At 45.1% G+C, this 69,588-nt stretch overlaps 7 protein-coding genes and 2 long non-coding RNA genes across 11 annotated transcripts in view; 2 read left to right on the plus strand and 7 right to left on the minus strand.

Moving 5' to 3' along the window:
- Window positions 1-8,139: 8,139 nt before the first annotated feature.
- LOC115195432 (uncharacterized) lies at window positions 8,140-11,076 on the minus strand. Its single transcript, XR_003878692.1, has 2 exons — window positions 10,549-11,076; window positions 8,140-10,373 (listed from the first exon to the last, which is right to left on the minus strand). It is a non-coding gene; the product is annotated as an uncharacterized LOC115195432 (long non-coding RNA).
- A 553-nt stretch (window positions 11,077-11,629) lies between these two features.
- LOC115195429 (lipocalin) lies at window positions 11,630-14,490 on the plus strand. The gene is made up of 6 exons (XM_029755270.1): window positions 11,630-11,792; window positions 12,202-12,341; window positions 12,680-12,759; window positions 12,908-13,021; window positions 14,026-14,127; window positions 14,245-14,490. Exons 1-6 carry the CDS (start codon window positions 11,703-11,705, stop codon window positions 14,262-14,264), a joined length of 546 nt encoding a protein of 181 aa, XP_029611130.1. The 5' UTR covers window positions 11,630-11,702; the 3' UTR covers window positions 14,265-14,490.
- Window positions 14,491-16,173: 1,683 nt separating this feature from the next.
- On the minus strand, window positions 16,174-19,359 carry LOC115195426 (nuclear factor 7, brain). The gene is made up of 6 exons (XM_029755266.1): window positions 18,582-19,359; window positions 18,241-18,336; window positions 17,919-18,149; window positions 17,789-17,811; window positions 17,585-17,703; window positions 16,174-17,328 (listed from the first exon to the last, which is right to left on the minus strand). The coding sequence occupies exons 1-6, from the start codon at window positions 18,984-18,986 to the stop codon at window positions 16,784-16,786; spliced, it is 1,419 nt and encodes a 472-aa protein (XP_029611126.1). The 5' UTR covers window positions 18,987-19,359; the 3' UTR covers window positions 16,174-16,783.
- Window positions 19,360-19,616: 257 nt separating this feature from the next.
- On the minus strand, window positions 19,617-23,363 carry zgc:194621 (uncharacterized). Its single transcript, XM_029755268.1, has 5 exons — window positions 22,712-23,363; window positions 22,041-22,099; window positions 21,725-21,808; window positions 20,157-20,230; window positions 19,617-20,054 (listed from the first exon to the last, which is right to left on the minus strand). The coding sequence occupies exons 1-5, from the start codon at window positions 23,128-23,130 to the stop codon at window positions 20,010-20,012; spliced, it is 681 nt and encodes a 226-aa protein (XP_029611128.1). The 5' UTR covers window positions 23,131-23,363; the 3' UTR covers window positions 19,617-20,009.
- Window positions 23,364-27,676: 4,313 nt separating this feature from the next.
- LOC115195433 (polyhomeotic homolog 3) lies at window positions 27,677-43,002 on the plus strand. Of its 2 annotated transcripts, XM_029755271.1 has the most exons (11): window positions 27,677-28,078; window positions 28,379-28,528; window positions 30,843-30,914; window positions 31,093-31,303; window positions 31,428-32,528; window positions 34,550-34,803; window positions 34,932-35,091; window positions 35,177-35,288; window positions 39,605-39,725; window positions 39,890-40,106; window positions 42,224-43,002. In XM_029755271.1, the coding sequence occupies exons 1-11, from the start codon at window positions 27,704-27,706 to the stop codon at window positions 42,376-42,378; spliced, it is 2,928 nt and encodes a 975-aa protein (XP_029611131.1). In that variant the 5' UTR covers window positions 27,677-27,703; the 3' UTR covers window positions 42,379-43,002. The 2 variants fall into 2 exon arrangements, with proteins under 2 accessions (XP_029611131.1, XP_029611132.1); XM_029755272.1 differs by lacking the exon at window positions 30,843-30,914.
- A 3,621-nt stretch (window positions 43,003-46,623) lies between these two features.
- On the minus strand, window positions 46,624-50,027 carry LOC115195259 (probable cationic amino acid transporter). Its single transcript, XM_029755034.1, has 7 exons — window positions 49,680-50,027; window positions 49,342-49,578; window positions 49,015-49,232; window positions 48,751-48,897; window positions 48,433-48,641; window positions 47,510-48,324; window positions 46,624-47,066 (listed from the first exon to the last, which is right to left on the minus strand). The coding sequence occupies exons 1-7, from the start codon at window positions 49,972-49,974 to the stop codon at window positions 46,624-46,626; spliced, it is 2,364 nt and encodes a 787-aa protein (XP_029610894.1). The 5' UTR covers window positions 49,975-50,027.
- Window positions 50,028-50,038: 11 nt separating this feature from the next.
- On the minus strand, window positions 50,039-54,894 carry LOC115195435 (uncharacterized). Its single transcript, XR_003878693.1, has 2 exons — window positions 54,803-54,894; window positions 50,039-50,147 (listed from the first exon to the last, which is right to left on the minus strand). It is a non-coding gene; the product is annotated as an uncharacterized LOC115195435 (long non-coding RNA).
- A 2,783-nt stretch (window positions 54,895-57,677) lies between these two features.
- Window positions 57,678-60,648, minus strand: rpl22l1 (ribosomal protein L22-like 1). Its single transcript, XM_029755274.1, has 4 exons — window positions 60,575-60,648; window positions 58,419-58,532; window positions 58,111-58,232; window positions 57,678-57,971 (listed from the first exon to the last, which is right to left on the minus strand). Exons 1-4 carry the CDS (start codon window positions 60,581-60,583, stop codon window positions 57,827-57,829), a joined length of 390 nt encoding a protein of 129 aa, XP_029611134.1. The 5' UTR covers window positions 60,584-60,648; the 3' UTR covers window positions 57,678-57,826.
- A 6,025-nt stretch (window positions 60,649-66,673) lies between these two features.
- eif5a (eukaryotic translation initiation factor 5A) overlaps window positions 66,674-69,588 on the minus strand; it is an 8,605-nt gene continuing 5,690 nt past the window's right edge. For both annotated transcript variants that reach the window (XM_029755276.1, XM_029755275.1), the window contains exons 4-5: window positions 67,859-67,990; window positions 66,674-67,771 (exon numbers count right to left, since the gene is read on the minus strand). In XM_029755276.1, coding sequence (XP_029611136.1) covers window positions 67,703-67,771; window positions 67,859-67,990 — 201 coding nt within the window. In that variant the 3' untranslated portion in view covers window positions 66,674-67,702. The remainder of the gene's footprint in view (window positions 67,772-67,858; window positions 67,991-69,588) is intronic.

Here is a 69,588-nt window from a genome sequence, read left to right on the forward strand (position 1 = left end):
AATTACCTTGACTAACCTTTACCCCCGCACATTGACTCAGTGCCGGTACCCCCTGTATATAGCCTCGTTATTGTTATATAATTTTCTTGTGTTACTTTTGATTACATTTTTTTACTTTGTTTATTTAGTAAATATTTTCTTAACTCTACTTCTTGAACTGCATTGTTGGTTAAGGGCTTGTAAGTAAGCATTTCACGGTAAGGTCTACACCTGTTGTATTCAGCGCATGTGAGAAATACAATTTGATTCAATTTGATTGAACCTGTACGACATGAGCCGTCCTTGTGCTCTTTACTAGCTTGAATAGAAGGTTGTTGTGCATAAAACCAGTCTATTAATGCCAAATAATACAGTCAGTTCACCTTCAAAACAAAAGCTTACTAGGGGTTGTTTCATTATGCAGTGCAGTCTCTTTATCTATAGGCCTATAACTTATTTAGCCTTGGACAAAATTCCTCCTCCACCAAACTTTACAGTTGGTACTCTGCATTCGGGCAAGTAGCATTCTCCTGGCATCCGCCAAACCCAGTTCCCACTACTCCAGAGTCCAATGGCATCGATCTTTACATCACTCCAGCCGATGCTTGGCATTGCGCATAGTGATCATAGGCTTGTGTGCGGCTGCTCAGCCATAGAAACCCATTTCATGAAGCTCCCGACGAACAGTTCTTGTGCTGACGTTGCTTCCAGAGGCAATTTGGAACTCGGTAGTGAGCGTTGAAATCAAATCAAATGTTATATGTCACATGCGCCGAATACAACAGGTGTACACCTTACAGTGAAATGCTTACTTACAAGCCCTTAACCGACAATGCAGTTTTAATAAAAAATAAGTAAATAATAAAATAGAAATAGAAATATAACAAATAATTAAGGAGCAACAATAAAATAACAGTAGCGAGGCAATATACAGGGGGTTCCGGTACAGAGTCAATGTGCAGGGGCACCGGTTAGTCGAGGTAATTGAGGTAATATGTACAGTTGAAGTCAGAAGTTTACATACATTTAGGTTGGAATCATTAAAACTCGTTTTTCAACCACTACACAAATTTCTTGTTAAAACTAGTATGGGCTATTTGGGACACTAGCGTCCCACCCGCGGTACAACCTGTAACGATTGTCGTCGGGAGACGAGGAAGCGGACCAAAACGCAGCTGGGAGCGAATACATGTTTATTTAACACACTAGAATTAAACATGTACACAAACTCAAGGAAAAACTGCCAATACGTTACGTGCTCAAATAACGAGACAACAACCCACAAACATCGTGGGGGAAAAGGAACTTAAATGTGATTCCCAATCAGACTTCACAAGCGACAGCTGTCTGATTGGGAAATCACCCCCGAGCCCAACATAGAAATAAAACACAAAGAAAGGCTATAACCAAAACATAGAAAATAAAGCATAGAAATGCCACACCCTGACCAAAATAGCAGAGTTCACCTGGTCAGGGCGTGACACAACCAATGAAATAGCAGGGCGGCAAATTCAAAACAACAAAAATCTCAGAATTCAAATTTCTCAAACATACAAGTATTATACACCATTTTAAAGATAAGATTCTCCTAAATCTAACCACAGTGTCCGATTTCAAAAAGGCTTTACGGCCATCACCTTGACAAGAAAAACCACACAGCCATTTTCCAAGCAAGGACAGGCGTCACAAAAACCAGAAATACAGCTAAAATGAATCACTAACCTTTGATGATCTTTCATCAGATGACACTCCCAGGACTCAATGTTACAAAATACATGTATGTTTTTTTCAAATAAAGTTCATATTTATATCCATAAACCCCATTTTACATTGGCACGTGATATTCAGAAAATGTATTCCCACCAAAACTGCCGGTGAATGAGCACATCAATTTACAAAAATACTCATCATAAACATTGATAAACTTTACAACAGTTATTGAAAGAATTATAGATATACTACTCCTTATTGCAACTGCTGAGTCAGATTTTAAAATAGCTTTTCGGCGAAAGCACATTTTTCAATATTCTGAGTACAGAGCTCAGCCATCAAAGCAAGCTATACAGTTACCCGCCAAGTTCCGGAGTCAACTAAACTCAGAATTAGTGTTATAAATCTTCCCTTACCTTTGCTGATCTTCATCGGAATGCACTCCCAGGACTCCCACTTCCACAAGAAATGTTATTTTTGTTCGAAATACTCCATATTTATGTCCAAATACCTACATTTTGTTCGCACGTTCAGGTCACTAATCCAAAGGCATAACGCGAGAGCGCAGAACCAGAGACGAAAAGTCAAATAGTTCCATTACCATTCATAGAAACATGTCAAACGATGTTTACAATCAATCCTTGGGGTCTTTTTAACATAAAACGTTGATAATATTCCAACCGGACAATAGCGTATTCATTACAGAGGAAAAAGAAGGAGAGGCGCGCCAATGTGCCCGCGCAGTAAACAACTCACTGGTCCCAGGCAGTCCACTGATTGACTGAGCTCCTATTCTCTGCCCAGTATCAGTAGACGGATGAAACACGTTTCTAAAGGCTGTTGACAGCCAATGGAAGCCTAAGGAAGTGCAAAATGACCCCTCAGACACTGTAGTTTGAATAGGGATTAGATAGAAGAACTACAAGTCACCTCCTGGTTGGATTTTTTCTCATATGAGTTCTATTATACTCACAGACATCATTCAAACAGTTTTAGAAACTTCAGAGTGTTTTCTATCCAAATCTACTAATAATATGCATATCCTACCTTCCGAGCCCGAGTAGTAGGCAGTTTAATTTGGGCACGTCATTCATCCGAATTTCTGAATACTGCCCCCTGTCACTAAAAAGTTAACAAACTATATTTTGGGCAAGTCGGTTAGGACATCTACTTTGTGCATGACACAAGTCAATGTTCCAACAATTGTTAACAGACAAATTATTTCACTTATAATTCACTGTATCACAATTCCAGTGGGTCAGAAGTTTACATACACTAAGTTGACTGTGCTTTTAAACAGCTTGGAAAATTCCAGCAAATGGCTTTAGAAGCTTCTGATAGGCTAATTGACATAATTTGAGTCAATTGGAGGTGTACCTGTGGATGTATTTCAATGCCTACCTTCAAACTCAGTGCTCAGAAGAAAATGTAGACCTCCACAAGTCTGGTTCATCCTTGGAAGCAATTTTCAAACACTTGAAGGTACCACGTTCATCTGAACAAACAATAGTACGCAAGTATAAACACCATGGGACCACGCAGCCGTCATACCGCTCAGGAAGGAGACGTGTTCTGTCTCCTAGAGATGAACGTACTTTGGTGTGAAAAGTGCAAATCAGTCCCAGAACAACAGCAAAGGACCTTGTGAAGATGCTGGAGGAAACAGGTACAAAGTATCTATATCCACAGTAAAATGAGTCCTATATCAACATAACCTGAAAGGCCGCTCAGCAAGGAAGAAGCCACTGCTCCAAAACCACCATAAAAAAGCCAGACTACGGTTTGCAACTGCACATTGTGACAAAGATTGTACTTTTTGGGGAAATGTCCTCTGGTCTGATGAAACAAAAATAGAACTATTTGGCCATAATGACCATCGTTATATTTGGAGGAAAACGGGGGACGCTTGCAAGCCAAAGAACACCATCCCAACCGTGAAGCACGGAGGTGGCAGCATCATGTTGTGGGGGTGCTTTGCTGCAGGAGGGACTGGTGCACTTCACAAAATAGATGGCATCATGAGGTAGGAAAATGATGTGGATATATTGAAGCAACATCTCAAGACATCAGACAGGAAGTTAAAGCTTGGTCGCAAATGGGTCTTCCAAATGGACAATAACCCCAAGCATACTTCCAAAGTTGTGGCGAAATGGCTTAAGGACAACAAAGTCAAGGTATTGGAGTGGCCATCACAAAGCCCTGACCTCAAGCCTATAGAAAATTTGTGGGCAGAACTGAAAAAGCGTGTACGAGCAAGGAGGCCTACAAACCTGACTCAGTTACACCAGCTCTGTCAGGAGGAATGGGCCAGAATTCACCCAACTTATTGTGTGAAGCTTGTGGAAGGCTACCCGAAACGTTTGACCCAAGTTAAACAATTTAAAGGCAATTTAAAGGCAATGCTACCAAATACTAATTGAATGTATGTAAACTTCTGACCCACTGGGAATGGGATGAAAGAAATAAAAGCTGAAATAAATCATTCTCTCCACTATTATTCTGACATTTCACATTCTTAAAATAAAGTGGTGATCCAAACTGACCTAATACAGTGAATCTTTACTAGGATTAATTGTCAGGAATTGTGAAAAACTGAGTTTAAATGTATTTGGCTAATGTGTATGTAAACTTCCGACTTCAACTGTACATGTAGGTAGAGGTAAAGTGACTATGCATGGATAATAAACAGAGAGTAGCAGCAGCATAAAAATGGGGGTGGGGACAATGCAAATAGTCCAGGTAGCCATTTGATTAGCTGTTCAGGAGTCTTATGGCTTGGGGGTAGAAGCTGTTAAGAAGCCTTATTGACATAGATTTGGCGCTCCGGTACCACTTGCAATGCGGTATCAGAGAGAACAGTCTATGACTTGGGTGGCTGAAGTCCTTGGCAATTTTTTGGGCCTTCCTCTGACCGCCTGGTATAGAGGCCCTGGATGGCAGGAAGGTTGGCCCCAGTGATGTACTGGGCTGTACACACTACCCATTGTAGTGCCTTGCGGTCGGAGGATGTGCAGTTGCCATACCAGTCCACAATCATCTCCTTTGTCTTGATCACGTTGAGGGAGAGGTTGTTATCCTGGCACCACACTGCCAGGTCTCTGACCTCCTCCCTATAGGCTGTCTTATCGTTGTCAGTGATCAGGCCTACCACTGTTGTGTCGTCTGCAAACATAATGATGGTGTTGGAATCCTGCTTGGCCATGCAGTCAGGGGTGAACAGGGAGTACAGGAGGGGACTGAGCACACACCCCTGAGTGGCCCCTGTGTTGAGGATCAGAGTGGCAGATGTGTTGTTACCTACCCTTACCACCTGGGGGCGGCCCGTCAGGAAGTCCAGGATCCAGTTGCAGAGGAAGGTGTTTAGTCTCAGGTCCTTAGTTGAACACTGAGTTGTAGTCAATGAATAGCATTCTCACGTAGGTGTTCCTTTTGTCCAGGTGGGAAAGGGCAGTGTGGAGTGCAAGAGATTGCATCATCTGTGGATCTGTGAGGGCGGTATGCAAATTGGAGTGGGTCTAGGGTTTCTGGGATAATGGTGTGGATGTGAGCCATGACCAGCCTTTCAAAGCACTTCATGGCTACAGACGTGAGTGCTATGGGTCTGTAGTCATTTAGGCAGGTTGCCTTGGTGTTCTTGTGAACATGGACTATGGTGGCCTGCTTTAATATGTTGGTATTACAGACTCGGTCAGGGACAGGTTAAAAATGTCAGTAAAGACACTCGCCGGATGGTCAGCGCATCCTTGGAGTACACATTCTGGTAATCCGTCTGGCCCCGCGGCCTTGTGAATGTTGACCTGTTTAAAGGTCTTACTCATATCGGCTACGGAGAGTGCGATCACACTGTTGTCCGGAACAGCTGATGCTCTCATGCATGCTTCAGTGTTGCTTGCCTCGAAGCGAGCATATAAGTTATTTATCTCGTCTGGTAGGCTCGTGTTAATGGACAGCTCGCAGCGGTGCTTCCCTTTGTAGTCCGCAATAGTTTACAAGCCCTGCCACATCAGACGAGCGTTGGAGCCGGTGTAGTACGATTCAATCTTAGTCCTGTCTTTACGCTTTGCCTGTTTGATGGTTCATTGGAGGGCATAGCGGGATTTCTTATAAGCGTCCGGGTTAGAGTCCCGCTCCTTGAAAGCGGCAAATCTACTCTTTAGCTTGCAACAGAGGACAGACAATTTTGACATGCTATGCGCTTCAGCTCTCTGCATTCCCATTCTGTTAGGTTGTGTGGCCTACCACTTCATGACTGAGCAGTTGTTGCTCCTAAACTTTTCCACTTCACAATAACAGCACTTACAGTTGACCGGGGCAGATGTAGCAACCCAGAAATTTGATGAACTGACTTGTTCGAAAGGTGCCATCCTATGACGGTGCCACGTTGAAAGTCACTGAGCTCTTCAGGAAAGCCATTCTACTGCCAATGTTTCTCTATGGTGCTCAATTTTATACACCCGTCAGCAACGGGTGTGGCTGAAATAGCGAATCCACTCATTTGAAGGGGTGTCCACATACTTTTGTATATATAGTGTATTTAGATGCTATTTATAAACGTTTTATAAAAATGACACGTCAAATAGCCTAACAACGAGCCTAACAACGAGCCGAGCCTAACAACGAGCCTAACAACGAGCCTAACAACGAGGAAAAAAGGAGTCGGTTTGAGGATGAATCCAGCCACTATTGTTGAACTCAGCTGGTTTTATCTGGCTAATAGCTTAAATAAATGGGATGCATTTTTCACGGTAAATTCATTTAAATCAAATTCAACTTAAGAGACTTCCCTGGTCTCCTGAAGTCCTCCTGTTATGTGTGCAAATGTTTTTACCATGGCCTGTAGGTCCAGGTTGCAGGCCCAACTGTTTTCTATATTGAGTATTGCCAACCCAGACAGTCTTTCCTACATTTTACATTTTAGTAATTTAGCAGATGCTCTTATCCAGAGCTACTTACAGTAGTGAATTCAGTTCATACATTTCATTTCATGCATTTTTTTGTACTGGCCCCCGTGGGAATCAAACCCACAACCCTGGCGTTGCACACACCATGCTCTACCAACTGAGCTACAGGGACATTGTGCATTTTAGTCCGATGTCCATTGCGCTGAACACAAATTAAACTTAGTCTTGAATGATGCATAACGAGATATGCCACAAATAAGGGATTTTTGATATTTGCAACCACGCAACTCAAACACCGGTTTACCAGAATGAAGTAAATCGCAAACGGCTTTTTTGTTAAGACGTCAATAACTGTTTTCTGCAGAAAACGATCATCTGTTTGCATCTGCCAATATATTGGCTGTAGAGTACCCAGACGACCTGTCCCCAGAGCTTCCTATACAGTTCATCTCTTTCCGTAACTTGTTGAGGAGGCAATTAAGGCGAATGAGAGGCTCAATTAAATATGTTGCAGAACTGTAGTATTTGAAACCCTCCTTCCTTCTGCCCAGTTTCCCTGATGTTGCTACAGCAAGCAAGCTGTTTTTACCATCCCTGTAACTGTCGCTTCTGCAGAGATCGTTTTCTTAACTAAAACTCATAAAGAACCACCTAAGAGGCATTAGGCTCTCGGTCTGATATTCGCTTTTGAACACGTGAATAAGCTCCACTCATTGTACTGGTGTCATCGTAGTCTTGACCACAGCATTTGTTCACCGATATGCCCTTATACGTTCACTCAAAAGGATGTCAAATCCTGAGGCACTTTTTCAGTCATGTTCCTGAAACAAACACTTTGCTTCCTACTACATCTGGAAATGTAAACGATTTATGACTGACTTTAGGGAGGGTTATTGTCAAAATGATTTACTGAATTTAAAAAAATCACATCCATGACAGGAGCATGGGCCCCCAGAGCTCGTGGGCCTCGCGCCTTGCGGGTGCTGCGGGTGTGTCCAGTACGTCAATGCAAGTCATCAGTATACAGTTTCAGAACTTCGTCCAGCCGTTGGTAGCTATGAGACCTTATCAACGGCTGTGCACCGTGGAGCTAAAATGTGTCTACTTTAGAATGGATTCACAATATATAGGCTACAACCATATGAATATAGACGATAGACTTCTTATACAGTAGGCTGAGTAGCGGTGACATGTAGACGGATTATCTGGGTTGTATTGGGATGCGCTGCAGAGCTGCATCTGTAGAGGGAGGAATGAGAGAGATGCAGATCGGTGGAAAGGCACCGGTCAGGCACCGAGGTAAAATGTATTTTATACTGAGGTAAAAGTAGTTTTAGACGGAATATTCCGTGGATATTCATTTTTCTCTCATAACTAGCTATTGAACCAATCATGCCATGACTATGAAAATGGTATATTCTGAATCGGGGGGGGGATGCAGAACGATCCACACCTTTCCTTGGTTGTTGATTTTGATCTTCTTCATCCACCCCCGATTAAGAATATACCATTTTTATAGTCATGGCACTTTGTTAAAGATCTAATGATCTTAATGTAGGCCTATATATAAAAAAGGTGTGGATTGTAAAACATTTTTTAAAATATCCACCGAATATTCAATATAAAATGTATTTTACATCTGTTTATGGCGCCTTCAAGCCTTCATGTAGTCAAATAACTCCCCCCAGAAAAAAAAACCATAATGTGTACTCCTTGCTGGGTGTGTGGAAAGGTACTTGCGTAACAATCAGTTATAGAAATTGCATAAACAAGTTTATCTAACTGTTACCTAATTTTGAACACGCAGCCCAAATTCGATATGCTATAGAAACATTTGCATGTAATTATATGGACATGTTCATTGCTTTTTCTCCAAGTTTATTTAGTTCGTATAGTCAGAGTCTTAGTTTCTGTGGTCGTTCTGAGTTTGTCTCATCTCTTCTACACAGCCAATATGTTGAGGAAGACAAAGGGAGACCGAGCCTGAGTTCTGACTGCTCAGAAACATATGACACATTAAAATGACTGAATTTATTGTGTGTGTGTGTGTGTGCGTTTTCCTATAAATTGTCTACAATGTCGTCACTATGGTCACAACGTTTCTATAACGCTCATCTCCCAGATGTAGTCTGGAGGGGTCCGTTTTTTAATTATATTTTTTATACAACTGTGGTATGATTCTGCAAACCAGTAGCCCCACACTAAACATCCCAGAGAGTGTGTGTGTGTGTGTTTATGTGTGTGTATTATGTAACAGACTCCCTGCCTACAAGACTCTGCCTGCCTCCATCAGAAAAAAAGAGAGTTCAGGGAAGTTATGTATCCTCAAAGTTATGTACCATTCAGAGTTATATAACATCCAGGAGTTATGTACCATTCAGAGTTATATAACATCCAGGAGTTATGTACCATTCAGAGTTATATAACATCCAGGAGTTATGTACCATTCAGAGTTATATAACATCCAGGAGTTATGTACCATTCAGAGTTATATAACATCCAGGAGTTATGTACCATTCAGAGTTATATAACATCCAGGAGTTATGTACCATTCAGAGTTATATAACATCCAGGAGTTATGTACCATTCAGAGTTATATAACCAACAGGCGTTATGTACCATTCAGAGTTATATAACATCCAGGAGTTATGTACCATTCAGAGTTATATAACCAACAGGCTTATGTACCATTCAGAGTTATATAACATCCAGGAGTTATGTACCATTCAGAGTTATATAACCAACAGGCTTATGTACCATTCAGAGTTATATAACATCCAGGAGTTATGTACCATTCAGAGTTATATAACATCCAGGAGTTATGTACCATTCAGAGTTATATAACATCCAGGAGTTATGTACCATTCAGAGTTATATAACATCCAGGAGTTATGTACCATTCAGAGTTATATAACATCCAGGAGTTATGTACCATTCAGAGTTATATAACCAACAGGCTTATGTACCATTCAGAGTTATATAACATCCAGGAGTTATGTACCATTCAGAGTTATATAACATCCAGGAGTTATGTACCATTCAGAGTTATATAACATCCAGGAGTTATGTACCATTCAGAGTTATATAACATCCAGGAGTTATGTACCATTCAGAGTTATATAACATCCAGGAGTTATGTACCATTCAGAGTTATATAACCAACAGGCGTTATGTACCATTCAGAGTTATATAACATCCAGGAGTTATGTACCATTCAGAGTTATATAACCAACAGGCTTATGTACCATTCAGAGTTATATAACATCCAGGAGTTATGTACCATTCAGAGTTATATAACCAACAGGCTTATGTACCATTCAGAGTTATATAACCAACAGGCTTATGTACCATTCAGAGTTATATAACCAACAGGCTTATGTACCATTCAGAGTTATATAACATCCAGGAGTTATGTACCATTCAGAGTTATATAACCAACAGGCTTATGTACCATTCAGAGTTATATAACATCCAGGAGTTATGTACCATTCAGAGTTATATAACATCCAGGAGTTATGTACCATTCAGAGTTATATAACATCCAGGAGTTATGTACCATTCAGAGTTATATAACATCCAGGAGTTATGTACCATTCAGAGTTATATAACCAACAGGCTTATGTACCATTCAGAGTTATATAACATCCAGGAGTTATGTACCATTCAGAGTTATATAACATCCAGGAGTTATGTACCATTCAGAGTTATATAACATCCAGGAGTTATGTACCATTCAGAGTTATATAACATCCAGGAGTTATGTACCATTCAGAGTTATATAACCTCCAGGAGTTATGTACCATTCAGAGTTATATAACCAACAGGCGTTATGTACCATTCAGAGTTATATAACATCCAGGAGTTATGTACCATTCAGAGTTATATAACCAACAGGCGTTATGTACCATTCAGAGTTATATAACCAACAGGCGTTATGTACCATTCAGAGTTATATAACATCCAGGAGTTATGTACCATTCAGAGTTATATAACATCCAGGAGTTATGTACCATTCAGAGTTATATAACATCCAGGAGTTATGTACCATTCAGAGTTATATAACATCCAGGAGTTATGTACCATTCAGAGTTATATAACCAACAGGCGTTATGTACCATTCAGAGTTATATAACATCCAGGAGTTATGTACCATTCAGAGTTATATAACCAACAGGCGTTATGTACCATTCAGAGTTATATAACCAACAGGCGTTATGTACCATTCAGAGTTATATAACATCCAGGAGTTATGTAACCTTCAGACCTCAAAGTAATGTATCCTTCAGGAGGAATTCACCCCAAACCCCAGCGTTACATGACCTATGTAAACCCATGTTCTGTCCTGCAGTGTTAAATGTCGTGACTGACAGAGGAATGTTACAACTGACATGTTGCAGCCCTGAAGGGTATGGGGTTAACATGAGGACTATGCTTTACCTCACTCTGAGGATACTGTGTGTATATGTGTTGGTGCATTCATGTGTGTATGTGTGTGTGTGTGTGTCTTCATGCTTACATATGGATATCAGGGTGGAGGTTGTTCAGACCAGGAATCAGACTTGTCTAAATAGATAAGTCCTATCATTGTTGGGGGAGAAGGAGGAGGAGAGGAGAGAGAAGGAGAAAAGGAGCATAGAGGAGAGAGAATGAGAGGAGAGGAGAGAGAAGGGGAGGAGAGGAGAGAGGAGAGGAGAGAGAAGGAAGAGAAAAGGGGAGAGAGAAGGAGGAGGAGAGGAGAGAGAAAGAGAGGAGAGAGCAGGAGAGATGAGTAGAGAGGAGAGGTGGGGAGGGAAAGGAGAGGAGAGAGGAGAGGAGGAGAGAGAAGGGGAGGAGAGGAGAGAGAAGGGGAGGAGAGGAGAGAGAAGGAGAGGACAGCAGCAAATCATTCTGCTTACATTGTTGACTTCTCCCCCACCTCCTCGTGCAGTTGTGTAAGGGTGAGATTTACATCTTTGAGGGATGGAGAGGGCGGGGACTAACTGGAAGCAAAAGGGGAGGAGAAGAGAAGAATGTTGGAGGATATAAGGACACCCAGTCAGCTCCCACCTTACTCATTTTCCTCCTCACACACACCCCGGAGAGTCGAGCTGTCACACACACCGATCTGTAACCATGAGGCTGAGCATAATGGGAGTTCTGCTGTGCGCTACGCTGGTCGCCTGTGTCGACGTCATGCCTCAGAAAGACTTCAACCTGGAGAAGGTGAGAGAGAAAGAGAGACTGAGAGAACTGATAAAACAACAAAAAGAGAGCAGGCAAAGAGTTGAGAGAAGAGTGTTGTACAGTACAAGTGCAGAGAGAGAAGAGATTCTGGGGTTGAGGGTCAGAGTAGAGAGAGGACAGTGGATCATCTGCCATGACTATTGAATCAATTACATTTACATTTACATTTTAGTCATTTAGCAGACGCTCTTATCCAGAGCGACTTACAGTAGTGAATACATACATTTCACACATTTCATTTTCATTTCATGCTTTTTTTATTTTTTTGTACTGGCCCCCCATGGGAATCGAACCCACAACCCTGGCGTTGCACACATCAATTTGCATTGTGAGAATGAATGAATAGTGGCTCTTCTTTTTCTTCTAACTAAATTCTCTCTCTCCCCAGATGGCTGGTAAGTGGTGGGTCGTGGGCTTTGCCACCAACGCCCAGTGGTTTGTGAAACGTAAGAGTAGCATGAAGATGGGAACTTCCATGTTGCTGCCCACTGCCGGAGGAGACCTGGACATCAGCTGCGCCACCCAGAAGTGAGTTTGTGTGTGTGTGTGTGTGCGTGCGTGCGTGTGTGTGTGTGTGTGTGTGTGTGTGTGTGTGTGCGTGTGTGCGCGTGTGTGCGTGTGTGCGTGTGTGCGTGTGTGCGTGTGTGCGTGTGTGTGCGTGTGTGCGTGTGTGCGTGTGTGCGTGTGTGCGTGTGTGCGTGTGTGCGTGTGTGTGTGTGCGTGTGTGTGTGCGTGTGTGCGTGTGTGCGTGTGTGTGTGTGTGTGTGTGTGTGTGTGTGTGTGTGTGTGTGTGCGTGCGCGTGTGTGTGTGTGTGTGTGTGTCCATTTCACTCATACTGACGCTACTCTTTCTCTCTTTCTCTCAGCGCTGATGGCTCTTGCTGGAGGATGACCGAACTGGCCAAGAAGACTGACATCCCAGGCCGCTTCACCTTCACCAGCCAGCGTGAGTTCACACACACACACACACACACACACACACACACACACACACACACACACACACACACACACACACACACACACACACACACACACACACACACACACACACACAGTTAACATAACTACATATCTCTTTCTCCCTCTCTCAGGTTGGAACAATGAAAATGACATGCGTGTGGTAGCTGTCCAGTATGATGACTTTGCTCTGATCCACACCATCAAGACCAAACACGGAGTAACTGACGTGCTCAACAAACTCTACAGTAAGTCTGTCTGGCTGTCTGCATGTCTGAAATTAATTCAGACCTTTAGATTCTCATGTTTTCTGTCATTCATCACAGTTTCACTTTGGTTTCTGGTTTTAGCATGGTCATGTTACAGGTTGGTTGTGTTAACCTGGTAGTGTTGTGTTAACCTGGTAGTGTTGTGTTAACCTGGTAGTGTTGTGTTTACCTGGTTGTGTTGTGTTTACCTGGTTGTGTGTGTTAACCTGGTTGTTTTAACCTGGCTGTGTTAACCTGGTCGTGTTGTGTTAACCTGGCTGTGTTAACCTGGTCGTGTTGTGTTAACCTGGCTGTGTTAACCTGGTCGTGTTGTGTTAACTTGGCTGTGTTAACCTGGTCGTGTTGTGTTAACCTGGTAGTGTTGTGTTAACCTGGTAGTGTTGTGTTAACCTGGTAGTGTTGTGGTAATCTGGTTGTGGTAATCTGGTTGTGGTAACCTCGTAGTCTTGTGTTAACCTGGTTGTGTTGTGTTATCCTGGTAGTGTTGATGTTAACTTGGTTGTGTTAACTTGGTTCTGTTGTGTTAACCGGGTTGTGTTGTGTTTACCTGATTGTGTTGTGTTTACCTGGTTGTGTGTGTTAACCTGGTTGTGTCTTAACCTGGTCGTGTTGTGTTAACCTGGCTGTGTTAACCTGGTTGTGTTGTGTTAACCTGGCTGTGTTAAACTGGTTGTGTTGTGTTAACCTGGCTGTGTTAACCTGGTCGTGTTGTGTTAACCTGGCTGTGTTAAACTGGTTGTGTTGTGTTAACCTGGCTGTGTTAACCTGGTCGTGTTGTGTTAACTTGGCTGTGTTAACCTGGTTGTGTTGTGTTAACCTGGCTGTGTTAACCTGGTCGTGTTGTGTTAACTTGGCTGTGTTAACCTGGTCGTGTTGTGTTAACCTGGCTGTGTTAACCTGGTCGTGTTGTGTTAACTTGGTTGGGTTAACCTGGTTGTGTTTGTTAACCTGGTCGTCTTAACCTGGCTGTGTTGTGGTTGTAGGTCGCACTCCAGAAGTGAGCGCAGATCTCCAGAAGAAGTTCATGCAGTTCTCTCTGGATACAGGAATCCTCTCTGGGAACATTGTTATCCTGCCCAAGAACGGTACGAGAACAAACACACATACACAGATGTGCAATATTATTATGGCGATCAAATACATATGAATGTGCTTCACTGGTAGAAATCATCTCACTCTTTTCTCCCTCCTCTCTATTGCAGGTGAATGTGCCGAGGCATAAATGTTCACTCATCCCATTCTCCCTCTGCTACTCTTCCACTGTCATCTGTCTCCATTTCACATCAAAACCCTTTTCCTGGAAGACTGAAGACTGCAAACCCCAGCCACCCCCTCCCCCGGCAGAACCCCCCTTCACCTTTAATCCCCACTATTCCTATAAACCACTATACACAAGTTTTTTTTACTGCAGATTTTTCTTGTTGAAATAAATCATCTTTAAAAACATACACATGATTCCTACTGTCACGTTGGTCAGTGTCTGGTTGTGTTAACCTGGTTGTGTTGACCTGGATGTGTTAACCTGGTTATGTTAAACTTCTTATGGCTTGAATCCCGTTGATATGACGACAGCCAGTGAAAGTGCAGGGAGGCAAATTCAAAACAACAAAAATCTCATAATTACAATTCCTCAAACATACAAGTATTATACACCATTTTAAAGCTTTACTTCTTGTTAATCCAGCCACCGTTTCTGATTTCAAAAAGGCTTTACGGCGAAAGCAAACCATATGATTATGTTAGGTCAGCGCCTACACACAAAAAAACACAGCCATTTTCCAGCCAAAGAGAGGAGTCACAAAAAGCAGAAATAGAGAGAAAATAAATCACTAACCTTTGATGATCTTCATCAGATGACACTCATATGACTTCATGTTACACAATACATGTATGTTTTGTTTGATAAAGTTCATATTTATATCCACAAATCTCAGTTTACATTGGGGCGTGATGTTCAGTAATCTTTTGCCTTCAAAACATCCGGTGATTTTGCAGAGAGCCACATCAATTTACAGAAATACTCATCGTAAATGTTCATGAAAATACAAGTGTTATACATGGAACTTTAGATAAACTTCTCTTTAATGCAACCGCTGTGTCAGATTTCAAAAAAGCTTTACCGAAAAAGCAATAAGCTGAGTACGGCGTTCAGACACAAAAACATGCCAAACAATATATCCGTCATGTTGGAGTCAACAATAGTCAGAAATAGCATTATAAATATTCACTTACCTTTGATGATCTTCATCAGAATGCACTCCCAGGAATCCCAGGTCCACAATAAATGTTTGTTTTGTTCGATAAAGTTCATCCTTTATGTCCAAATACCTCCTTTTTGTTTGCGCCTTCAGTTCACAAATCCAAATTCAGGACGCGCAGGTCAGACTCAAAAATGTCTGTTGGATAGGGAATTAATTGAAATACTAGACCACTTCCTGTTTGGATTTTTTCTCAGGTTTTTGCCTGCCATATGAGTTCTATTATACTCACAGACATCATTCAAACAGTTTTAGAAACTTCAGTGTTTTCTATCCAAATCTACTAATAATATGCATATCCTACCTTCCGAGCCCGAGTAGTAGTATAATATGCATATCTTAGTTTCTGGGAGTGAGTTGCAGGCAGTTTACTCTGGGCACATCAGTCATCCAAGCTACTCAATACTGCCACCATCCATAAGAAGTTAACCTGGTTGTGTTGACCTGGTTGTGTTGACCTGGTTGGTGTCATCATATTTAGAGTGAAGTGTGAGAGGAAACAATGTAAGTAGAGGCAGCCATATCAAACAGACTATTGGTGCTTTCAGGACAACTGTGAACTTAGAATAAAACAAGATCAAATCAGGATGTCAGTAATATTAAGGTCGGAGCTATAGAAAGAGGAATTCCGAGTTGGATGACTATTCTAAATGATTTTTCAGTGGGAGCTCGTTTTTTCCCCCAAGTTCCCAGTTGTCCTGAATGCCACATGAGAGGGAAGGAGGGATTCTCTTGGGTTGAGTCATGATTAGAATGACAGGGTGAAGGTGTGTGGTGGCTGGAGAGTGAGAGAGTAAATGTGTGGTGTACTCTGCCCTCTACTGGTAGAAGCAGAGAATAACATGAATAAAACAGCAATTACCAGCCTATTCCTTCAGTTACAAGAATATATACAGTATGTTTTTATTAAAATTCATTTTACAAAATATTAAAACTATATATTGAGTGATTTATATCACAAATTTGAATTATTTTCAGCCAATGCAAATCTATACAATTCAATATTAAAAACAAATTACACAACGCATAGTAAAAAGTAAAAACATTTTTTCATGGCTCATGGATTTAAAAATAACCATAGCTTCAGCTACATTCGAAAATAACTAAGTTAATGTGTTTACCTAACTAACTGCTTCCCAGGCTTTGTCTGTCTTCTGCTTAGAGCAATTCATAACTGAGACAAGAAACACAAATAATATTCTACAGTATAAGCTAAGTGTTCTGTTCCACCCTTATAGACAGAGGCTCTAAGTGTTCTGTTCCACCCTTATAGACAGAGGCTCTAAGTGTTCTGTTCCATCCTTATAGACAGAGGCTCTAAGTGTTCTGTTCCACCCTTATAGACAGAGGCTCTAAGTGTTCTGTTCCACCCTTATAGACAGAGGCTCTAAGTGTTCTGTTCCACCATTATAGACAGAGGCTCTAAGTGTTCTGTTCCACCATCACAGACTCTCTAAGTGTTCTGTTCCACCATCACAGAGGCTTACCCTGGTAAAATGCTCATTGGCTGGAGGGCACATTCATTGAGAAGGTAGGGAAAGACTCTCTCAGTGAAAGTGTGTGTAATAGTGTATAAACATGTGTTATTATCAGGGTCAGAGAATGACAGCGTTCCTCTGTCCCAGTCCAGCTGCACTCTGATCCTATGGGGTTTCTTTGTCAATCTGAGCTGGATGTCTGGCCTCGGTGGGGACTCCACTTTATATCTAATATCACCACCAACATCATAACCATACGCATCACAGGTGCTTACACACCAAAGGCTTAAACACCAAAATCCACTTTCTACTTTTGCCTTCCTCTGGACAGACTCTGCTATCACACCCAGGGCTTTATTGAACCCTACCTCAACATCCCAGCTGTGTGTCCCTGAGGTAAAGCCCTCAGAGCCCAAGACCATTTTATAGTAATTAAACCTCTCTGGGTTGTCAGGAAGCTGCTGTCTCTCGTCATTGTATATGGCACTGGTCAGGTCCTCAGACAGCAGAAGATTTGGGTTGGCAGTGTTGGGGTCCAGAATCACAGGATCTGAGGAGGGAGATCAGAGATAGGGTTTTATTTTTGTTATTGTTTGTTGATTGTTGTTTGTTGAAGTGCGCTCTCTAATCTCCTAGCTGTGTGTGTGGACGTTTTATCAAAAAGGTGTTTAGCATTTGTAATGTAATGTGATGATAATGAGAGATGACAAACTGTTGTGCAGAAAAGGTTATTGTTTTGGCTAAGTAGGTAATAGTATTAGTTTAATTCGCAGTGTTCAGCGATCTAGAAGAACTGTCATGCTCACTGTATTTCACAATCCCCTGCATCTCCTCCCAGACTCTGAACTGCAGGTTTCCCAGGTGTTTGGCGACGTCTATGAGCCCTCCTGAGACCAGCTGTGGATCCGGCAGTGTGCACTGGGTTCTGGAAGAACATTCAGGAGTCAGTGTTGCTGTAGGGTTGGATTCAGAACCACAGAGAAGAGAGAGACAGGAGGCAGATCACCTACCTTACCACTGTGGCCTTATAGTTCTGAAAAAAACAGAAGACAAGAATAAATTAAACAATCAATCAATATTTATCAGTCAACCAATACACATACCAACACATCCTGTCAACTTAGAGAGCACAGTGCTGACCTTGAGGAATGAGATGTCTTCAGCTCTCAGCTCCTCCTCTAGGGCTCTGATTGTGTCTGAAAGTGATGATATCTCTCTGTTCATCTCCTCAATCTTCTCCTTCATCACCTGACTCTTCTGCTCCTCTTCCTCCCTCAGAACAGCTATCCTCACCTCCTCTTCCTCTCGTAGAAACTGGTGGAGCTTCTCAAACGCCTTTCTAATCAGTATCTCTGTGCTCTGGGCCTTGCTCTGGAGACAGTGAGAGGAAAGGTAGTAAACTATCCGCATAAACACTGGAACATACATATTCTGCACGATGTTATTGACTCATTCTCCTTACTTTAATATGCTTTGCTGTTTCATCACAGATTTCTTTAACTTCATTAAAGACCTTCAGCTTCTTCTGTAAGGGCTTCAGGACAGTCTGGAGTTCTTCCTAGCATAAGCAGATGTTGAGTGAATATGAGAGAGAGAGAGAGAGAGAGAGTCAAAGTGTATAAACAAAGGAGAATTTTTAGGAACATCCTTTTCCATGTTAAAATGTGACGTGAATACAGGTTAGAATGCTGTGCTACTATAGTTCTTCATTATCACTTAATATGCAGACAATGGCCGCTGTTTAATATTGCTGTCTTTTTAGTTTTTCTGTGTGTTCCTATTACTATTTGAATTCTACTGTACCCTGTGGTCCTGTGCAGCTTCGTCTATGGGGCAGCAGTTGTGGTTTTTATGTTTTCTGGAGGCCTGACACACAACACAGATGGGCTGTTTATCGTCCAGACAGAAGAGCTTGAGTTTCTCGTTGTGCAGATTGCAGCGCTGCTCAGACTCCCCTGAATCTCTCCTCCTCCTCTCCTGTAAGAATGCCTCACACAGGTTCTTTAAGACCAGGTTACAGGGAGGATCTGCCCTTGAAGATGATCTCCTGCAAACTGGACATTCCTGTTCTGCCTTCCCCCTGCAGTATTCCAGCAGACAGGCTTTACAGAAGCTGTGACTACATGACAGAATGACGGGATCCTTGAAGATGTCACAGCACACAGCACAGGATAGATCGTCCTCTTGGAGAGATAATCTGGAAGCCATTTTGTTCTTGTGACCATCCCTCCTCTGGAATGACCGAGCCTTGTACAAAAGTTAACTTTCACTTTTGATTCTGATTGTTAAAAACCTAGTGTGATTAAGCAGCAGCGTGAGATCCCTGTTTTTAGTATGTATTTCTTACGGTAGTTGTAAAGGTAACGTCTCTCCTCCCAGTGTTTTGTGTGTTCAGTCTGGTTTCTCCGAGCAGGTAGTTCAGAGAACGCATGAGAGATTAACGTCAACCATCGATGTTAACACACTAAACTTCTGACGGGGAAGTCAGGTAGGATGTGGAGCTTTGAGAGACCAGGAAACCATGATCACGTGATGAGTAGGGCCAGGCCATTTGACGCCCTGTACGCACAGCTCACAAAAGAAAGAATAATATCACCACTAAATTGCAATCTCAAAACAGACACAGCCCATGATTAAGCCCCTCGCCTTTATTGTGTCCGTGTCACAACAGCTAACACCAATCTTCTGTAGGTTACATGGTATACCAAACACACCTGACTATGGGAGGAGAGGAGGGACTGTATTGGGTTGTGTCATCATTAGAATGACAGTGATTGGATGCTGTAGTCTGTCCTCTACTCGTGGGTGTAGAGTCTTTTCAAAGTAAACCTCAGAATCATTCCATAGGAGGGTTTTATTCACGTGTTACTTTATAAACATAGAAAGCCTGAACGATGAGGATAAAGAGAAGGAGTACAATGTCCTGCAGCCATGCAGTATATAAGATCAACAGCCATTTGTACAGTTCATTGTGATTCTCACTAAACAGAAGGTTGGAAGTAGAACTTTTGTAGCCTACTTAACAATAGTTTTTTTTTTACTAAATGAAACTAACATGAAATGTATTTGGTACAAAATATAAAATAATGCAGTGTGACACTGAAACATTGTAGACATTGATTGCTGTGCTGGACTTAGACATACAGGCAACAAGCATCATTCACATGATGATGATGCATCTGTACTTTATTAATGATAACTTCAGCTTTCTGTCTCTCTGTGGCTCAGTCTTCATCCCAACACCACTGGTGACGTCTCAAACATATATTTCTTCATCTGAAACAATATATAAAGAATAAATATGAACAGATCCACTATATTATCATCACATCCAATAGCATGACAATATCTCCCACTCAGTGTGTGCGTGTGTCTCACCTGTCTCTGCTTCCTCCTGGCCTGCATTTCCTGCTGCTGCTTTAGCCGCACCTCCTCCAGACTCAGACACCCACCTACACACACACACACACACACACACACACAATTTTACGGAATCCACCTGTCTCATATAAGCTAAAACAAATAGTTGTACCATGGTGCGCCCTTGTGGCTATAAACAGCACTACAGCAGATACATCTACTGACAGAGACACAGTAACGTCTCCAGACAGTGCTCCACAAGGGAGAGTATGCTGGTATTCTCCAGACAGTGCTCCACAAGGGAGAGTATGCTGGTATTCTCCAGACAGTGCTCCACAAGGGAGAGTATGCTGGTATCTACTGACAGAGACACAGTAATGTCTCCAGACAGTGCTCCACAAGGGAGAGTATGCTGGTATTCTCCAGACAGTGCTACACAAGGGAGAGTATGCTGGTATTCTCCAGACAGTGGTCCACAAGGGAGAGTATGCTGGTATTCTCCAGACAGTGCTCCACAAGGGAGAGTATGCTGGTATTCTCCAGACAGTGCTCCACAAGGGAGAGTATGCTGGTATTCTCCAGACAGTGCTACACAAGGGAGAGTATGATGGTTGCTGTGAAACATGTTAGAGCATGTCATACTAATTAGATTCATTATTAACCAGACATTTAACTCTCCAAGGACTCACCTTGTTTATCACTGCATCAATGTGCTTGGAGATGTTTTGTTGTGTGTGTGTGTGTGTGTGTGTGTGTGTGTGTGTGTGTGTGTGTGTGTGTCGCCTAGCTACAGATTGTAACTCCCCAAAACTGAACCATTATACTAGTAGTTACAGGTGTGGCTATACAAAACGTAGGCAGAGATTTTTCAACTAACCCGGTATTGGCGATAATATCTTCAACCTCAATTAGTGGAAACAGGAGTATCATAAAATGTCCGTGTCCAGTTGCAAGGGGTCCGTTTGAATTTAGAAAATGCTCCGTTATTAAAATAAATAAAGGTTTTGCTCCATGAAGCAATCCAACAATGTGTACCCCGCCATCTTGTCTATTTCAAGTCTTCTCTCATTGATCGAGACAGGTGTCTGTCATCGTGGACCCATCTGTCTCAATCAATGAGAGAAGATTTGAAAAATACATTTACATGTCAGTCATTTAGCAGATGCTGTTGTCCAGATTGATTTACAGGAGCAATTAGGGTTAAGCGTCTTGCTCAAGGGCACGTCGACAGATTTTCAAAACAGCAACCTTTGTGTTACTGGCTGAACACGCTTTACCGCTAGGCTACCTGCTGCCCCAGTGGTGCCATACACATTGTTAAATTACTTCAAGGCGCAAAACATTTATATTTATTTTTATAACAGAGCATTTTCTAAATTCAAACAAACCCCCTGCAACTAGACACATATATTTTACGAGACTGCTGTTTCCACGAATCGAGGACGAAGATAGTATCGCCAATACCAGGTTACTTTAAAAATCTCTGCCGACATTTTGTATAGCCACAACTGTAACTACCAGTATAAATGTGAAATTGTGGGGTTAAATCACATTATCTGGTGTTAAAATCTGTAGCTATGTCTCACCAACACTGCTGGGGTCAATGGACACATAGGGTGTGGCTCTGCTCAGCCTCAGATCCTCCAAAGCAGCAAGCTCCGCCTCCGCCTCTGCACACCAATCAGAGACACACACACGCCCTCAATCAACCAATTAAAAGACCCCCCCCCTCCCCCCAATCAACAAATTAACACAGCAATTCATTTTAGGGCTTCCCCCTCTAGGCTGATCCTAGATGAGGATGATGATGGTGTGGAGGAACAGGAGGAAGAGGATGATAATGATGATGACAAGCACATTCCTGACTGTGTTTTGTGACACTGTAAAAGACAAAGGACTCACTTCGCTGGATCTCTATTCTTTTCTTGGGGTTAGGGGGGATGACCGTGAAAGCTTTGTGACTGAAACCGAGAAACAGAAATGAATTAAATATAATGTAATGCCAAGGTGACAAGCCAGTCTGCCAGTTTACATCAAATTGGACAGGCTTTCAGCTACGCTACTCTGAAATTTAAATGCCAAACGTCTAAGTGACAGTTTGTAACATGTAATAAAGGGCGAACAGGATCTGGTGAGGGAACAGAGCGTGACACAGCACCTGGGTGCCAGCTGGTGAGAGGTAGGATTACACGACCAGCAGCAGATGGCTTGGAGCTGAAGACTGAGCTATTTCCAGCTACCAGCTAGCTGTACACAACATGACACACCTGCAAATAACCATACACATAGGGCTAGAGTATATTGAGGTAGGCTATAGGAGTCCTCTAATAGGGCATGAGTGACCAACCCTCCTGGAGAGCGACTGGGTGTGCAGGCTTTCATTCCAACCTTGCTATAGAGTAACACAACTGTTTCAGCTAATCAAAGGTCCCAGCTGAGAATCCAGTGTGTCTGAGCAGGGCTGAAGCCTGGAGTAGCCTATAAGCATTCAAACCCAGCAACTCTCCAGGATCAGGGTTGACTACCCATTGGACCTTCTTGAGGAGGAAAGGTACTTCAGCTGTCCCTCTCACCTCTGAATTGCATAGTGCGCCCTGGGTCTCGAAGTCCGTTCCTCTTCCTGCCCCGCCTGAGATGCTTCTTTAGACTTTGAAGAAGTTACAGTTGATTTTGGAGATGTGGCTGTTGGTTTTTGGCAGAGCACTGCTGATTTCGAAGAGGAGAGTGTTGATTTGGGAGCGGTGGAGGTTGATCTCGCTCTCCTATCGCACCTGGGGGCGCACAACTTGACCTGCTGCTGGGTCTTCGTGGTCTCGCATCGGTCACTATGGATACATCTGGGACAGCTCGACGCCCGCGGTTTGCGAGGAGCTGTGACTTTGTGTTGAGTTATCGATGCTGGTTTCGTTTCAACCGGTTTTGTTTTCTCTTCGACGACTCTTGTTTTTGTTTCAATAACAGGCTTTTGCTTGATGACCCTTGTGGTCGGCATTTTATCAATAAAAAATATATAGGCTAGGCTAGGTCAAGGCTCCAAATAAAGTCCTTATCATCTCACCTTGTCAATAATAGTTGAATCGGTTCTACAATGGTTTTATGAACTCTTTGAATTAGTAGGCTATTAGCCTATGAGGTGCTGGATGCTGGTGAACGCACGTCTGGTTGTCTGCCTCACCTGGCGACCGCTTGTTGACAGAGGAATCCCGTGCCACGCGCAGGCTGCCAGGGCAAATTAAATTCAATAGGTTTTACAGTAATCCGATTACTGACTGGATAGAATCCCCAAAGGATGCTTGACCTTGTAGTGAGCATAGCCGCAGGAAGTAGGGTTGCGGAGGGTGCTTCAGCACCCCCTGAAAAATCGGAATAAAAAAATAAATATACTTTTTTCAACAAAATCTATATCCTTTTTGGAAATTTATTTATTTATTTATTTTTAGTAATATTTTTGAAGAAAAAAATAACAATTTCACACTAGTATTAGATATACAGTAGACATCTGTAGTTAGGGTAAAATGTTTTTTTCAGTATCTCTGCAAAAAAGCTAGTTTATTTAAGAAAAGTGTCTTGTAGGATTCAATAGTGGGATATTGTAAGAGTTGTTGCCCTGTCCTTTTCTCTGCGATTGTCATTCTAATGGAATTTTAGAAAGAACAAAACCCTGTCCTCAAACATTTACATCAAAAGGTGCAAAGTTATGGTCAAAGACACAAAACATCCACATCAAATTAAATATTTTTCTTGACCAAATAACATGGAAAACAACCACTTTTTGTGCAGTATTAATTTACTATCCTTACAAACGACTTAATGTAAATGTTTATTACTGTATTGTACATAGACTGGTCATCTAGGTTAGTACCTGTAGACTTTCTATCACCATGGAGATAAACAATGACCAATACAGTAATTGATTATGTGATGTGATGACATGGCCCAGTTGGTAGAGGTTGTTGGTACGATTCCCACGGGGGACCAGTATGAAAATGTATGCACTCACTATTGTAAGTTTCTCTGGATAAGAGTGTCAGTTTTCACAAAGAAATAACTTGCGTTTGCAAAGTATTTCAAGAAGGTGGAAAACATATATCAGGCAAGTATTTTTATATTCCACAAGTAACTTGAGTCTGATAATTATCTTTACGAAACAGTTAATCTGATAATACAAATGCTATTAAACACTCAAACACATTTAGTTTATGTTTTCACAAAAAGTAGTGCACTGGGCCTTTACTAGTCCTATATTAGCAGGCCAATATAGATGTCTTCAGAGATGGCACATTTTTTCACTTCAGATACAAACATATACTTAAGAACAACAACTTACAGAAGCACACAAGCAATGACTACATCTCATCTGCCCAGACCCACATGCTCACACCTCCATCCCTAGAGCCCTAACCCTAAACAATGACTACATCTCATCTGCCCAGACCCACATGCTCACACCTCCATCCCTAGTGCCCTAACCCTAAACAATGACTACATCTCATCTGCCCAGACCCACATGCTCACACCTCCATCCCTAGAGCCCTAACCCTAAACAATGACTACATCTCATCTGCCCAGACCCACATGCTCACACCCCCATCCCTAGTGCCTGCATTATTGTTTGCCACTTGGCCTTAAATTGTACCAATTTGTTTTTCACAGTCGCCCATGTTATTTCAATATTTCAATAATAAATCATTAACTTTTCTACTGTGTTAAGGATGGCGGATTGGTTCATTTCCAAAATTTTTAGTATGCATTTTTTCAAGATGAGAGAGATCCTTGATGAAAACCTGCTCCAGAGCGCTCAGGACCTCAGACTGGGGCAAAAGTTCACCTTCCAACAACCCTAAGCACACAGCCAAGACAACGCAGGAGTGGCTTCGGGACAAGTCTCTGAATGTCCTTGAGTGGACCCGCCAGAGCCTGAACTTGAACCCGATCGAACATCTCTGGAGAGATCTGAAAATAGCTGAGCAGCAACACTCCCCATCCAACCTGACAGAGATTTAGAGGATCTGCAGAGAGGAATGGGAGAAACTCCTCAAATACAGGTGTGCCAAGCTTGTAGCTTCATACCCAAGAAGACTTGAGACTGTAATCACTGACAAAGGTGCTTCATTAAGTACTGAGTAAAGGGTCTGAATACTTATGCAAATGTATATTTCCGTTTTTTTATATATAAATTGCCCCCCATCTGCTTTGTCACTATGGGGTATTGTGTGTAGAGTGATGAGAATTTTTTTTAAACTATTTAATCAATTTTAGAATAAGGCTGTAACATAACAAAATGTGGAAAAATTCAAGGGGTCTGATTACTTTCCAAATGCACTGTATATTTTTCTGTATATTTAGTAATTGTTTGCTTTTCTAAAGTCTAGCAACCTTGCCAGTTTTACAGAGAACGTTTTCGTATTATTTATTCATCATGAAGGAATCAACAGGATACATAGCTTGATTAAATAACATTTTCAAACACACCTCCTGCCCATCAAATGCTGTGCATGTCACTCTACACTATCAATCCTCCTCCACTGACAATACTGCATGCGCTAGACTAGAGTATCTACTGTCCTAGGCATCTTTTTGGCTGCGGCTTTTGTGGCGCAATAGGTAACGATGCTTTGTGGAAAGGGAGTTGTTGATGTGTGCATAGGGTCCATGGTTCGAGCTTAAGTTGGGTCAAGGAGAGGGACGGAAGTAATACTGTTACATTGATGCTGTTGACCCAGATCACTTAGTTGGGTTCTGCCCAGCTGCTGGGTTTACTGCGGAGAAGGAGGAGGTCAGAGGAGGGTGAGTGTAACTGGTGTGAAATGGCTATCAATTGGTGACATCACTCGCGCAGAGACCTTGAAGTAGTTGTTTGCCTTGTTCTGCGATGCTTCATGAGTGTCTATTGTCGATGTGTTCAGAGGGTCAGGCTTGGTTCGAGTCCTCGTTGTGCACGGAGAGAGACCTGACCCAGTTATTGTGCCCCCTCCGTAAAGGGCTTAAAAATTAAGTTTTTTATTTATTTAACATTGACATAAAAAAAACACTACACACACACACAATTTGAGTGCGGTCCTCCTGCACTGTGCGTGGTGCTGTCTTGCCTCTCTCTCTGCTCTCTGCTCTGTGAGCGTCACAGCTCTACGCTACTGTACTCTCTCTCCATTCCTCCCATCTGGCGGACTGACTGGCACATCGCACCCGACTCTCTGGCCTCCCTGAGCGGTCTGCCTCCACACAGACCCCCGGCAGGTATGGAGGTGTGGGTGGGGGTGGTGAGGGGAGAACAGATGGGATAACTTACGAATCATTGGGGTGATTCTATTAATCATAAACTCACATTTACCTACTCTGAAATATTCGTAGCATATATTTCACACTTGTTGTTGAAACATCCGCGTCTGATTAGGATAGTGTTTACCTGCCACTTTATATTTGTGGCAGGTTTATCACAAGCGATGCAAAGTCATAAAGCTAATTTTATCGGGGCTGATGTTATGACGTGCTGCTATTGAATACACATTCTGTGTTCTCTAATACCAGGAAGTAGAGCGCGCAATGTGTCACATGCACGCCCCTTTTAGCCTACTGACTGTCATTTGTAATGCACAGAAACGCAGTTCAGCCTTCTTTCACTGACATTGACAGAAGGAGTAGCCTATAGATAAACAAACATGCATTTCCTCTTTGTTGATGGATAGAGAGAATAGGCTCGGCTGCATGCGTCACAACTGGTTTGGACAGGCCTAGGTATGTAGGCTACTATTTCTTGGTGGTTTTGATAGAACATTCAATGACACCCACACTTTTTAATAGGTTGGGATTTTCTTGGCAGGATATTTGTAGACAAAGTAGCCTAAGCATCGTCATCGTAAACATGATTATTAAAGGCAAGACACTAGTCTCCGGCAGCGCGAGAGGCACTCGAGTCTCTACCCAGATGTTTGCATCTGTCACACGTGGGTGGCACCTGCTAAGGCAATGATTATGCCCGTATATTTCCATTATAAATTAAGTCATTACTTTGTTACAAATTCGAAGTGCATAGGTCTCAACGCTTTTGTGGGAAGATTTGGGAAACGTTCCTGATTTGACCAAAGGTGGCGCTGTTTCTGTAGCCACAACTGAAATCATTAACTACAACATGAAACAGAGACAGAGGTCTGATACTGTGTGTCCTCCTGCAGCATGCTGAATCCTAGAGGGATGGAGACAGACCCATCCTTGGAGACATGCACTCAGAGCAGAGCAGAGACAGAGGGAGAGAGAATGGAGACCAGAGAGGGACCCACCAGGAGCCCCAGCCCCCTGTCCCCCAATAGGTCTTCAGCTGCTCACAACCTTACTACTCCCCCTAAACTCCCCCCTACTCCCCCTAAACTGAATCCCCCCCGCCCTTCTAAACTCACCCCCACTCCCTCTGCTAGTATGCTCACCCTCACCTCTACATGCACACCCTGTTCTTCCTCTACACCTACCCCCAATCCCCCTAAACTGAACCCCACCCCCTCACCTCCCCCCACGCTCACTCATAAAACCCTCACTACCTTCACCCCTATGGCACTCAACCCCACCCCAACATGTACACCTACTTCCCCTCACTTACTCCCAACCCCCTCACCCCTATGGCACTCAACCCCACCCCAACATGTACACCTACTCCCCCCACACTTGCACCCTCTCTACCTACACCCACGCATGCCCCCACTAAAGTCACTCACAAACCTGTTCCTTTCCCCCTCACTCCCCCCACCATCCATTTTACTTCCCCTCTACTCACTCCCTCCCGCTCCTCCCCCACTGTATCAGCCATCACTTCTCTGCCCCCCTCTGTAAACCATGGCAACGTGTCTTCTGCTCCCGGGACTTCCTCCTTGACCAATGGTAACGCAAGGCCAGTCCCCACACCCACCTCTCCACCAATCACGCCTTTCCATACCCCGGCCAGCAGACAGGTAACTGACCATAGAGAAAATCAAACAAAAGCGGCACACTATGTAACTAGCCACACACACACACACACACACACACACACACACACACACACAACACACAACACACAACACACAACACACACACAGGCACAAACAAACACACACACACAGAGGCACAAACACACACACACATACACAAATTCACACACAATTGACTACACAGACAACCACATCCATTCCTGGATCAATTGGTTTACTTTCCTTTAACCTACAGTACAGTATTCAAGATACCTCCAAAATACCCCTCTCTCTCTCTGTCAGATACATTTCCCTCGCCCCCTGGATACACCCACTCTGATGCAAGCCTATCAGAGCACCTCGTCTGTCAGACAGAGGGTATCCCAGCAGGCTTTGCTCCTAGGTCGGAGTTCTTGTTCCAGCCGAGACCAGATGCTGCTCAGGACCCAGATGGTAACAACACACACACCAACACCTGTCAGCCTACATCTACCAACTGATATTAACAACACACACACCAACACCTGTCAGCTCTACTTCTACCAACTGATATTAACAACACACACACCAACACCTGTCAGCTCTACATCTACCAACTGATAGTAACAACACACACACCAACACCTGTCAGCTCTACTTCTACCAACTGATATTAACAACACACACACCAACACCTGTCAGCTCTACTTCTACCAACTGATATTAACAACACACACACCAACACCTGTCAGCTCTACTTCTACCAACTGATAGTAACAACACACACACCAACACCTGTCAGCTCTACATCTACCAACTGATATTAACAACACACACACCAACACCTGTCAGCTCTACATCTACCAACTGATATTAACAACACACACACCAACACCTGTCAGTCTACATCTACCAACTGATATTAACAACACACACACCAACACCTGTCAGCTCTACATCTACCAACTGATATTAACAACACACACACCAACACCTGTCAGCTCTACATCTACCAACTGATATTAACAACACACACACCAACACCTGTCAGTCTACATCTACCAACTGATATTAACAACACACACACCAACACCTGTCAGCTCTACATCTACCAACTGATAGTAACAACACACACACCAACACCTGTCAGCTCTACATCTACCAACTGATATTACAACACACACACCAACACCTGTCAGTCTACATCTACCAACTGATATTAACAACACACACACCAACACCTGTCAGCTCTACTTCTACCAACTGATAGTAACAACACACACCAACACCTGTCAGCTCTACATCTACCAACTGATATTAACAACACACACACCAACACCTGTCAGTCTACATCTACCAACTGATATTAACAACACACACACCAACACCTGTCAGTCTACATCTACCAACTGATATTAACAACACACACCAACACCTGTCAGCTCTACATCTACCACCAACACCTGTCAGTCTACATCTACCAACTGATAGTAACAACACACACACCAACACCTGTCAGCTCTACATCTACCAACTGATAGTAACAACACACACCAACACCTGTCAGTCTACATCTACCAACTGATATTAACAACACACACACCAACACCTGTCAGCTCTACATCTACCAACTGATAGTAACAACACACACACCAACACCTGTCAGCTCTACTTCTACCAACTGATATTAACAACACACACACCAACACCTGTCAGCTCTACTTCTACCAACTGATAGTAACAACACACACACCAACACCTGTCAGCTCTACATCTACCAACTGATATTAACAACACACACACCAACACCTGTCAGCTCTACATCTACCAACTGATATTAACAACACACACACCAACACCTGTCAGTCTACATCTACCAACTGATATTAACAACACACACACCAACACCTGTCAGCTCTACATCTACCAACTGATATTAACAACACACACACCAACACCTGTCAGCTCTACATCTACCAACTGATATTAACAACACACACACCAACACCTGTCAGTCTACATCTACCAACTGATATTAACAACACACACACCAACACCTGTCAGCTCTACATCTACCAACTGATAGTAACAACACACACACCAACACCTGTCAGCTCTACATCTACCAACTGATATTAACAACACACACACCAACACCTGTCAGTCTACATCTACCAACTGATATTAACAACACACACACCAACACCTGTCAGCTCTACTTCTACCAACTGATAGTAACAACACACACCAACACCTGTCAGCTCTACATCTACCAACTGATATTAACAACACACACACCAACACCTGTCAGTCTACATCTACCAACTGATATTAACAACACACACACCAACACCTGTCAGTCTACATCTACCAACTGATATTAACAACACACACCAACACCTGTCAGCTCTACATCTACCACCAACACCTGTCAGTCTACATCTACCAACTGATAGTAACAACACACACACCAACACCTGTCAGCTCTACATCTACCAACTGATAGTAACAACACACACCAACACCTGTCAGTCTACATCTACCAACTGATATTAACAACACACACACCAACACCTGTCAGCTCTACTTCTACCAACTTCAAACTCCTGAAGCTGAACCCTCAGACTGGCCTTTTTCAAGATTCCCCAGTTCAAGATTACGCTCCCCCCTCTCTCTCGCTCTCTCGCTCTCTCTCTCTCTCTCTCTCTCGCTCTCTCTCGCTCCATTCTCTCTCTCGCTCTATTTCTCTCTCTCTCTCTCTTTGTATCTATTGCTCTCTCATTCTTAGCTGATTTTCACCTCTACAGTACGGCCTGTCCCTTCCTCTTCCTCCTCTTCCTCTTGCCCTGCCTCCGCTCAGGTGAGAAGTTCAGAATGTGTGTGTTAGGTGTGTGTTAGGTGTGTGTTAGGTGTATGAGAGACCACTGAAGATTGTGATTGTCTCACAAGTTTAACTAAACTCCCTCTCAATCCCCACTCTCTCCCTCCTTATTTATTTCCTTCCCCTCTCCCTCGCTCTCTCCCTCCCTCCCCCATAGCTCCAGAGTCTAACCCTGCACCCCTCTGCTCCTGGAACTCTCACAATCCCCCCTTCTTTACGTCTCAAACCTCCCTCTTCCTCCTCCCCCTCTCCTATCTCTCGTCCCCGTACACCCCTTTTTCCCCCTCTCCGGCCACGCCCCCAGCCCAGTGCCATGGTAACAGACAGGCAGACCACACCCACCCGGCACCTCTCAGTCCCACCTCCAAGTGAGTCATAAACATGTGATAATGAGTAGAATGTTCAGGAGGAATGACATGTGATTTATAGTATGTCCAGTAAAACCATTCATTCACTCTCTTTTTTCTTACTCTCTTTTTCTCTTCTCTCCAGCTCTCTACTCTTCTGTGCGTTCTGTCCCTCTGAGACCCAGACTTCATTCTCCAAATGGCCACAGGGTGGCGCCCCCGAGACACAGCCCGGCCCTGCAACCAATCGCCGCTGCTGGACAGGCCCTGCCCAGCAGACAGTGGACTGGACCAGCCAGCAGTTTGTCATCTCAAACCCCACCCACACAGACCACCCCAGGCCAATCACAGCTCAGCTCAGGCTCTAGTCCCCTCCCCTTGGGTTCTACTTCGTGTTTTGATCGGTTGCCGCCGGCATCAAGGCAGCTGCAAATCATTGCCCTCTCCGCTGGCTCCACCCACCGCCTCAGCAGCCAACTACAGCCTGCTGCCAACACACACACCCCAGCTTCTGTCCAATCAAAGCACCTGGTTCTTGAATCCCCACCACCTCAGCTCGATGCCCAACCACAGAGGACTTCTGAACACGCCTCTCCCTCTCCCACCTCCTCCATCCACAAAGCCAACTCACCCCTACCCTACCCCCATTATCAGGCCAGACACACTGAACCAAAAGGAGAAGTGGGGAGACAGGGGGTAAGGGAGAAGAGAGAGAGGGTGGGAGGAGAGGAAGAAAAGATGGGGGGAATTGAAGAGCAGAGGAATAGAGAGAGGGTGGGAGAAGACAGACAGGTGACAGGAGGGGAGAAAGGGAATGTGGATAAGAGAGGAGAGAGGGTGGGAGGAGAGGAGAGAGAGGGGACCAGAGGAGAGGAAAAATGGATGGAGAGAGTTAAAGGATTTGAGACACTGAGAGAGATGACAGAAGTAGAGGAGGGGCAGGAAAGGATGACGATAGAGGGGGAGGAGCAGAGAGAGAGGATGGAAGTAGAGGAGGAGGAGCGGGGACAGAGGATGGAAGTAGAGGAGGAGGAGCGGGGACAGAAAGATGCAATGAAAGGAGAGGAGGGGACTACAATAGACCCACACCTCAATGCAGACCCGGCTACTCAGAACCCTCCCTCAGAACCCCCCATAAACATCCAGAGACCATCAGACCGTCCCATAGAGCAATCCCCAGACCTCCCCCACGTGGACCAAGAGGATCTCTGTGAGAACATGTTCAATCAGTCTGACAACCAATCAGGCAGGTACCAGCGTCTCTCCACCATTACCTTTAGCCTTGGCCTATTAATTCAACTTTAAACTAACTTGTGTTGTGAACTCTTCCTCCTCTCTCCCCTTCCCTGTCTTCCTCCTCTGTCCTGCTCCTCCTCTCTCCCCCTCCACCCCGTCTTCCTCCTCTGTCCTGCTCCTCCTCTCTCCCACCTCCACCCTGTCTTCCTCCTCTGTCCTGCTCCTCCTCTCTCCCCCCCTCCACCCCGTCTTCCTCCTCTGTCCTGCTCCTCCTCTCTCCCCCTCCACCCCATCTTCCTCCTCTGTCCTGCTCCTCCTCTCTCCCCCCTCCACCCTGTCTTCCTCCTCTGTCCTGCTCCTCCTCTCTCCCCCCTCCACCCTGTCTTCCTCCTCTGTCCTGCTCCTCCTCTCTCCCCCCTCCACCCTGTCTTCCTCCTCTGTCCTGCTCCTCCTCTCTCCCCCCCTCCACCCTGTCTTCCTCCTCTGTCCTGCTCCTCCTCTCTCCCCCCTCCACCCTGTCTTCCTCCTCTGTCCTGCTCCTCCTCTCTCCCCCTCCACCCTGTCTTCCTCCTCTGTCCTGCTCCTCCTCTCTCCCCCCCCTCCACCCCATCTTCCTCCTCTGTCCTGCTCCTCCTCTCTCCCCCCTCCACCCTGTCTTCCTCCTCTGTCCTGCTCCTCCTCTCTCCCCCTCCACCCCATCTTCCTCCTCTGTCCTGCTCCTCCTCTCTCCCCCCTCCACCCTGTCTTCCTCCTCTGTCCTGCTCCTCTTCTCTCCCCCCTCCACCCCATCTTCCTCCTCTGTCCTGCTCCTCCTCTCTCCCCCCTCCACCCTGTCTTCCTCCTCTGTCCTGCTCCTCCTCTCTCCCCCCTCCACCCCGTCTTCCTCCTCTGTCCTGCTCCCTCCTCTCTCCCCCCTCCACCCTGTCTTCCTCCTCTGTCCTGCTCCTCCTCTCTCCCCCCTCCACCCCATCTTCCTCCTCTGTCCTGCTCCTCCTCTCTCCCCCCTCCTCTCCGTCTTCCTCCTCTGTCCTGCTCCTCCTCTCTCCCCCTCCACCCTGTCTTCCTCTTCTGTCCTGCTCCTCCTCTCTCCCCCCTCCTCTCCGTCTTCCTCCTCTGTCCTGCTCCTCCTCTCTCCCCCCTCCACCCTGTCTTCCTCCTCTGTCCCTGCTCCTCCTCTCTCTCCCCCTCCACCCTGTCTTCCTCCTCTGTCCTGCTCCTCCTCTCTCCCCCCCTCCACCCCGTCTTCCTCCTCTGTCCTGCTCCTCCTCTCTCCCCCTCCACCCTGTCTTCCTCCTCTGTCCTGCTCCTCCTCTCTCCCCCCTCCACCCCATCTTCCTCCTCTGTCCTGCTCCTCCTCTCTCCCCCCTCCACCCTGTCTTCCTCCTCTGTCCTGCTCCTCCTCTCCCTCCCCCTCCACCCCATCTTCCTCCTCTGTCCTGCTCCTCCTCTCTCCCCCCTCCACCCTGTCTTCCTCCTCTGTCCTGCTCCTCTTCTCTCCCCCCTCCACCCCATCTTCCTCCTCTGTCCTGCTCCTCCTCTCTCCCCCCTCCACCCTGTCTTCCTCCTCTGTCCTGCTCCTCCTCTCTCCCCCCTCCACCCTGTCTTCCTCCTCTGTCCTGCTCCTCCTCTCTCCCCCCTCCACCCTGTCTTCCTCCTCTGTCCTGCTCCTCCTCTCTCCCCCCTCCACCCTGTCTTCCTCCTCTGTCCTGCTCCTCCTCTCTCCCCCCTCCACCCTGTCTTCCTCCTCTGTCCTGCTCCTCCTCTCTCCCCCTCCACCCTGTCTTCCTCCTCTGTCCTGCTCCTCCTCTCTCCCCCTCCACCCTGTCTTCCTCCTCTGTCCTGCTCCTCCTCTCTCCCCCTCCACCCTGTCTTCCCTCCTCTGTCCTGCTCCTCCTCTCTCCCCCCTCCACCCTGTCTTCCTCCTCTGTCCTGCTCCTCCTCTCTCCCCCTCCTCTCCGTCTTCCTCCTCTGTCCTGCTCCTCCTCTCTCCCCCCTCCTCTCCGTCTTCCTCTTCTCTTTTCCTCCCTCCAGTCTTGTCCAGTCTCTCCTCTCAGTCTCCCCCTGCCTCACCCTTCCTCACCCTTTCATCTGACCTCCCCCCTCCTCTCCTGCCTGTTAGCCCTTCCCACCCAGAGACCCTCAGCTTATCACAGAGCCGCCCTGAGACCTTCAGCCTATCGGAGCGCAAGCCTTGGTCACAGAGGGTGTGGCCAGAGGGCGGGAGGCATGTCTTAACTCACCTGGTGGAGGGCTTCATCATACAGGAGGGGCTGCAGGCATTCCCGGTAAACACACACACACAATTCCTACAGGGGATATAGCTGGTGTCTAGTTGGTGTCACAGACTGATACATTAACAGTATATACAGTATAACCTTTGTATGCGCGTGCATGTGTGTGTGTACCTGTGCAGGTGAACCGCTCGTCTCTGTTGTTGGGAGGGCAGGAGGCTATCTCCCAGAATGGGAACATAGAGGGGGTCGAGTTATTACCGTTGACAGACACACCAGAGCCACCGATACATTCCAGCGAATCAGAACAAGAGCGCGTGGCTACAAGTGACCCGCTCACAGGTAAACCACCTTAATCTCCTGGTTCTGAATCAATATTCAATTCAATATTCAATTCAATTACCTCTCTGAATCCAAACCACACCAGGTCCCAGAGAGAGACAGAGGGGAGTGTTACATTGCGAGTCTTGTGGGAAGAGAGGCCACGCCCACTCCTTCCACCGCTCCAAGCGATACTGCTCCACTTCCTGTGCCCGCAGGTAAACCGCACTACCATTGGCTGAACACAGTAACAAGACAGTGACAGAATAGTTATTCTCTTGGTCTAGACCAGCGTTTCTCAAACTAGGGGTCGCGACCAAACTATACACACACATACACATGGATTTTGTGTTATAGATGTGTGGTAGTGGAGGGCACACACTTAGTGTGTTGTGAATTCTGTCATTAATGTATTGTAATGTTTTTAAAATAGTATAACTGCCTTAATTTTGCCGGACCCCAGGAAGAGTAGATGCTGCCTTGGCAGGAACTAATGGGGATCCATAATAAATACAAATATGGGGTTGCCTGATTTGAAAATGGGTTGGTGAGAGAAACTCTGAAATAAAACCGGGGTAACGTCAGTAACCTCCGGTAGCCGCTAGATACAGTTGTAATAAACTGAGCAATTTTGTCACTGGATGTGTACTGGAGGCGAAGTCACGTGCAGGAGAGCAGAGTGAAGTGAACAGGCACACACTTTATTCCGGTAAAATAGCAAAAGCACAAACAACGTGCCCAAAACACGGAATATAGACAAATGTCTGGCGCGTAACAAAATATCCAATAGACAAAATACACGTAACACAAACAATCTTACACAAAGACATGATGGGGAACAGAGGAATAAATACATGTAGGTTGATTGGGGAATGAAAACCAGGTGTGCAGGGAACAAGACAAAACAAATGGATACATGAAAAATGGCTAGAAAGCCGGTGACATCGAACGCCGCCCGAACAAGGAGAGGAGCCGACTTCGGCGGAAGTTGTGACAGTACCCCCCCCGACGCGCGGCTCCAGCGGTGCGTCGACACCGGCCTCAGCGACATTGGAACTCACGCAGCAGTTCAGGGTCCAATATATCAGCCACCGGAACCCAGCACCTTTCCTCCAGACCGTACCCCTCCCACTCCACGAGGTACTGAAGGCCCCTCGCCCGACGCCTTGAATCCAGGATGGAACGGACGGAGTACGCCGGGGGCCCCTCGATGTCTAGAGGAGGCGGAGGAACCTCCCGTACCGCAGACTCCTGGAGCGGACCAGCCACCACCGGCCTGAGAAGAGACACATGGAACGAGGGGTTAATTCTGTAATCTGGGGGATGCTGTAACCTGTAACATACCTCATTCACTCTCCTCAGGACTTTCAATGGCCCCACAAACCGCGGAACCAGCTTCGGGCAGGGCAGGCGGAGGGGCAGGTTTCGGGTCGAGAGCCAGACCCTGTCCCCCGGTGCGAACACTGGGGCCTCACTGCGGTGACGGTCCACACTGGTCTTTTGGCGCAGCGCGGCCTGCTGGAGGTGACCATGGGCGGCTTCCCAGGTCTACTCCGCGCGTCTGAACCAATCGTCCACCGCAGGAGCCTCGGTCTGACTCTGATGCCATGGTGCCAGAAATGGCTGGTACCCCAATACACACTGAAATGGGGTGAGGTTAGTGGAGGAGTGGTGGAGCGAGTTCTGCGCCATCTCTGCCCAGGGCACGAACGCCGCCCACTCCCCCGGCCGGTCCTGGCGATAGGACCACAGAAACCTGCCCACATCCTGGTTCACTCTCTCCATCTGCCCATCACTCTCGGGGTGGAAACCCGAGGTGAGGCTGATCGAGACCCCAAACGTTCCATGAACACCCTCCAGACTCTCAAAGTGAACTGGAGACCCCGATCAGACACTATGTCCTCATGCACCCCGTTGTGCCGGAAGACGTGTGTAAACAGGGCCTCCGCAGTTTGTAGGGCTGTAGGGAGACCGGGCAGAGGGAGGAGACGACAGGACTTAGAAAAACGATCCACAATGACCAGGATCGTGGTGTTCCCCTGTGAGGGAGGAAGATCCGTTAGAAAATCCACTGACAGGTGTGACCAAGGCCGTTGTGGAACAGGTAAGGGATGTAGCTTACCTCTGGGCAGATGTCTAGGAGCCTTACACTGGGCACACACCGAGCAGGAGGAAACATAAACCCCCACGTCCCGAGTCTAGGTGGGCCACCAGTACTTCCCAGTCAGACAGCGCACCGTCCGACCCATCCCCGGATGACCAGAGGGGGGTGATGTGTGGGCCCAATAGATCAACTGGGGTGATGTGTGGTCCCAATAGATCAACTAGGGTGATGTGTGGGCCCAATAGATCAACTAGGGTGATGTGTGGGCCCAATAGATCAACTGGGGTGATGTGTGGGCCCAATAGATCAACTGGGGTGATGTGTGGGCCCAATAGATCAACTAGGGTGATGTGTGGGCCCAATAGATCAACTGGGGTGATGTGTGGGCCCAATAGATCAACTAGGGTGATGTGTGGGCCCAATAGATCAACTGGGGTGATGTGTGGGCCCAATAGATCAACTAGGGTGATGTGTGGGCCCAATAGATCAACTAGGGTGATGTGTGGGCCCAATAGATCAACTGGGGTGATGTGTGGGCCCAATAGATCAACTGGGGTGATGTGTGGGCCCAATAGATCAACTGGGGTGATGTGTGGGCCCAATAGATCAACTAGGGTGATGTGTGGGCCCAATAGATCAACTAGGGTGATGTGTGGGCCCAATAGATCAACTGGGGTGATGTGTGGGCCCAATAGATCAACTGGGGTGATGTGTGGGCCCAATAGATCAACTAGGGTGATGTGTGGGCCCAATAGATCAACTAGGGTGATGTGTGGGCCCAATACATCAACTGGTCACGGACAGCAGACAGAACGTACTGAAACCTGACGGGACACTGAGGTGGAGCGGGCTCTATACGCAAAGCCTGCTCAATGTCCGTGTCCAGCTCCCACACGACCAGCGCTACCAGGCAGGAGGCCGGGAGAATGAGAGTCTGATCCATGGGCCGCTCCTCTGTGTCATACAGCCGGGACAGTGCATCTGCCTTCACATTCTGGGAACCTGGTCTGTAAGAAAGGGTGAAAACAAAACGGGTGAAAAACATGGCCCACCTTGCCTGACGAGGATTCAGTCTCCTAGCTGCCCGGATGTACTCCAGGTTGCGGTCGTCAGTCCACATGAGGAAAGGGTGTTTAGCCCCCTCAAGCCAATGTCTCCACGCCTTCAGAGCCTTAACCACAGCCAACAGCTCCCGGTCCCCCACATCATAGTTCCACTCCGCCGGGTTGAGCTTCTTCGAGAAGAAAGCACAGGGGCGGAGCTTCGGTGGCGTGCCCGAGCGCTGAGAGAGCACGGCTCCAATCCCAGCCTCCACCTCCACTATGAACGCCAAAGAGGGATCCGGATGAGCCAGCACGGGAGCCGAGGTAAACAGAGCTCTCAGGTGCCCAAAAGCCCTGTCCGCCTCAACCGACCACTGCAGACGTACAGGACCCCCCTTCAGCAGTGAGGTAATGAGAGCAGCCACCTGGCCAAAACCCCGGATAAATCTCCGGTAGTAATTGGCAAACCCTAAAAACCACTGCACCTCCTTTACCGTGGTGGGAGTCGGCCAATTACGCACAGCTGCTATGCGGTCACTCTCCATCTTCACCCCTGATGTGGAAATGCGAGACAAAACAAATTGATACATGAAAAATGGAGCGGCGATGGCTAGAAAGCCGGTGACGTCGACCGCCGCCCGAACAAGGAGAGGAGCCGACTTCGGAGGAAGTCGTGACAGATTTCTGTTTTCATTCATACAAATGTGACTGTTTAAGCTACAAAATGTTATGACCCCATCACTGGAAGATAAGACTCTCGGGAACATGTATGTGTCTCCTGTGTCTGTCTACAATTCCCACAAGCCGCACAGGACTCATTAGAACAGAGTGGACAAGACCAGGCACTGCATCAGACTGGGGGGAGAACATCATCAATGATCATGTTCTTTTCTACACAGAAGTTCATACCAAATTATTGCCTGATGATCTTCTGAACTTCTCAATACCTTTCTGATTCTGATTTCACTTCAAACCACAATACTTCCTTCAGATTGAAATACTTTCAAAAGTACTGTCAGACTGATTTGTAATAGCCTGTCATAGCCCCAATTAAAAAAGTTTACATTGGCTGTTGATTACATACATATTTTTACATGGTGAGGTCACACATTTTTTTATATATGAAACTGGGGTCGCGGGCCAAAAGGTTTTGGGAACCCCTTCTAGACAGCAAGTTCTCTGTGATGTTGTTGTTTAACCACATATCTATTTACTACAGTTGTACTGCACAGACATCCATAAACACACAAAAACACGAAAACACCCTCACACAGGCTGTGGTCAGACAGGACGTCACATGGGAGGAAATCTCAACCCCAGAGAGCTCAGAGAAAGGACACATCATCATCATCATCATCATCATCTTTCTCCCTCTCTCTCCCTCCAGGTATAATGTAGGGCTGTCCAAGCGTCTGCGTGCCCTGAGTGCTGGCAGCCAGCCAGAGGGGCGGCGCTCTGAGATAAACAAGGTGGAGTCTGTGCCTGGGAAGCCTCTCCTACTGCGACTGGTCAGTTACAACTTTTAACAAATAGGTTACTCCACAGTGATACACTTTATGGTATAGCCTGCAGGTTCAATGCCTTATAGCATATTATAAGCATATAGAAGCCTTTATAATTGAAGCCCAGCTGTTTGTACATGTTCCATCTATTGTAACATAATCTATTTTAGCCCCGTGAAATATGGAGCGCCCATAGCCGTGACAACGAAGAGGAGGAGGGGCATGCTGTTCCCACGACGACCAGGCTGGAGCGCCGAGCGGCACGGAGGGCTAGGAGGGCCTCAGAGCCAGCGATGACCCCTAGTAACCCCACTGTGACCTCTAGTGACCCCCTACCTGCACAGTGGAGCGTAGAGCAAGTCTGGGACTTCATACACACACTGCCAGGTAAGACACATTCACACTGCCAGGTAAGACACATTCACACTGCCAGGTAAGACACATTCACACTGCCAGGTAACACATACACACACTGCCAGGTAACACACACACACACTGCCACGTAACGCACACACTGCCAGGTAACACATACACACACTGCCAGGTAAGACACATTCACACTGCCAGGTAACACACACTGCCAGGTAACACACACACACACTGCCACGTAACGCACACACTGCCAGGTAACACATACACACACTGCCAGGTAAGACACATTCACACTGCCAGGTATAACATACACACACTGCCAGGTAAGACACATTCACACTGCCACGTAACACATACACACACTGCCAGGTAACACACACACACTGGCAGGTAACACATACACACTGGCAGGTAACACATACACACATTTCCAGGTAACACATATACACACTGCCACGTAACACACACACACTGCCAGGTAACACACACACTGCCAGGTAACACACACACTGCCAGGTAACACATGCACACACTGCCAGGTCACACATACACACACTGCCACGTAACACATATACACACACACTGCCACGTAACACACACACACACTGCCAGGTAACACACACACACTGCCAGGTAACACACACACACACACTGCCAGGTAACACACACACTGCCACGTAACACACACACACACTGCCACGTAACACACACACACACACTGCCAGGTAACACACACACACACACTGCCAGGTAACACACACACATACTGCCAGGTAACACATACACACACTGCCACGTAACACACACACACACTGCCAGGTAACACACACACACACTGCCAGGTACCACACATACTGCAACGTAACACACACACACACACTGCCAGGTAACACACACACACACTGCCCCGTAACACACACACACTGCCAGGTAACACACACACATACTGCCACGTAACACACACACACAAGGACACACATTCACCCATCTCCCTGCTGTAGGTTGTTGGCCGGTTATATGTTGTCTTTAGGTTTTGGGGAGGTTATAACCTGGGTGTTAGGTGTTTTAAGGTTGTGGGGATGTTATAACCTGTGTGTGTTGTCTTTAGGTTTTAGGGAGGTTATAACTTGGGTGTGTTGTCTTTAGGTTTTGGGGAGGTTATAACCTGTGTGTGTTGTCTTTAGGTTTTGGGGAGGTTATAACCTGGGTGTTAGGTGTTTTAAGGTTTTGGGGAGGTTATAACCTGTGTGTGTTGTCTTTAGGTTTTGGGGAGGTTATAACCTGTGTGTGTTGTCTTTAGGTTTTGGGGAGGTTATAACCTGTGTGTATGGTGTTTTAAGGTTGTGGGGATGTTATACCCTGGATGTATGTTGTTATAAGGTTGTGGGGAGGTTATAACCTGGGTGTATGTTTTCTTTAGGTTATGGGGAGGTTATAACCAGGGTGTATGTTGTTATAAGGTTGTGGAGAGGTTATAACCTGTGTGTATGTGGTTTTAAGGTTATGGAGAGGTTATAAACTGGGTGTGTTATCTTTTGGTTGTGGGGAGGTTATAACTTGTTTTAGGTTATAACCTGTGTGTATGTGGTTTTAAGATTGTGCGGAGGTTATAACCTGTGCGTATGCTTTCTTAAGGTTATGGAGAGGTTATAACCAGGGTGTATGCTATCTTTAGGTTGTGTGGATGTTATAACCTTGGTGTATGTTGTCTAGGTTTTGGGGAGATTATAATCTGGGTGTATGGTGCTTTAAGCTTGTGGGGTGGTTATAACCTAGATATATGTTGTTATAAGGTTATGGAGAGGTGTATGTTATCTTTAGGTTGTGTGGAGGTTATAACCAGTGTGAATGTTGTGGGGAGGTTATAACCTGGGCCTATGTTGTTTTACGGTTATGGAGAGGTTATAACCTGGATGTATGTTATTTTTAGGTTGTGTGGAGGTTATAACCTGTGTAAATGTTGTTTTTAGGTTGTGGGGAGGTTATAACCTAGCTGTATGTTGTTTTAAGGTTGTTGGGCGGTTATAACCTGTGTGGATGTTGTTTTAATGTTTTGGGAAGTTTATAACCTGTGTGTATGTTGTTTTAAGGTTGTGTGGAGGTTATAACCTGTGTGTGTATGTTTTCTTTAGGTTGTGTCGAAGTTGCGGAGGCGTTCCGTGTTCAGGAGATAGACGGCCAGGCCCTGCTGCTGCTCACTGAGGACCACCTGATGACCAGCATGAACATCAAACTGGGACCAGCTCTCAAGATCTGTGCCCACATCAACACACTCAGACACAGATAGAGAGGGAGGAGGAGAGATGAGTGAAGGAGGTGAGGTGGGAGGGGGTGGGAGGAAGAGAAGATGGAGACAGAAAAAAGTGAGAGGAGTGGGCGTGGAAAAAGATAGGGAAAAGAGTGATTGATAGATGGGGAAGAGAGAGGGGATGAGAGAGAGCGGGGAGAAAAAAAGGACAGTGAAGATGAGAGATAAAGAGATTCATTCAAGAGATGAAGAGCTAAGAGCGAATCAGTGAGAGAGGAGAGGCACGTTTTCTATTCTATTGTGTCTGTGTACATATTTTACAATGCCGTCTATTGGGTGTAACAAACTATTTCATTAAGGATTTGTAATATACAGTATCGAGTATTTGTGTATTTGGTTCTTATTTTAAAATGTGGTATCACATGTAAATTGTAAAATACTTTTTGATTTTACACAGTTGATACACAGACATTTTGAAATAACTTTGTGGAATTTAATGTCTTAACTAAATAAATGATTATGTTTTTATATATGATCTCTTCTGAGAAAAAGATAGATCTTATTTGACTCATAACCATGTAAATGTACATTTTGTCAGATGTCATAATGTTTTATTTGATTCTGCCTCTTAAAACTCAGTAATAAATCAAATTAATTTATGAACATTGTTTTACTGCCTAGGTATTGGTATTATGATATTTGGTAGTCAGCGAAATGACCCATCTCACTAATAACTCCTGCCACCAAATGGAGGTGAGGGTCACGTTTACTAGTAGAGAAACTGCAGCTACAATATTCTCTCAACTCATGGAAACAATGATCAAGAAAAATTCAATATGAGTTACATAAAAACCAATGTATCATATGTATATTCCTATCACTGATGCTTCTCTGGAGCACAATGTCTAAGTTCATACATGAAAAACCGTCTAAAGCAGCACAGACTTATTATTGCTGAATCAATCCGTGTTTATGCCAAACCAATCAGGAACCAGTGGCAATTTCAACACTGCTGAAATGTGTTTTAACAGTTTAGCTGTCTCTTCTTGAAAAACATGTTGAAAAAAATATTTCACCTTTAATTCCTATTACTAACAACTCAAATAAGAACTAATAGATGTTGTTTTATAACTTTTATAACAGGCGGTTGAGAAGTCAAAAGGTCATACCAGCAATGCCATATTAGAATGGCAATTTGCATAGCATTTTTTACACATTAGAACAATATTGTAAAAATAACTTTTGGTCTGCTCAATGGCTTTTTATAGGTAGGTAAGCATTGTTAAATAAGGACTGATGTTTGGCAAATTAGGGTAATTTTATATGTTTGAACATATTAAATTATCCGCTATTTCTATGCTTCCCGTTTTAATAGTTTTGTTTTTGCTTCTTTTACTTTGTTTTGTACCCCAGCTTCAAACAGCTGAAAATACAATACTTTTATGGAAAATATATTTCACAGTGGTTTATATGGTAAAATGATTCTCTACACTATAATTGATTGTTTTGTCACATAAACTGAAATTAGAAGAACTATTAGAATTTTAGCAACCAGGAAATGGTGGAGCGATTTCTGCATATTGCATCTTAAAAGTATGAATATTGATTAATTGACCCCTGTAACGGCCGTTGAAGGGAGTAGACCAAGGCGCAGCGGGTTGAGTGCTCGTAATTAACTTTATTTAGAACACTAAACAAAACAAGAAAAACACAACAGCCAAACAGTACTGTCAGGTACACAAAACACTGAACAGAAAATAACCACCCACAAACACAATGAGGGGGGAAAAAAACTACTTAAATATAGTCTCTAATCAGAGGCAACCAGATACAGCTGCCTCCAATTAGAGACCAATCCCAAACACTTCCAACCTAGACATAGACAACCTAGAATAAACATAGAAATAGACTAACATAGAACATAACCCCAAAACACACAAACCAAAAAAAATTAGCATTTTCAATCTCTTATTGTAGTGCCACCATCTGGCCAATCAATGTAATTTGGTAAATGCAAGACATACAGATCCACAGTCCCCTTCCCGATTTCATTGTGCTGGACAATAAATGTACCCTATTTTTAGTCCACCTTATTTTTTACTGACATATCAACTGATATTTTAACAAAATTCTTGCTTTTTAGCCTTTTTAGATTTGAACTATTTATTTTCATAGTTCGACACTTCAAGGTCTCTACTAACAGGATGGTGCAATATGAATCTCTCACCAACTGAATTCCTGCCCTTTATCCCATATCTTTGGTGACTGATTTGGAGTTTTCTTACAGCCCTCTGAGTGGACAAAGCTAGTGTCACAACACTGAACTGCAGCAACCCAAAAGGATACAAATGATGTAAATTACTGCAGTTCTGAAGTTCAGCCCTAACGCACACCTTTTACCGTGGAACTATACAGCCTGAGATGTATCATTTCTCCAGATTTTTTATTAAGAATTTAATTAATGATACCTTTTAATTGGTTAATTTATTAGTGAATATTTTTCTATATATCTTTTTTTTTCATATTTTGTGACGGTTCAGTTTTTCCCCCTGAAAAAAAGTAATGTATTTTAGATTGCGCCTCCCTGTGACAGTACATTCTATAGAGCATGTGTGCAGGCAGCTGAGCGGGAGCGTGGCCAGCTCTGTAGGCATCATCATCACCACGACGACCACCAATGAAAGCGTGCGCACCTGCGACTACACGTGTGCGCAAGGATAAGCCGTGCGCGCAAGGCCACAGGCTCCGGGCTCTACCAGATCCTCACATTACCAGGTGCGTGTGGTTGAAGGAAGTTGCATCACCACATCTGTAGCCCACCTGCAGATTCAATAGACTTCTAGAAAACCGTGCCATATCTCGAGTTATTTAAAAAAAAACGTTTGAATATAAGTCAGTGGGTATCGCTGTGTTCTCTCTCGCTACCTTTTCCCTCCCCCTCCAGCATACATCCAGACATGTCGTGCATTGGTGTGTGTGCGCGTGTTATGCCCTGCATCAGGCTAGGTCTAGGACATGAGATCCCCGCGGTAAGTGAGACACACGTTCAGACACAAACATTCCACACAACTTAATGTTATCCTATATTGATTAATGATGCTGTGTCAGGCTATGGGATGTTGTGGGACCATCTCATACCACCCTCTCTCTAACCTGGAAAGTGCTTCCTGTGTGGGACAGGAAGTCCATGTCAGAAGCCTTGTGACAGGGACCGAGCAGCTGGGGGACAACAGCTGACTCAACTCTCTTTCTCTTTCCAGTGCTCTGTGGATTGGTGTCAACTATCTGGTTTGCTATTGGTGCTCATGCAGAGGAGGGTCTGATGTAATTCGGCATCTCACTGTACGCTGGATGGGTCAGCTCCGCCCTGTCTCCTGGGGAGCACTATGATTCTGTGTTGCCACGGTGACGACCCCTCGGGGAACCCCCAGTGGCAAGAGAACAGCTACTACTACTCCAGACAGGCAGGGGGCGCCGCCACATCCATCAACCCTGCCGCTACTGCTACCACTGTATTCACAGGCAACCACGCCAAGAGCGCCCACGTGTGAGAAAGAATGTAAAAAAGGATTATGAGCTGCAGAGAACTTGTGATTGACATGACACATCCACATGGCTGGCCAGTCTTCATGACCATGACCTCATCCTGAGGACCATGACCTCACATCCTGCCAGACAGGAAGCTGGCCTGGTGCACCAACCTCCTGAAATGTTTCCCTGTTCACTGGAATTCCAGAACCTCCTCCACCACTGGTGTTCTAGTGTTCTGGTGTTCTGGTGTTCTGGTGTTCTAGTGTAGTGAGGGAACAAAGATAGGTGTCCTCTCAGATGTATTTGTTTTATTGACAATTTATCAGACAACAGCAAAACACAGATCACTCTTTCTGCACACATTTACACACTCTGATTCAACAATAAATACTTTTTTGAATGATCACACTCTTAAAACAAAATAATCTTAAATATTTTCCAACCAACTCATCCATGTACAATGTCACACCAGAGGAGTCAGACTAATAGGTAGTAAAAGAGGATGTTTGCTCCAGTATAATTGATTGACTGTCAGATAGATTGGTTGATTTTAAACACAACATGTTGTATGTATGTTTATAATGCAGTGTTAGACCAGGTGGAATGGTTGCCATATAGCTCACTTATCCTTGTCCTCTCAGGTCTACTCAAGTGCCTATGGTGTGGGGCTTGATGAGGGATTCAGGAGCCCTCTGCCCTTCCTATCCTCTAGTGCCCAGTGAAACAGGAAGTAGGTGTGTTCCACTGCAGCTGTCAATCACAAGAGGAGCCCTCGGGTTCCTGTGGATCTGTGTAGCCCTGATTGGTTCTTCCCCTGGATCCCATAGAGGAGCCCTGAGGGCCGGACTGATAACCTGACTGGTTCTGGTACTGGGAGCCATCCTGGTATTGGTTGCCATCCTGGTACTGGTTGCCATCTTGATTGCCATCTTGATACTGGTTTTGGTACTGGTCACCCTCCTGATCCTGGTTCTGATCCTGGTTTTGCTGTTGGTAGTGGTAGCCCTTCTCCGCTGACCAACCCTGGTAGCGCCCCTCTTCCTGGTTGTCCTGGGGGTCAAGGTCATTGTCAGGGGAGAAGGTGTCGTCAAGGTGGTCATCATAGCGCTGGTAGGTGCTGGCGTGAGCCTGTTCCTCTCTGGTGCTGATCTCCAAAGAGCTGTTCCATATCCCGTAGCAACCATAGATCAGTATACCTAGAGAGACAGACCATAATAATATCACATCCCATAGCAACCGTAGATCAGTACACCTAGAAAGAGGATAGGGGAAGGAAAGAGAGGAGCAGATGGATGGAAAGATAAGGGGATACAGGAGGGTAGAGGGAGGGGGGAGGGAGGAGGGAGAGAGGAGGTTAGAGGGGGAGAGGTGGGAGAGAGGAGGTTAGAGGGGGAGAGGGAGAGAGGGGGGTAAGAGGAGGGTAGAGGGAGAGAGGAGGGTAGAGGGAGAGAGGAGGGAGAGAGGGAGAGAAGAAGGAAGAGAGGAAGGTAGAGGGAGAGAGGGGGGAGAGAAGAGGGTAGAGGGAGAGAAGAGAGTAGAGGGAGAGAGGGGGGAGGGTAGAGGGAGAGAAGAGAGTAGAGGGAGAGAGGAGGCTCTCTTCTCCACATGAAGGAAGTGACTAGAGACAGTGTTAACTTACCCAGAGTGCACCAGACAGCGAAGCGTGCCCAGGTGAGCGGCGACAGTTTCAGCATCAGGTAGGAGTTTACCAAGATGGCCACCGCGGGGACAAACGGCACGCACGGCGCCATGTAGGGCAGGATCCGCCCACTCTCAGGCTGGCGCACGATCACCACCAGTATGGTTGCTATTTTGCCCGCCAATAGTGTCGCTACGATCCCTGAAATGGCCGAGCCCGCACCGGTGCCTCGCTCCACGCCGAAGATGACAGTGGCCCAGAGGAGGAAGGAGAGGAGGAAGAGGAGGAGGGTGCAGCGTGTCACCATGCGACCGGAGGACGGGGTGGGACGGGCCGAGGCGTCAGGGATCCCCAGGCGGACACGCAGGGTGGAGTAACGACTACCCAGAACCCTCTTCAACAGCGAGGAGGGGCCGGTGTGGAAGCTGCCAGAGTCGCCAGGTTCACCTGCAACACCGCTTGATTGGTAGCCGGAGCTGTCAGGGTCAAAGGTCGATGAGTCTGATCCTCCAATCAACATCTGGTCGTCGTTGGTGGGCAGAGTTCCGTCATCGCATTCCGCCATCACGCCCTCTTTCTGCCTAGGCCCCTCCTCTTCCTCCCCAGGCAGGAAGTTGTGTGTGTCTGTGTCGGGCTGGTAGCGCAGCAGCAGGACACACACACTGACCAGGGTGTAAGCCAGTAGCGTTCCTATAGACATCATCTCTATGAGATCTTGAAGGGAGACGAGGAGAGACATGAGAGCAGCCAGACAGCCAGACACCAGACATGCTACTGCTGGAGTGTGAGTGTACGGAGAGACGTTGGCCAGGAACCTGCACACACACACAGGAATAAACACACATTACTACCATTTAGTGAAAATTCATCTTCATAACATTAGTCTGTGTGTGTGTCCATGCCTGTGTGCATGTGCTGCTCACCTGAAGAGCAGTCCGTCTCTAGCCATAGCGTATATGACCCTGGGCATGGGGAACAGGGAGCCCATTAGACTGACAGTGAGGCCAGCTATAGATCCTACAGCCACTATGTATTTCCCCGGCAGGAACCCATGCACTGCAAACATCTCCATCAGTGGAGCTGAACCATCGATCAGGTCATAAGGAACCATCAGAGTCAGGACCACAGACACCTATGGAGAGATACACACATTAATAGCACGCACGCGCACACACACACACACACACACGTAATAACGAAGGCAGTAATAGCAGAGAGGATGGAGATGTCTGTGTACTCACAGAGACGTATGCGGTCAGGCAGGTTATCAGACTAGCAGTAATAGCATAGGGTATAGAGGTGTTGGGACTCTTGGCTTCTTCTCCAGTCGTAGCGATGATGTCAAACCCTATGAAGGCATAGAAACAAGTGGCCGCTCCCTTCATCACCTGGTACACACACACACATCAGAGAGAGGTTAATGTGTTTGTGTGTGTGTGTGTGTGTGTGTGTAGGTGAATGCTGGTGTGTGTGTGAGACTTGGTTTAGCTGAGCGTATCTCTTACCCCGGACCATCCGTAGGGCAGGAAGTTCCCCGCCTCCCAGTTGTCAGCGGAGAGAAAGAAGAGTCCAGAGATGATCAGGAAGCACCACACCACCAGGTTGACCATGTTCAGAACGTTATTCAACCCTACCGAGTTACGAACCCCTAATGACACAATCACCGTGACAACCAGCGATATGGCCATGGCCAGGACGTCAGGGTACGACTCCTCCCCTTTACCTGCAGGGGAGGGGGAGGGGAGATTATAGGCACAAACACAAACACACACACATACATACACACACACACACACACACACACACATACACACAGTCAGTCACTCACTCACCCAGGCCTCTGAGTGTCCCCAGGTGTGTTATCATGTAGCTCGAGATGCTGTGATTGGCCAGCGAGTCAAACATGCTGCTGAGAGCCGACGCCCCGGCTGCAGTACCAATCAGGTACTCCAGGATCAGATTCCAGCCAATGAAAAAGGCCGTACACTCCCCCACTGTGACATAGCTGTAGGTGTAGGCTGACCCAGTTGTCTTAGGGACACGCACGCCAAACTCTGCATAACATACACCTGGAAGAGAGACACACATTTGACTCAGGTTAAACACACATACATGTCAAACTACTACAAACACATATATGTGTGTATGTGCGTGCATGCGTGTCTCTGACCTGACAGTATAGAAGCCACAGCAGCGATGAAGAAGGACAGGATCACTCCCGGCCCCGCCATCTCCTTAGCAACCAGCCCGGCAACCACGTACATCCCTGTGCCAACGCAGCTCCCCACCCCTAGCGACACCAGGTCAGCTGTCGTCAGGACCCTAGCCAGCCCCCCTACCTCTGTAATATCGTCGCTGACCTCTGACCCCTGACCCATCCTGCCCACAGGTTTGGTCCTGAGCAGGCGGGAGTATAGGCTGTACCATGCATCTCCCCAGGACACACGCCTCAGCCATTCTGCCATAGCGGTGGGAACAGGGGATGGGTGTGTGTGTGTGTGTGTGTTTGTGTTTTCTCCAATCTATTCCTTTATCATTATTTCCCTCTCATTTGGCTCTCTCTCTGTCTCTCTGTCAGAGGGTATCCATGCCAGCTTCAATCCACACTGTTCTGGAGTAGAAGTTTGCTCTGAGGTCTCTGTAAAAAGACAGAAAAATAACTTTGTTGTTGTAAATGTTAGACAGATTGACGGACAGACAGTGAGTGCGTTACCTGAACACAGGTGATGCCATTAAGCCTGTAGGTAGGTACGCCTGTAGGTACACCTGTAGGTACGTACGCCTGTAGGTACACCTGTAGGTATGTACGCCTGTAGGTAAGCCTGTAGGTACGTACGCCTGTAGGTACGTACGCCTGTAGGTAAGCCTGTAGGTATGTACGCCTGTAATTAGGTACGCCTGTAGTTAGGTACGCCTGTAGTTAGGTACGCCTGTAGGTAGGTACGCCTGTAGGTACGTACGCCTGTAGGTACATACGCCTGTAGGTACATACGCCTGTAGGTACATACGCCTGTAGGTACATACGCCTGTAGGTACATACGCCTGTAGGTACATACGCCTGTAGGTACATACGCCTGTAGGTACATACGCCTGTAGGTACATACGCCTGTAGGTACGTTTTCCCCAAGATGGCATGGCAGTCAGACGTCCTTAGTGTCGTGTCCCGTATATATATATATTTACATCTTTTCTTCGCATATCTTTTAAAATATTTTTTTCTAAAAACTCAACCTCAAAACACTCTCCTGCAACCCGCCTCACCAATTTAAAAAAAAAGTATTATTTACCTCAAATCTGAAATCTACAACAGAAGCTAGCCAGCGGTTAGCCAGAGGTTGGCCAGTTCACTGGCTAACGTTGGAGTTCAGCTAGCCACGGTTGGCAGTCATCAACTATCCCTTAGCTCGAAAAGCTATCGCCAGTTTTGTACAGCGCAACTCAGACAAGAGCATACCGGACCTATTTTCTCTCCATATCCCCAGATTTCTACCGCAAGCTCTGGACATTTACACCTGGATCTTGCAGCTAGCTAGCTGCTATCCGAGTGACTATTGGCTAACGTCGGTCCCGGAGCTAACATCAATTATTCCAGAGCTAGCCAGCTGAAGAGTTCCATCAGCCACTCCTGGGCAACAATCACCTATCCGGACCCGTTTTACTGCCGATGCGGAGCCCCACCGGGCCTTCACGACTGGACTACCGACGTTATCTGCCCGAAGGAGTTATCCAACTGGCCCCTCCGTCGCGACGTAACCTGAATGCCCATCTGCGGCCCGCTAATCGTTAGCTGTCTTATCGGCTGCTATCTGAATAGGTCTAAGGAACAATTTTCTTGGGCCACTATAACTATTTTGCCAATTGGACTGGTCCCCCCTACCACACGGAACCCCACTAATCTACAGACGGAAACGCACGAGGTGGCTAAAAACAGACCTCCCTCCATCTTCTGCCAGCTTGCTACCTATGGCCCGGCTAGCTGTCTGAATCTCACTGGACCCTTATGATCACTCGGCTAAGCATGCCTCTCCTTAATGTCAATATGCCTTGTCCATTGCTGTTCTGGTTAGTGTTTATTGGCTTATTTCATTGTAGAGCCTCTAGCCCTGCTCATTATACCTTATCCAACCTTTCAGTTCCACCACCCACACATGCTATGACATCTTCTGGTTTAAATGATGTTTCTAGAGACAATATCGCTCTCATCATCAATCAATGCCTCGGTTTACCTCCACTGTATTCACATCCTACCATACCTTTGTCTGTACATTATACCTTGAAGCTATTTTATCACCCCCAGAAACCTGCTCCTTTTACTCTCTATTCTGAACGTCATAGGCGACCAATTCTCATAGCTTTTAGCCGTACTCTTAACCTACTCCTCCTCTGTTCCTCTGGTGATGTAGAGGTGAATCCAGGCCCTGCAGTGCCTAGCTCCACTCCTATTCCCCAGGCACTCTCTTTTGATGACTTCTGTAAATGTAATAGCCTTGGTTTCATGCATGTTAACATTAGAAGCCTCCTCCCTAAGTTTGTTTTATTCACTGCTTTCGCACACTCTGCCAACCCGGATGTCCTAGCCGTGTCTGAATCCTGGCTTAGGAAGTCCACCAAAAACTCTGAAATCTTCATCCCTAACTACAACATTTTCAGACAAGATAGAATGGCCAAAGAGGGCGGTGTTTCAATCTACTGCAGAGATGGCCTGCAGAGTTCTGTCCTACTATCCAGGTCTGTACCCAAACAATTTGAACTTCTACTTTTAAAAATCCATCTCTCTAAAAACAAGTCTCTCACCGTTGCCGCCTGCTATAGACCACCCTCTGCCCCCAGCTGTGCTCTGGACACCATATGTGAACTGATTTCCCCCATCTATCTTCAGAGCTCATGCTGCTAGGTGACCTAAACTGGGACATGCTTAACACCCCAGCCATCCTACAATCTAAGCTTGATGCCCTCAATCTCACACAAATGATCAATGAACCTACCAGGTACCACCCCAAAGCCGTAAACACGGGCACCCTCATAAATATCATCCTAACCAACTTGCCCTCTAAATACACCTCTGCTGTTTTCAACCAAGATCTCAGCGATCACTGCCTCATTGCCTGCATCCGTAATGGGTCAGCGGTCAAACCACCTCCACTCATCACTGTCAAACGCTCCCTGAAACACTTCAGCGAGCAGGCCTTTCTAATCGACCTGGCCCGGGTATCCTGGAAGGATATTGACCTCATCCCGTCAGTAGAGGATGCCTGGTTATTTTTTTTAAATGCCTTCCTCACCATCTTAAATAAGCATGCCCCATTCAAGAAATTTAGAACCAGGAACAGATATAGCCCTTGGTTCTCTTCAGACCTGACTGCCCTTAACCAACACAAAAACATCCTGTGGCGTTCTGCATTAGCATCGAACAGCCCCCGTGATATGCAACTTTTCAGGGAAGTTAGAAACCAATATACACAGGCAGTTAGAAAAGCCAAGGCTAGCTTTTTCAAGCAGAAATTTGCTTCCTGCAACACAAACTCAAAAAAGGTCTGGGACACTGTAAAGTCCATGGAGAATAAGAACACCTCCCGCCAGCTGCCCACTGCACTGAGGATAGGAAACTCTGTCACCTCCGATAAATCCACTATAATTGAGAATTTCAATAAGCATTTTTCTACGGCTGGCCATGCTTTCCACCTGGCTACCCCTACCGCGGTCAACAGCACTGCACCCCCCACAGCTACTCGCCCAAGCCTTCTCCATTTCTCCTTCTCCCAAATCCAGTCAGCTGATGTTCTGAAAGAGCTGCAAAATCTGGACCCCTACAATTCAGCCGGGCTAGACAATCTGGACCCTTTCTTTCTAAAATGATCTGCCGAAATTGTTGCAAGCCCTATTACTAGCATGTTCAACCTCTCTTTTGTGTCGTCTGAGATTCCCAAAGATTGGAAAGCAGCTACTGTCATCCCCCTCTTCAAAGGGGGGGACACTCTTGACCCAAACTGCTACAGACCTATATCTATCCTACCCTGCCTTTCTAAGGTCTTCGAAAGCCAAGTCAACAATCAGATTACCGACCATTTCGAATCCCACCGCATCTTCTCCGCTATGCAATCTGGTTTCAGAGCTGGTCATGGGTGCACCTCAGCCACGCTCAAGGTCCTAAACGATATCGTAACTGCCATCGATAAGAAACAATACTGTGCTGCCGTATTCATTGACCTTGCCAAGGCTTTCGACTCTGTCAATCACCACATCCTCATCGGCAGACTCAATAGCCTTGGTTTCTCAAATGATTGCCTCGCCTGGTTCACCAACTACTTCTCTGATAGAGTTCAGTGTGTCAAATCGGAGGGCCTGTTGTTCGGGCCTCTGGTAGTCTCTATGGGGGTGCCACAGGGTTCAATTCTTGGGCCAAATCTTTTCTCTGTATACATCAAGGATGTCGCTCTTGCTGCTGGTGAATCTCTGATCCACCTCTACGCAGACGACACCATTCTGTATACTTCTGGCCCTTCTTTGGACACTGTGTTAACAACCCTCCAGACGAGCTTCAATGACATACAACTCTCCTTCCGTGGCCTCCAACTGCTCTTAAATACAAGTAAAACTAAATGCATGCTCTTCAACCGATCGTTGCCCGCACGTCCAGCATCACTATTCTGGACGGTTCTGACTTAGAATATGTGGACAACTATAAATACCTAGGTGTCTGGTTAGACTGTAAGCTCTCCTTCCAGACTCACATCAAACATCTTTAATGCCTGTAGGTACATAAGCCTGTAGGTACGCCTGTAGGTACATAAGCCTGTAGGTACGCCTGTAGGTACGCCTGTAAGTAGAACACTAGAACATAAAGACGTCACCTTTTCTCCTCTCTCACTAGAGCGAGACTCCCTCTAAAATATTCATCAGACAGCACCTGATCCCACATCACAGTGGAGAACTACACCAACTTCAGCCGATAGACAACAAACTACCCTCAGTCCACATCTATAACCTACACTACTGACATTAACATTAAGTTACTGATTTAAACAAGATACATTTCCCTGAGGAACAAAATGAAATTAGATATATGAATAAAAAAAACTGGTTTCCATATGTAGGCTGCAGCTTCACGATAAAGAACCCACAGGTGACTGACGGACAGGTGACAGACGGACAGGTAACTGACGGACAGGAGACAGATGGACAGGTAACTGACGGACAGGTGACGGATGGACAGGTGAGACCACAATAGACAGGTGAATAACACAGAACATCTCTAATCTTTCAACACATACAGGACACAGAATGAACACTCACCTGTTTGGTGCTTTCCCCAGGAGAATGGGCAGATACAGAAGCTTTACCTCGGTTCCATGTCTACTGCAGAGAACGAGAGAGCAGCCAAGGCCGGACTAGGAGGAGGTGAAAGAGGAGGTCGAAGGGAGAGAAGGGGGTAAATTATTCAGTAGCCAGTCCATGTGATCAGAGACAAGTCTATTATTCATCACATCACCAAGGAGCCAGCCTGGGTGGTGTGTGTCCAGCTGTACTGCATGAAACCTGGGAATGAGCCTGGTGTGTGCTATCTATAGGTAGGAGAGACTCAGTCAGTCAATGGTTAACTACACCACTATACCCCAGCAATGTGTGAGTGCTACTGGCCTCATCTAATCAACAGCCCTCTCATATTAGATCCCACAGGCCTGGATCCAGGGGATCCCAGCAGTGGATGTAGTGTTAGCAGAGATGAGAGATCTAAGACCCCTGAGAGCAGTGGATGTAGTGTTAGCAGAGATGAGAGATCTAAGACCCCTGAGAGCAGTGGATGTAGTGTTAGCAGAGATCTAAGGAACAGAGATGATGGAGGAGAGGAGTTTAAGCTGGAGATGGGCTAATACTTAATCATCCTCCTTCTCTCTCTTCTCCAGGTTATTTTTTGTGGTGTTGACCGTTGAGGGCTGGAGTATAATGGGTTTAGTACCGTGTGGGCTGGGGTATAATGGGGTTAGGACCGTGTGGGCTGGGGTATAATGGGTTTAGGACCATGTGGGCTGGTGTATAATGGGGTTAGGATCATGTGGGCTGGGGTATAATGGGTTTAGGACCGTGTGGGCTGGAGTATAATGGGGTTAGGACCGTGTGGGCTGGAGTATAATGGGGTTAGGACCGTGTGGGCTGGAGTATAATGGGGTTAGGACCGTGTGGGCTGGAGTATAATGGGGTTAGGACCGTGTGGGCTGGGGTATAATGGGTTTAGGATCATGTGGGCTGGGGTATAATGGGTTTAGGATCATGTGGGCTGGGGTATAATGGGTTTAGGATCATGTGGGCTGGGGTACAATGGGTTTAGGATCCTGTGGGCTGGGGTACAATGGGTTTAGGATCATGTGGGCTGGGGTACAATGGGTTTAGGATCATGTGGGCTGGGGTATAATGGGTTTAGGATCATGTGGGCTGGAGTATAATGGGTTTAGGATCACGTGGGCTGGAGTATAATGGGTTTAGGATCATGTGGGCTGGGGTATAATGGGTTTAGGATCATGTGGGCTGGGGTATAATGGGGTTAGGACCGTGTGGGCTGGGGTATAATGGGTTTAGGATCATGTGGGCTGGAGTACAATGGGTTTAGGATCACGTGGGCTGGAGTATAATGGGGTTAGTACCGTGTGGGCTGGGGTATAATGGGTTTAGGACCGTGTGGGCTGGGGTATAATGGGTTTAGGACCATGTCGGCTGGGGTATAATGGGTTTAGGATCATGTGGGCTGGGGTACAATGGGTTTAGGATCATGTGGCCTGGGGTACAATGGGTTTAGGATCCTGTGGGCTGGGGTATAATGGGTTTAGGACTATATGGGCTGGGGTATAATGTGTTTAGGATCACGTGGGCTGGGGTATAATGGGTTTAGGATCATGTGGGCTGGGGTATAATGGGTTTAGGATCATGTGGGCTGGGGTATAGGGCTAGGTATAGTCTGAGGACAGTTTTATAGCTACTGTGCTGTCCAGTATTGTATCGTTGTTGTAATCGGCTTGTCATCTGACAGAACAGATCAGGTTACCTACCTGTAGCCTGACTAATCAGTCTCAGGGCTAATGACACACAGTTTCCTGCAATATAAAGCAGACACACAGAGTCAGTAGAAGAAGCCCACACACAGACATGGACAAAGACAGGAAAACACACACTACTGTGCAGTTGCAGGGTCATTCAGGGTGAAATGGGCGTACTGGGCATTCCTAAGGCGGTGTTTTTTATCCACTGCAGATGAGAGCTGATCAGAGAGTGAGAACAGACCCAAAGACACCCATGCATCCACACACACACTCAAGACACACCTAACAAACCAGGGGTGCTTTCAGTTCGTTTGAACGTTTGCTACTTTGAGGAACGGTTTGTACTGAAGGACACTCACACCACACCCACACAGATGAAAGGGAAAACACCACTCTGATCCTGGAAATATAAAACATTCACTAGCATTCTGACATCAGCCAAGGTAGACAATTATATAACATAACAGATTAAGGAAACTATAACAGAGTAAAAACCACCTGGTTGACGCCGACTCAGCCCAACTTACCTCAGACTACTGCTACCAAAACGTTACACATTAATAAACGTTTAGTCCGTCAGAAAGACTTGTTTGGATTATAGTGAACTCCTGCAGAGACTATTTATTTTAACCTTTATTTAACTAGGCAAGTCAGTTATGAACAAATTCTTATTTACAATGACAGCCTACTGAAAAACAGTGGTTTAACTGCCTTGTTCAAGGCCAGAACAGATTTTTACCTTGTCAGCTCGGGGATTCGATCCAGCAACCTTTCGGTTACTGGTCCAACGCTCTAACCACTAGGCTACCTACACTGGAGGTGGGGTACAGTAAAGATCATACAGGAGTACGGTTCGTGCTCTGGATGATAATCCCATACTCCATATTCTAAGAGCAGTGCGTCGTTGAGGTTATTTAATATTCTAAAAAAAAAAACTTCCCGTTTAGCCAGCATTGCTGTTAGCCGTGCTGATTTGCACATGATTTGCACATTGTATAACAATACAACAGGACACAGTAACTCAACCCCTGGTGACATCATGTGGACATACTGGGAATTACACCTGTGATGGTCATCAGAAGTTCTGTGACAATTATTCCGCACCCACAAAATAAACAAGCAAAACACACCAGGGCTGTTTTGTTGATCTCATTTATTATCCTATCAAGACTCAATCCACTGAAAATTAGAAAGGTCTCTCACAAATGACTTTCCCTCACACGCAGGTGACACGTGTGTGGGACCGGCCAGTCTCCAGTCCGGGGCAGGTGTGCGGAGCTTGGTTCTACTCGTCATTGTCTGACTCCTCCTCTTCCTGGCTGATCTGGAAGTATCTCAGCTCATAGGTCTCCTTGTCTGACGCCACAACTCTCAACCAATCACGGAGGTTGTTCTTCTTCAGGTACTTCTTGGTCAGGTATTTCAGGTACCTGTGGACCAATGGGAGAGGATAATGAGTTTGACATCAAAGAAGGGGAGAAGAACACTTCAGACCTGTCCTAAAGGGTCAAACCTACTCCTGGTTAACAAGGCATGCTGAGTAGTAGACTACGGACACCAACAGCCCACCTCTTAGAGAACTGCTTCTGTGATGTGACGTTGATCTTGTTCTTCAGGCGGGCGATCTCAATTACATTAGCCAGATTTCCTGTCTTGCCGTTGACCTTTACCCTCTCTTTGAGGAATGTTTCCTGTTGGACAGAGCACAGTGACACTAGGGAAGAGGACCCTAGGGTTTGAGCTAGGGAATGGAACCCTAGTCCACACACAGAGTTAGGCAAACACAACAAAGTATAATATCCCTAGCCTGTTTAATGATGAGGAGGAGGGTGGGCGGTAGCCCGGTGGTGTCAGGAGAAGCAGGGCCAGTAACTTACGAAGTTGGCCGAGTCCAGAATGCCGTCCTCCACAGGGTGGGTCAGGTCAAGGGTGAACTTCCAGGACACCCCCCTCTTGGTCCTCTTGACCACAGTCTGTTTCTTCTGCTTTAGCTAGGGAAAACAGCCATGGCATTCAGATCATAGAAATATAAAGGACAGGAATGATTCTAATGTGATTCTGATCGCCATGACAGGCATTCCTCAATCTAATGTTCCTCCCGATTCTAAACTAGAGGGCCTAGTATCTGCTGGTTTTTGGGTTTTCATTTCAATTAAGACCAAGACAACCAGGTGAGGGGAGTTCCTTACTAATTGGTGACCTTAATTCACCTTAAGTACGAGGAGCAAAATCCTGCAGACACTCGCCCCTCCGTGGAATGAGAATAGCAAATTCCCCTTTATTATACGGCACAGTGGATCTCATTCACACTGACCCTCAATCCAAAGTGAGATCAAATGTATTTATGCCATTGCAAGTGAAGATGCCAAATGTATACTTATAAAGTAAACAAATATTTTAAATTGGGAAAACCTCTTGAATCTATGCTCGGAAATTACTTTAGAGCAGCGTTTCTCAAAATCAGTGCTGGGGTGGAGCGAGGGCTACACATTTTGGTTTCAGCCCTAGCACTACACAGCTGATTCAAATAATCAAAATGTGACAAAACTTGACGTTAATAAAACTTCCCAGGAAAACAGAAAAACCGTCTCAGAACCTCCCTGCAATCTAAAAATGTACATTCCCTAAACTGGCTACATTTTTACTTCCGTTAACCGAACATTTAAAAATATATATATATATATTTTAAACGGTGATAAAACGTATGGCTTTGTTCCCAGAACCAATGGGAAACCAAAAACGTATGTTCCCACAACTTTCAAGGAAACAAATGTGCTAGCTGGGAAGGGTTTGGAACCTCACCCTGGTAATTTGACTGGTAAAGTCATGGATATGCTCAAAATGGCTGTCAGTCCTGACTTGAATGGCATTTTTGTTCGATGGTTTGTACTTCTCATCACTCTGTCAGTAAACAGATAAAGCCCTTTCAAAATACAATCGCAGGAAATGTTTGGAAAGCAAATTACAAATGCTGAAAAGAACACTAATTTGCCAGTTGAAGTTACAACTTTTTTTCCCTCAACAACTGACAAACAGCACTGCTTTTTCAAAGGCCTATCTTGAGACCATCACTGGTATAGTGAGAAGGCTACGCATATTCATGCGATCTTCATTGGGTGAGTCAGTACCACTGGAAAGTTAATTTAGTAGCCTATAATATTTATTTCCTCCTAATATTGTACTTTTAACGACTGAGCCAATTGTGTGCTGCCCTATGGGACTCCCAATCATGGCCGGATGTGATGCAGCCTGGATTCGAACCAGGTACTGTAGTAACATCTCTTGCACTGAGATGCAGTGCCTTAGACCGCTGTGCCACTCGAGAGCCCAATTTGTGTCTCCCTTTTTATTGGCCCTGGGCCAGGTCAAGACCAAGGCTTAGATTCCCAAAAGCATTTTAAGGCAAAAAATGTCTTAATGATAAAATCCTATGGTTCTAACAATTAATTTTGCCTAAAATGCTTTTGGGAATCTGGGCCTAGGTAGTTTCTGTTTGACAGTGTCAGATTAGCCACACTTGTGTAGTATTAGAAAAGTCTCCTGCCATGTAGGCCTAAATGAATTAGAAATGCTTGAAATGGGTTTTTAAAAAAGGCCAAATTCGTCTAACCCCCATTTGTTTAAATAAAAAAACGCTTGATGAAACTGTATACCACTCGGCAAATCCTGTGATAGAATACATTATTATATCTCTTATCAGCACCCCCAACTCAAAACATCTTCACGCAGCTGTGCCTGTGTAGTGCTAAGCCAAAACGTGCACCCCTTTGGGGTCCCCAAGACAGAGTTTGGCAAACGCTGATTTACAGTAATGATAACTTTGAAGCTGAACACGTGTACTGCTAGCTAGCTAACCTTATGCAAGCCTAGCTAGCTCAGCCTTGCTGCCAAATGAATGGCGAATAGTCGCTTGATTTATTTAATCACATAACCCCAGAAATACATATTGATGTAAAGTGGTGCACATTTTGTTAAGTAAAAGTGAAATTAATAATGATAAGAAAGGTTTTTCTGGCGAGCTCTTTTCACGTACCGGTGCCATCTTGAGTGTGCGGAGTAGAAAGGAAGTTGCGTTAGTCGGGCGCGGTGTTCGTAACGTCGTTACGTAAGCACTTTGCCTAATATGGTCATTGTTCAGGAATGGCATTTCAAATTGGAATTTGGGATATTGTACTGTAGACTGCAGTACACTGATGAATTAAATACTATTCCCATACTTTCAATAAATCACTGGTGGTATATAGTTGTGAAATGAACTATTTTTCTGTAATTTGCCTTTGAATGCTGTATGATATTTTTTTTTACTTTGCTTTGTATATCTTATGATAAATCTACTGTACTGCTATATTAGTTTGAAAAAATTAAGGGCTTCATTGGTTATTATTGGTTGTTCTTATGTTATGTTGATCCACGCCAAAGGCCATGTCGGGTCCAAAGAGCAGCCAGACAGCACCTACCCAGACCCAGCATGAGAGAGTGGTCAATCATTGACAGGTAGAAAAGCAGATTAGTTGATTTACTGATGTAATAGATCTGTATGGTTGCTAATATGCTTACTGAGTAGCCTGACCACAAGCATGCATGAGTGACCAATAAGCTCACACACCTTATTTGATCTTTCTTTTATCAAAATCTTCTATATAGTGCCTATAGAAAGTCTACACCCGTTTAACCTTTTTACGTTGTTGCCTTACAAAGTGGGATAGAAATGTAAAGGGGGACTCGGAAGTAGAAACAATAACAGAGGTCTACCCAACCCTGGTTCGGTAAAAAGATGAGGGAGAAATCTATTCACTCTCAAGTTCATATACAGAGCTATGGATGCAAGGATTGACCGGCCATGATATCAAAATGATAGTTTTAACCATGTTGAGGCTATATAGTTTGTTTACATTTTCTTTGTTTACAAACATTGGAGTATAACAAGCATATATTTTGGGTTCTGAATGGGTATGACAGTTGAACTATGCACAAGGCATATCTTCTTAAAGAATCAATGGGAACATATAATTAATTTATAAGTCAAATTGATGTAGCAACTGCTGACTGCCACTTTAATTGCATTTTGTTGTCATTGATCTACACAAAATACTCCATAATGTCAACATGAAAAGAACATTTTTACAAATGTTTACATATTAACACAAATTGTATAACTAAAATAGCCGTTGCTTAAGTATTCACCCCCTTTTAGGCAAGACTAAATTTAGTTCAGAAATAAAATGTGGCTTAACAAATCACATAATCTGTGTAAAATAAGAGGTTGACATGATTTTTGAATGACTACACCTTCCTCTGTCCCCCATACGTACATCTGTAAGGTCCCTCAGTCAAGTACCGAATTAGAACAATAACAAATCAGACATTGAATATCTCTTTAAGCATGGTCAAGTTAATAATTCATTTATTAAACTACCCAGACATATCAAAGATGCAGTCATCCTTCTGAACTGAGCTGCAGGACAGGAAGGAAACTGCATAGGAATGTCACCATGATGCCATTGGTGATTTTAAAACGGCTACAGAGTTCAATGGCTGTGATTGGAGAATTGAAGATGGCTCAACAACATTGTAGTGACTCAAAAATAATGAGTGAAAAGAATAATACAAATATACTGAATTAAAATGTGCATATGTATGCAACAAGGCACTAAGGTAATACTGTAAAATGCATGGTTGCAACTTTCCCTGGGATGGGGAACAAAAAGTATTTATTCCCAGTGCTGACATAATGTAACTCATGTAATGTAAGCTAATGCATTACATGTTTCATACCCTCTCGCCTGAAGTTCTGCCTGAAGTGAATGAACTAGCTAGCTAGTAGCTACCACAACCAGTTCATCTCTAGCTATCTGTCAGTAGCAGTATTTTACAGCTGTAGTGTGTCTGGAAATGGTTTGTAGTCTTTGTTTTGTCTCGTTTCAACAGAAGTAAATTAACACAGCTAGCTTTCGCCAGTTGATGTACCATTTGGAGTTAGACAAAAGTTGGATAACGTTAGCTAGCTCACTGACTTTAGCTATTATTTTGGCCTCAATCACACTAGACCTGAATCAAATGATGAAACCAGCAACCAATTGAAGACTGATATTCTGACATTTTTTGAAAGTGCAATGTCAGTTTTTATTAGTCAGTATAGCAATGTAATTATTATTAGTTATTGAGCTGTCAGTTTCCCTAGTTAATTCCCTACTTTTCCCCCCATACTGACACAGTATAACAGCTGTACAGGCTTCACTGTCATGGTGCAGTCAGTACACAACACTATGGTCATCATGTCTTAGCAGGATCAGATGGTGACAGGTGTCCCAGCAGGGTAAGACAGCCAGGGAAGACCAGTTTACGGAGTTCAGGTGAATTTTTATATTATACCAACCAGTGAATGGATACAAAGTTTCATCTTACGTTGATGGTAATTTCCATGATTAAACTATTGATTCTATTATTGGATAATATAATGTAGAAATGTACATCAAGGTAACTCTTTGTCATTCCTCATCTGAGCAGGATCAGATGGTGACAGGGGTCTCAGCCAGGAAAGACCCGTCTGCGACGATGCTGAGGTGATCTTTTGCAGATGCAACACTATTCTCTATGTAGCAAACACTGGACAAGCCAGAAGCTTCAAAGATTTCAACTATTTTAAGACAGTCTGACAAACCTCTACAGTTGATTTACAAACGGTATCAAGGGTTGATAGAGGCTTTTCCTGATGAACCAAAACGTGAGGAAGATCTGGGAGACACTATTGATGATGAATGGATACAGATATGTTAGAATGCCCAGTCATATTCATATCATCTCAGACATAAACTACTGCAGTTTAAGACCATTCATAGAACATACTATAAGCCAGTGAATCTGAATATCATGCACTCAGATATGTCATTCTTATGCTGGAGGTGTAAAACACAAAAGGGGACATATTTGCATATGTTATGCTCTTGTGAAGACTAATACATTCTGACAAAGAGTGTTATTTTATCTCTGCATATCTACAGATTCTCCCTGTCTTTGGTTGCTTGGAAATGTTGATACTGGAGACTGGTATCAGAAGAAACTGTGTAACCTAGCATTTATAGCAGCTAAGAAATGTTGATACTGGAGACTATTATCAGAAGAAACTGTGTAACCTAGCATTTATAGCAGCTAAGAAATGTTGATACTGGAGACTATTATCAGAAGAAACTGTGTAACCTAGCATTTATAGCAGCTAAGAAATGGAGTGCCATTAATTGGAAGGTTGGCCATCCTCCCACAATGTCAAGTTATGTGTCACTAGATTTGATTTATTACCAGATTTAAGGGTAACCTGGGTAACTTTCATAAGGTCTGGATGCCTTATACGGAATACTGTATGACAAAAGGAGTCTATATTGAAAACATGCCCACGTCAGCAAAGATACTTATACTGCACAAAAATAAAAACGCAACATGTAAAGTGTTGGTCTCATGTTTCATGAGCTGAAATAAAAGATCCCAGAAATGTTCCATATGCACAAAAAGCTTCTCTCCAAATGTTGTGCACAAATGTTTACATCCATGTTAGTAAGCATTTCTCCTTTGCCAAAATAATCCATCCGCCTGACAGGTGTGGCATATCAAGAAGCTGATTAAACAGCACGATCATTACACAGGTGCACCTTGTGCTGGGAACAATAAAACACCACTCTAAAATGTGCAGTTTTGTCACAACACAATGCCACAGATATCTTAAGTTGAGAGAGTACAATTGGCAAAACTAATTCTGATTGGCTGGGCCTGGCTCACAAGTGGGTGGGCCTATTTGGTTGGAATATTTTATATCAAGGGTGGCAACCATCCACCAGGTTAGCTACTCGGTGTGCCGGCTTTTGTTCCAGCCCTGGTCTAACCACATTGTAGCCTAAACATCAGCTGATCAACAGGACCTTGATAAGCAGACTTGGGTGTTTCAGGGCTGGATCAAAAGCCAAACCTGCACACACACACAAGTTCTCCAGATGGAGGGTTTACCATGTGACTAAGTGCCTTGATCAAGGCACGATGGCAGGAGGTGGTAGGTTTACATGGGATCAGACACAACAGCTTTCCAGTGTCAATAATGCTTGACTTTTTTCATGTTGGCTATATTAAGTCAAGAACATTTGGTTAAAAGTCATGAAAAATGTGTATAAACTATTAAGTGTCTATATCATATAATTTGTGAATTTCAGTGAACATAGTCTAATGGACTGACTTGGAAGACAGCTCCTGCATTTATCTGTCAATCACTGGGTAAACCGTTTGGACGCTACCGACGTTTGTGAGAAGACAGATTTTTGGGATGTCTCATGGTCTGACAAACACCGCAGATACGGAAGGTCACCATTGGTGACACGCAGTCCATGCAACAACAAAAACATCTCTTTAGTTTAGACAGATTGTGATCGGAACTTTTGTATTACGTAATTCGATTTCAAGTAACTCTAGGGGGTTAAGTTAGAATTTTTCTTCCACTTTAACATGATTTTTCTTGTAGATTGACAAAATGACAATTAAAATACATTTTAATCCCACTTAAAAGTACAAACAACTTACAATTTACATACACAAACGACTACATCTCCTCTGCCCCAACCAACACGCTCACACCCCCATCCCTAATGCCTGCATTGTTTGCAACATGACCTGAAACTGCACCATTTTGTTTCTCTCTGTAACGCATTCACGTTCAATATTTAAATCATGTTTTTTTCCCCTCCATTGTGTTGATGACATAGCCGTGGCAATCACAAAATGAATGCACTGGGTCTTTTCTACTCTGTATTAGCAGACCGACACAGCCCGTTCCATTTCATCCCAAAGGAGTTCTATTAGGTTGAGGTCTGGGGACTGTGTTGTCAACTCAAGTAAACTGAACTCGCTGTCATGTTCCAGGCAATGTTTTTCCACTCAGTTGTCCAGTGTTGGTGATGGCGTACCCACTGGAGACACTTCTTGTTTTCAGCTGGTAGCAGTGGAACCCAGTGTCGTCGTCTGCTGTAATATCCCACCCGTGAAAAGGATCGACAAGTTGTGCGTTTCGAGATGCCGTTCTGCACAACACTGTTGTACTGCGCAGTTATGTTTGTGGGCCGCTTATTTGCCCATTATATAGAGCAGTAACTGCATGCCTTGATGCCTGCCTGCTTTATATAGCAAGCCATGGCCACATGACTCTCTGCAGGAGTGATCCATTTTCATGAACAGGGTGGTGTACTTAATAAACTGGCCTAAGTGTTTGTACTAGTTTAGTGTTAAGGCTGATCTGACTCATTGTCCTGGTTTCTGAGAGCCTTGATGCCCCCCACTCAAGCATGCAGATGAGTTGTGTATGAGATATGGATTGTTGTGTGACGAGAACGGAGTCTTCACACTGCAGTCAGGCATTCAGGAAGGGTGTGGCTCTAGCTGCCATATAGGCCCCTGCAGGGATAGGGCTTCATCTTGGCTCAAACCCAGCCAGTTTCACTCAGTCATTGAACCTCAGCTGAGCCCTGACCACTGGTGATATCTGCAGTGCTTTGCTACTGCAGCTTGCCGTGTACTCCCAGTCTGGGCATGAGACTGGAAGGACAGGAAGCAGTGGAGTGAGTGTACTTACTGGGTATCAGGGTCCAGATTATCAAAAGTTATTGGGATAGGATGCATAGAACTAGAATGACTAGAACGGGAATCCCCATTCAAGTCAATGAGTCGTCCATTCTATTCATTCCATTACTATTCATCTAATCCTATAAGAACTTGTGAAAAACAGGTATCAGGCTGTACAAGTGCTTCAAGACTGGTGTAGTGAACTGCCCTTAAGGCTGGGAGTGAAGAACTGATGAAGTGCAACTCAGTAGTGCAGAGGCTTCATCTCCTTTTCCACCATTCTGATTTATCAGACTTATTCTCTGACCAGTGCAGAGGGGGCACTGAAGTCATGTTACCAATGTGTCAGTTGCCAGGGATCAAACTGATATACTATGCTGATATACTATGGTCCCAGGCAACTTGGACAGCGCAGAGTCCACAACCAAAGCTGAAACCTATCCATTCCTGTGTCATTATTTTCAACAGAATCAGGCATTGGTTGGACAGTGAAACATTCTAGTGTGAAGACAAACACAGAACCACCACCAAGAAAGCGTTTTTTTCTATTTGTTTTAACTTTATTTTTTGCCATCTCCAGTCAGGTGACAAAGGCCTCGAGTGAACAAAATAAGTTTGCAACTCCACCCCCCCCCCCCGATCGAGCCCCTCACACCTCACTGCAAAATGCCTTCCAGAACATTCTACGCTGCCACACCAACCAACGCCTCACTCTTTCCGACTATTATGGGATGCCCAGGGCGGGGCTAGGTTGCCGTGGTGATAGGCAAGCGCACTGGGCCCTCCGGCTTTCTAAACAGACAGAGCGGCATTGACAAGAGAAAATCACTGAAGTTTGGTTCCATATTTAGCATCTTTTCTCTAATGTTCTTTCTTCATATCGAAGTGTTTTGAAATGCTGGAGTGGGACTGTTAAGACTGCTTGTTAAGTGCTAACCACCGGCGTTCCCACGGTTTGGGAGAAAAAGCATCAGTTGTCTGATCAGCCAGAGCAGAGGCCATGCTGGGAAGCAGCAGTATGGCAGCCAGAGAGGGACAACCCTAACGTAGTTCAATGTCAGTAAAAGGGGCCCCAAGCCCCCCTCCTCCCACCATTCAAACAGCTCCCCCCTCCCTCTAAAAAGGCCTCAGACGAGCTCAATTATAAGGAATATAAAAAAATTATCATACAAAAAGCTGGATCCCATCATTATTTTAAACATTCAGGAATGTATGTGGCAAGACAAACATCTCGAAGGCAAAAATAAACAGGAATGAGGAAGAAGTCAAAAAAAGAATCTATATTTCACCAATAAGTACTTTTCTTTATATAGTAGATTATGTAGAACTAAACAAAACCTCAGTGATCCGGCAGAATGCCACCCAACACAGCGAGCGTGCCGCAGTAATGCTGGGACAGTCCGACAGCGTCGGAGAGAGAGAGAAACCAAAAAACAAAGGAGTAATCACAACAGAATGATTGAGGTTGTCTGTGAAGGCCGTCGCTTTGGTGACAGAAGAACCAATAAGAATACTAGAGACTGGTTGTGGGTGGAGTTTGTTGCCTGGGCAGGTCAGTCCTGTCTTTCTATTTGCCACCGGTCATCTGCTTAATGGCCACAGCACACTCCTCCCCCATAGCAGACAGCACGGAAACCTGCAGACAGATATGATTGGTTAAGGCTAAGACCACCACTAACCAAAACAAACTGGTCAAGCTTCACACACACATCCCCAGACTCACCAGGATATCCTCTGAAGCGGCAAACTTCTGCTCGATCTCCTTTCCCAGGTCTGAATCAGGCACGCGCAGGTCCTCCCTCACGTCTCCATTGTCACCCATGAGGGACATGAACCCATCAGTGATGTTCAACAGCTGGAAACACAAACGCATGTTTAAATCTACAGTCGGACACATGAAGGCACATTCCAGGTAGTCTTCATTTTAGTCACCGTGCAGATCAGAAAGCAATAAGCAAAATAAAAACAAACGATGGTGTGTGAGGTGAGCATGTTGGGAAGTGTGTTTGTTCATTTGTTTTGTTAGCCATCACATCAAGTGTGTGATCTAGTCACTGTGGTGTAACGGCCATCTCCAGGAGATCTCTGGGTCAAGAACCATTCACACTCACGCCACGGGTATTGGGTGCAGTGCTGAGTGATCGTCTTGCATTAGAAACGGCGCATTAACACAGAGTAACGCTCCAATGCCAACCAGTGTGAGCAAACAAACAATTTACAGTTACATTAAACGTGGAACAGCGTTAACTACTTTGCAGATATGAAAAAACAGAATCAAAATCTGTCCAATAATAAAATTCCCAGTTTATGCTACAAAACCAACTTTATAAGAGGTTTTTAAAAAAAGGATATATTTCACTCAACATTCCATGACTTACACTAAGGCATTGCTGGCAGAATAGATGGATGCAGTTCAATACATGATTAATATAATTCACCAATACATTTCTGGGTAGTCCAGAACATATTGCTCAGGTTGTAAATCACAGCTGTCCTGGTAGAATGTTTGCTGCCTCTTCAGGATGCACGGTTTCAGTTTCCATGAAGAATATATTTTGGACAGAAACGGATGAATGTAACTAAGGCTGGGAATGGCAATACAATAAAACTAGCAATGATCATAAGGCAGTCATAACGTGGCTAGCGTATCCATTTATGTAGCAAGCTAAACACAGAGCCTAACATTAGCTAGCTGCTAGGAGGATGTCATGTCATTGAGTGACTGACTTCCCCCCCCCTGTATCATTTTTCGGTGGATATACACAGCTAGATATGCAGGTATCATTTGGTTAGTGTGCAACAACTTGAACAACTTATCAAGTTAGCATATCTTTTTCGTTGGCAAATTCACTCTGGCTATCAGCTCCGATACCAGCAGTCCTCTTAGTGTTCCAGAGCGCAGAATAACTGATTAATTTACCAACGTGCAACACCAACTGAATATGACCAGTGTTAGTAAAGGTAGGCAAAAAAAGTCAGTCAAGAACAGATAACATGTAAACTAGATAACATGTAAACAGCCTAGCTAACCAGCTCTACTACGGCAAGTAAAATGGTCAGAGTGAGGTGTTCTCTCATTTGTGTCTGGAAGTAGCTAGCTAGCAAGACAGTCAACTGTAGCCAGTTAGCTTGGTTGCAGGCAAGCTGCAGAAGGACAAGTAAGCTACAATTCCCCATCGTTTATCAGCGCAAATTTTGACAGCCAACTAGCAGAAACAGTTTGACAGGGTTTATCTAATGTTCCTTCGCTAGATTTTAGCTCATCTTGCTCTGGCTAGTATTAGTTGTTGATCTTGTTGTTGGTGTGCATAACAGAGAGAGAGCTTACCTTTTTATGGTTGCTTGATCATTAGGGCTGTCATGTTCCCAAATGTAAGAGGACTAAGGTGGTATTTACATAGTTGCAGAAATCCATTCAAGTGTATTTTGGTGAATGTGTTCTAATGATCTAAA

Source organism: Salmo trutta, chromosome 6 (assembly GCF_901001165.1).
Source record: "Salmo trutta chromosome 6, fSalTru1.1, whole genome shotgun sequence".
NCBI classification, from domain to species: Eukaryota; Metazoa; Chordata; class Actinopteri; order Salmoniformes; family Salmonidae; genus Salmo; species Salmo trutta.

What these genes read in the sequence shown, in the direction of transcription:
- LOC115195429 (XM_029755270.1), top strand. Translation starts at nt 11,703, where the DNA reads ATGAGGCTGAGCATAATGGGAGTTCTGCTGTGCGCTACGCTGGTCGCC. An exon ending in CGTGCTCAACAAACTCTACA is followed by an intron (nt 13,022 to 14,025) that starts GTAAGTCTGTCT and finishes TTGTGGTTGTAG; the next exon opens with GTCGCACTCCAGAAGTGAGC. An exon ending in TGTTATCCTGCCCAAGAACG is followed by an intron (nt 14,128 to 14,244) that starts GTACGAGAACAA and finishes TCTCTATTGCAG; the next exon opens with GTGAATGTGCCGAGGCATAA.
- LOC115195426 (XM_029755266.1), bottom strand. Translation starts at nt 18,986, where the DNA reads ATGGCTTCCAGATTATCTCTCCAAGAGGACGATCTATCCTGTGCTGTG. An exon ending in AAGCTGCACAGGACCACAGG is followed by an intron (nt 18,337 to 18,581) that starts GTACAGTAGAAT and finishes TGCTTATGCTAG; the next exon opens with GAAGAACTCCAGACTGTCCT. An exon ending in AAGACATCTCATTCCTCAAG is followed by an intron (nt 17,812 to 17,918) that starts GTCAGCACTGTG and finishes TGTTTTTTTCAG; the next exon opens with AACTATAAGGCCACAGTGGT.
- zgc:194621 (XM_029755268.1), bottom strand. Translation starts at nt 23,130, where the DNA reads ATGCCGACCACAAGGGTCATCAAGCAAAAGCCTGTTATTGAAACAAAA. An exon ending in AAGAATAGAGATCCAGCGAA is followed by an intron (nt 21,809 to 22,040) that starts GTGAGTCCTTTG and finishes ATTGGTGTGCAG; the next exon opens with AGGCGGAGGCGGAGCTTGCT. An exon ending in CATTGACCCCAGCAGTGTTG is followed by an intron (nt 20,231 to 21,724) that starts GTGAGACATAGC and finishes GTGTGTGTGTAG; the next exon opens with GTGGGTGTCTGAGTCTGGAG.
- LOC115195259 (XM_029755034.1), bottom strand. Translation starts at nt 49,974, where the DNA reads ATGGCAGAATGGCTGAGGCGTGTGTCCTGGGGAGATGCATGGTACAGC. An exon ending in TGCCCTACGGATGGTCCGGG is followed by an intron (nt 48,898 to 49,014) that starts GTAAGAGATACG and finishes TGTGTGTACCAG; the next exon opens with GTGATGAAGGGAGCGGCCAC. An exon ending in CGCTGTCTGGTGCACTCTGG is followed by an intron (nt 47,067 to 47,509) that starts GTAAGTTAACAC and finishes CTGTCTCTCTAG; the next exon opens with GTATACTGATCTATGGTTGC.
- LOC115195433 (XM_029755271.1), top strand. Translation starts at nt 27,704, where the DNA reads ATGTACACCTACTTCCCCTCACTTACTCCCAACCCCCTCACCCCTATG. An exon ending in CCTCTCAGTCCCACCTCCAA is followed by an intron (nt 31,304 to 31,427) that starts GTGAGTCATAAA and finishes TCTTCTCTCCAG; the next exon opens with CTCTCTACTCTTCTGTGCGT. An exon ending in TCCACTTCCTGTGCCCGCAG is followed by an intron (nt 35,289 to 39,604) that starts GTAAACCGCACT and finishes CTCTCCCTCCAG; the next exon opens with GTATAATGTAGGGCTGTCCA.
- rpl22l1 (XM_029755274.1), bottom strand. An exon ending in TTCTGGACTCGGCCAACTTC is followed by an intron (nt 58,233 to 58,418) that starts GTAAGTTACTGG and finishes TCTGTCCAACAG; the next exon opens with GAAACATTCCTCAAAGAGAG. An exon ending in CAGAAGCAGTTCTCTAAGAG is followed by an intron (nt 57,972 to 58,110) that starts GTGGGCTGTTGG and finishes ATTGGTCCACAG; the next exon opens with GTACCTGAAATACCTGACCA.